The 72,089-nt window shown below is 43.5% G+C and overlaps 1 protein-coding gene across 1 annotated transcript; it reads right to left on the reverse strand.

Moving 5' to 3' along the window:
* Positions 1–16,193: 16,193 nt before the first annotated feature.
* On the reverse strand, positions 16,194–52,130 carry PKDCC (protein kinase domain containing, cytoplasmic). Its single transcript, XM_058836335.1, has 7 exons — positions 51,057–52,130; positions 37,027–37,149; positions 33,725–33,996; positions 29,733–29,812; positions 28,808–28,915; positions 19,029–19,202; positions 16,194–17,449 (listed from the first exon to the last, which is right to left on the reverse strand). Exons 1-7 carry the CDS (start codon positions 51,717–51,719, stop codon positions 17,364–17,366), a joined length of 1,506 nt encoding a protein of 501 aa, XP_058692318.1. The 5' UTR covers positions 51,720–52,130; the 3' UTR covers positions 16,194–17,363.
* Positions 52,131–72,089: the final 19,959 nt, after the last annotated feature.

Here is a 72,089-nt window from a genome sequence, read left to right on the forward strand (position 1 = left end):
TGGACAGAATTAGCCTTTTCTACATTTCTCAAGTGACTAGGGGAAATATGCCCCCCTTCACCCCACCTTCTGCTCTATCTCTTACTGTGAGGTTGTTTAGTTTCGCTGTGTTAGCATCCAATGTAAGTCATTTTTGCTGCGTGTAACTGGGTCTTTTAACTCTTGTAAAGCCTTTGAAGTTTCCTCTTTCTGCAAAGAGGTCAACACGGTCTTTCTTTTGCCCTTTCAAAAGGACCTTTCATTCATTCCTGTGTTTGGTCAAGTTGTTGTGGGTTCTGCTCTGGCCTGGCACCATGAGTCCCCTCTACACAAGCAATTGCTGCTTTCGTGGCTACTGCTGTTTGTACTCCTTATTGCTTCTTTCATTTATCTTCGCTGACACACCAAAGGAAAGAGGGGGCTGAAAGGGGAGAATTTGGCTGTAAGCTAAATTGATTGCATGTTATATTTCATGGAAGTCTGGCAGGAAGAGTCGAGTGATCTCTAGAGTTTCGGGAATATTTTCGTTCCTATTGTGCAAATCAATCAAAGTGCACTCGGCCCCGGCTGCCCGCCCCCCTGGCAGCCCGGAGCAGAGCTCGCTGCATTGTCAACAAAGGTTTGAATAGAACAAAAGTCTCCCAAGTGGACACTGCATTCACTTGATGGGGTCACATATTACCCAACATTTAATAAAACTCACATGCATTTGAAAAGGATTCCCAGATAGATCAGTGACCAGAAAAGTAGTAAATTTAGCAGGTTGGAGGAATGTCCTAAAATCAAGGTGATGGTATTACACGTGACAGTAACTCTTCTGTTTGGATTTTTAGTATCATGGGTGTCTTGGGACTATTGGAAGGAATTCTTGCCAAATAAACATATCCACCACCTTCCTGGGATGCTCCCCCCCACCCTGCATCTGTCATAGAGGAATTTGTTTAAACTGGGATGCTTTTTCCCGAGCCTTCATCCACAGCCCCAGCTGACCAGGCTGGTTTGGATGCAGCTTGACACCAGCATAAACACGGCAGAGCCAGCAGAAATGGGGAGGCTCAGGCAACACCTAAGGAATTGCCCCACTAAGTGCTTGGGCAAAGCTGTCTCCAGGAGACCATGCTCCATCCCTTTGTGCCAGAGCAATGTCTTAACCTTCTCTAAAAAGCAGAACCACAATCCTGCCGCTCTCATCTTGCCTTTTCCTTTAAAATCCAGGAGATCTCTGGCCATTCTGCTCACCTAGTATTCCACCAGGTCCTGAAAAAAAGGTGATCTTGGTAATCATGATTCCTGCTGCAGCAACATTTAAATGCTGGCACAACATGGGAGTTTTTAATTTCATGCTTGAAAACAGAGTGAGAAATAATGATTCTGCATTCTCCCTCGGCAGAGGCACAGCCTTAGGCTATCTAAGGAACACAAGGCCATATGATGTGTCACTGTTCAAAAATTCAAAAGGAATCCAAAGGAGTATTTGGTGCTTGTTCCTCCGCCCTTATCTGGTTCCCCACTAGCTTTGGCAATCCCTGTCACAAGTGAGAGCTGAGGGAATGCTGAGTCTGGAGTCATCACTCAGCCAACAAGTTAGTGCTTCTGCAAGATACACAGAACTTGCTGACTGCTGGCACCTTATTTTGGACACAAGTCAGACTAGAAAGAGAGAATGGGTGCAAGAGCTTGCAAAAACCTGTGGTTCTGGGCAGGCCTTCATTCTGCAAAAAAAACTTCAGTGCACCCAGTTTGGATTTTGTAATCCTATTTGCCAGAATCTCTTGCATTTGGGGGCCATATTAATTACCCCTCTCTGCAGGAAGACACAAAACAGACCATTCACTTGGAGTGTTTGTTCTTTGGTAACTCAGTACAAATTTATGTCCAATTAACATATTTTTGAGAGGAGGAATATGCAAGTAAAATTTTAAATCAATATGAATATGGAATATAAAGAATGTAAAAATCAGAAGAAAATCCCTGAAAAGGGGCATAGAAGGACATACTTTCAATAGAAGAATTATTTTCATACTGTTTCAATCTAAGTCTCTAAAGAACAAACATTTATTTTTAGAAAAATATACAGGATTTAATTTTCCAGCTGGCTGCCCAAATTCTTTGCACCAATGCCATGCTTCTGCAGCCAGAAGACCAACAGCGCACAAAATGTACATAGACTTTCCCTTTATACATTGTCATGCACAGTTACTCTGTAAAATAATTTCAGCTGAATGGTTCAGAAACCCAAATGTCAACTTCATTGGAAAGGTTGAGATTTTCAGAAGAGTTTAGGGATTGACTTTTGCTAAATATAGGTGACAGTTATTGTCTGGCTACAATAATCTCTTCAAAAAATTACAGCCCAAAAATCCCATGTGATAACTATCAGTTCAAGAACCTAGCAGAAAAATTGTATCCTTGCTGGAACTTTGCAGAGGCAGCCAGAAAACCACAGTTAAGGAACATTTAAAAACAGAACAAAACATTGCTATGATGAAAGTGAGTACTCTGATGTCCAGCCAGTTATTTTCATAAATTTTTAAAACATAAAGCTCACACAGAACCACAGAGCAGCCCAGTTTGAAGCCACCTGATCCATCCCAGCTTGTACATTAACACTGTACAAGAAACTATTATCTGGCATAATTCTGCATTTCAGCAAGGATCCTAACTATTGAATCCATGGATGCTAAGATAAATGCTGTTTCTAATCAAAAGTAAATAGTCTGCTTAAAGCCCACAGCTGTTTTCAACCTCTCAGATTTACAGATAGAATAGGTATGTGGGATATACTTCTATTATTAACCTTAAGAGTTAATAGTTTTCTACCTTTCTACCTTTTCTACCTGAAGAGTTCAGTTTTCTACCCACATGATCAGTTATCAAACCAATTTTGTTGACTAGTACTGGATGGGCTGTTATGTACCAGAGCTCAAAAGAGAGGTATGCTGATAAGAGAAAATGTATGTTTTAGACTCATCTGCTATTGAAAACCCTCAGAGCATGAGGTGAATCCCCTCATGCTGCTGCCCACGCTGCATGCATTTGTTGCGGCCCCAAACACAGTCGACTTTCTGGGCTGCAAGTGCACATTGCTGGGTTGTGTTGAGCTTCTTATCAACCAACACAATCAACAACCTTCTCCTCAGGGCTTGTTCTTAATCCATTCTCTGCCCAGCCTCTATCTGTGCTTGGGATTGTTGCCCACATAGGGGCAGGACCTTGCTGAACTTGATGAAGTTCTCATGGGCACACCTCTCAAGACTGTCCAGGTCTTTCTCAATGGCACCCCTTTTCTCCAGCATGCTGACCACACCACAGATCCTGGTGGTGTTGGGCAACTCAACCCCGCTCTCCATGCTCCCAACAAGGATGTTAAACAAGATAAGCTACAACTAAAGAATTCCTGTTTCCACCAAATGCTATTCTGATTTGCATTGGTTTGTTCCTTGGTTGGCTTGGTAAAGGAGGTTGGTGGACAGTTTTAAATCTGTTCTCACCACACACCGGCACATCCCACCAGGGGCATAAGGGAGCACAGGAAGAGGGGGACAGAGACAGAAGAAGGCATGGGATGTACACACATCTTGGAGTGCAAAATCCCACAGGAAAATTACCTGTAGCCTCGGTCAGGATTGCAAGAATCCTGTAAGACTTGGATGAAATTTGTGTCTTTTCTATCACAGCTCATTCCACTCTCTCAGATACACTTTTGACTAGAGTCACTGACAAGTGCATTTGGGTTGTGCTGCACAGAGACTGGTGAAAAGGCCTAGGGTTGATTTGGCTCTGCTTCAGCACTGAATCTGTGAACCAATATATCCAGAAGGTATAATTTAAAGTGTAAGTTGAAATGTGTTTCCTTAAGTTTTCCAGTAATCTGCTTTCTGCAGATATTTCAGATGGTCAAGTCTGATCATACAAACATTATGGAAAACAAACACCAAACAGCTGTGAGCCAAATAAATCAATTTCAAATCCAGGGAGGACATTTGCAGAATTCAATAGGAACTATTATCCTTAGCTCCCAAGGAACAGCAATCTCAGTTCCTCTTGCTGAATGTGTGTTATTTGGTGCAGTTAACTAAGAAGTTGATGGATCAAGGATTTGAGGCCCAAATCTGGGATGTACTGTAAGAGGTGAATAGTAAAGAATATTTCTATCTACTTAAGCTTGGGCTTAGCCTGCGGTGCAGTGCAGTCACATGGAGCATTTGCTGTATGGGTCTGTGCTGGATCTAGAAGTGTTATACAATTATGAAATATCATACAATCATTTACATGTGGGGGATTTCAACCAGACCTCCCTTGTTGGGTACTTCAAATATTTTTCCCTTTCTTTTTTATTCTTTTTAACTTTATCAATTTATTTATTTTCTCTTTGGCTTCTGGAATGTAATCAGCTGGAAAACCAGGCTCAGAGAAAACAGTGTTGTGAGGCTTCCAGCCAGGTCCAGCAGTGCCCCAGGAAACACCAGGGCACTGTGACTTTGCTGGGTATCAGGAGGCACTCAGCACCTACATGGCTGGCCAGTGTAAATGAATGCTGGCAGCAGACCCGTACTCTGGGAGTAAAGGTGACATATAATTAGTCCATATGACTTCTGTTGATAATAATTGCAGGTAACTGGCTGCATTCTGCTAGTCCAAATGACTGTCACCCTGCACCAAGGGCACACGTTATCTGCAAAGGTTTCATATTTCATTTCAAGCAAGGAGTTATCCATTAATAAAAACAGAAGTAGATTACACAAATGTGCTCTCTGCCAAGACTGCCTAGCAGAGCACATGCAGAGCTTTTTTGGCAGTGCCTCCCCGCTGAGCAGCACTGCCCCTGCACCTCCCTCTGCAGCACAGCCAGGCACGGGAGGGGCTCCCAGGGAATGCTAGAAACGCCTGAGTAATTCACTGTGGGGAAATGCAACAAGTAAATACTTGAACTGTGTTGTCCAGTGAAAAGGAAACAAGACCATCTTGCGGTGGGAGAAGGGGCATGAAAAGATGTTAATCGCATGAGCAGTAATCTCTTTGGCTGCTCAGTGTGCCACACTTGGGCTTTGTTTGCCTTTACTTATCTGGCTTACTTACCCCAATCCGTGTGATCTTGGAGGTGCTGGAGGGCCTCTTTAAGTGTGCACGAGATCAGCTACTGGAGAAGGGCAATGAAACGTTAAGGAGGAAAGGTGGTACCATAAAAAAAAGCAACCTTCAAGGCCACCTATCTTGACAAAAGGGCTCTGACAGGTAATAAATGCAGAAAATCATTGAGACAGCAATGAATTACGAAGGCTATTAAAACCCACAACCGAATTTACAGAATCAGCTTCCCCATATGTATTATAAAAATGCTTTTCCCCAGGAACTGGAGATATCCAAATTTGTATTGCAGATTAATTACAGCTTTATTTAGCAGAACTGCAGAGGGAGAGTTCAGCTCAGTCAAAATAGCATGGGTGTTAATAGTGTTAAACTTTCTGAATCTCGTATACTGCCAGGAAATCATTAACATTACATTTAACAATTTCAGGTACTTCTGGTTTTGAACTCAAATTTTATTATTTATGGAATTTTGATTGCAGAAAAAACATAGCCAGCACTTGTATTTAGATTCTGTTTACAAAAGAGCTCTGTCTTCTCCCTGGAACTTGCATAAGAACAGAAAAGTAGATTATGTGGTTTCTTAATAGTTCTTCACAAAGAGTCTTCTGTTTCTGACAAATGGTTTATGCAAATGCATTCTCTGAACTGCTTTAAGCTGTACTCATGGAAAAATGACATTTTGCAAGAGGGAACAATGAATATTCAATGCATCATTTCTTAGGTGAGTTGATGGACAGCTTGTATTCTGCAGCCAGTGCCATTCTCTAATTTTGAAATTTTGACAGAGAGCAGAGAAGTATCAACAGGCAGTGGGAAGTGAAAAGCACTGGCTCTCAGGCCTTCCATCAGAATTCCAATAAAGGCAATTCAGGACTTTAAATTACAGGCTAGAAGCAAATTTCCAGTTTCCCAAAGTTCAACAAACGGACTGTTTCACAAAGGGCAATACAGAGAAAAAGAATCTATCTGCATCCTTGAAATCACAGCTACTGCTGGGCTGTGGAAGGGCAAGAGGATGATGGCTTCACAAAAGCCTCCCATAGATATTAATCCCTGGTGTGAATGGAAGAAAAAAAAGGAGGCAATTTGGAATGTACAGGCTGCATCTTACAGGCCTTATTCATAAGAGCAGGCATGCTGAAGTCAAAAGCTTTGTTTGTATTTTGCTGGGACTTGCCTGAGAGCAAAGGAGCCTACATTTTGCAGTCCTGTTCAGAAAGGATGGGCTGCAGGAGGAATTTGACCTTTCTATGACAAAACCAATTTAAGTCATCAATTCACATGCAACTCCAATTTACGTCACGAATTCACATACAACTGCAGTATAAAAACAATAGTGTTGCTTTGATAGAGAGTAAGAAACAAAAAAGAGGAAGAAAGGCAAGTTAAAGAAGCTGGAATGTTAATGTCTTACACCTCCTTTGCCTCTCGTGCACGTCACATGTAAGAGGTAAGATTTTTGAGTTGAATTCCACGAGTGAACACAACAGTTTAGGTAAAGTAGGCAGGCTTCGCTCTGTCCTCCTCATCTCTTTTCTGCACTCCTGCAGTTTTTCACAAGTATTTTCTGGTTTGGAGATAACATGCAAGTTATTCTCAAGGGTTGCTTTCAAGAAAGAGTAACGGTGTCTCATGTCATCCAATTCCTTTGTATTTAGTTCTTAGTAGTCTTCTACATTTACCAGAAAGCTGGATAAATACATCTGTGAAACTTAGACATTTAGAGATAAAGAATTGTTTAGAAAATCTTCACCCAGATTGAAAAGAGGATCAGATCTCTTATGTTCATTTACAGCACAGGTATTCAGCATATGAAGCAGGGTAACTAATGCCTTTGTGCCTTTGACTGCTGAGCTTCTCGAGTTTATCACATTAAGTGCAACTAGAGATTGGAAAGCAATTTCCTGCATATAAATGTCTTCTAGTAAGTACATTTAAATAACAGGTGACCTCAAAAGAGAAACTTTTGGACATTCTTTAAAACTCGGCCTTTCAAACAGCATTATTTTAAAAAACACATACTCAGTAGACATCTAATTTCCACACAGTGATCTGAAGTTAATAGTCCAAATTCAGAGTTCAGTTACCTAACCATAATTCCTGAATTAGTTCAACCTATGAGCCATGCATTCAACAAGGTAATTGTGGACAAGAACTCAAAAACTGAGGTTGAAGATCCTGCTCTACAGTATCGGATCACACTGAATCTGCCTCAGTTGTTTTTAAAAACTATGCCTAGAAAAATCAGAAACTCACTGCTTAGTCCAGGTCTATGCAATAGTAATATATGCCAAAAAGATTGCAGTATTGTACCCTCTTTTAGTTCCATTAGCAGAAGTGCTTTCAGAAACTTTCTGAACTAAGTGTTGAGGAGAGCAATGAGTGATTCCAGTCTGTGTGTAGAAATATCCACTGCTAAACATTAAAATTAACCTTCCAAGGTGGTGGAAAACCCTACCTTCTTTGGGGGGGGGGGGGGGGGGGGTGAAAATTGGCTAATCAAATGTTTTAAATGGCCTTCTGTGGACTGTACCTGCTAGTATCAAGATTCTAAGCTGAGCACAGTTTCAAATTTCCCTTGGACAGCATTTCTGGCTGACAAACAAACAAATTTTGAAAGTGATTCACAGAGAAAAAAAAACTCTGAAAACACCAAAGACAAGCTCCATTTGTAGATTTAATTAATATATCATACCAGCAGAAAAGCACTTAGTTGCAGAACAACAATTTGCTGCTGCTGCATATGCACCAAGACTAAGCTGAAGAGCTTATTTTCAAAGTAGGAGGCACTGGTCCTGCCACAGCTGCCAAGAGAAGTGATATAACACTCTCACAGACAATGTCTGGAGATGGTTTAATAATTTAAGCTCGTGGACATCCTGATCGGCTGCCTGACAGAGAGGAGGAGGCTGTGAGAGGAAAGGTCAGGTCTGTACTTACTCTTCCCCTTGAGGTCAATTGCTGGACACCGTCAGACACCACAGCTGGGGTTACTGGCTGATTAGTCAGCCCCAGCAAGGCCATTTTGGAGCAGATGAAAGTTGCCTGCATGACAGACTCTCAGTGTCACCACAGCTTTGGATCCCAAACTTCACGTGACCTTTCAAAATCCAGCTGCTGCTTAGTGCATGGTAAGGAACTGGAGTTTGTGTTATCTGCCCAGTTTGCTACCTGGCACCATTCAGGACAAGTCTACACACCCACACATAATCCATGAGGCAAAGCTGGGCTGTTCTCACAGGGTGAAGCCATGGTCAAGAAGCTGCACTGTTCTCTCTGGGTCACAGCTAGAAAAGGGACAGAAATTAGAGAGAACAGAGTAGGTGGGGCACTGTGACAACTCCCTGGGCAACCGTGGTCCTCTGCGACCTATATGGAACCTAAGCGGGTAAGAAAATCCTTTTGTGTAGGGCCAGAGGGAAAGGGAGATTTGGGATGCTGTATCCAGTGCTGATCACTCCCTCACTGATGCATTCAGTTCAGGCTTTACACTGCAGAAGCTTTAGGCCAATTTGCATATTTTTAGCAAGTAAAAGGCCAGCTAGGTTATTTTCAGCAAATAAAAATTAATCATTAGTTTGATTTGCAATTTTCAGGGGCTATTCCTTCTGACAAATAAATAAACAGGAATGAATGCATCTAAAACAGTAAATTAATGACCTCAGTTTGCCCAAATAATTACGTGCCAAAATGCAGCTAAAACATCTCTCATCTCTCCATCAGGCTGCTTTGTTTGTAATAGATAAAACCTTGATGCACACAAAGCCAGAAAACACCATGTCCCAGTAAATCTCCCACAGGCACAGATAGGTCTTAATATGTTTGCAAATCACATTCTGACACTGAGCCTATTGTGAAGAGAAAATGGCTTAAAACTTGACCAGAATCAATACTGAGACTGCAACAGAAATTGGAGTGTAAACACAAGCTCCTAATATTGTAACCTCAAAGTTTCTCTCAAATTACTTCTTGGAAGTCATGCTTGCACTACTTAGAAAGATGCTAAAATACTTCTTATATAACTTCTCAGGAAAAGCTGTACGTGGGGAATAAACTACTGAGCTGGCATTAATTTAATTTTACTCTAGTGTTCTGCAATATGGCATATTTCACATCATCTCCACTGCGTAAGGTTCTTCTATCTATCAACTTGAAGAGACAAGTTTGACATTAAATTTATTTCTTGGATAAATTACTGGATGCTTCTGAAGCCTATACTGAAGCATGAAGTGATAGTGTCTGCTGAAGCCATCAGTTCTTATTGACAAGTCTGGTTAAATTATCAGGTTGTATGTAATTTTATTTGAGTGTAGGAAAATGAAGGTTATAGCCAAGAACTTGGTGGGGTTTTCTTTCCTGAGATGATGATTTATTCATTTTGGCTTCAATAGCTACGGTGTCAGGCGTATTTTATATTTTTCCAACTTTGACACTTCAAACATTTGATTTCCCTTTGCAACTTCCAGCCTAAAACATGTTTCCCATTATATATATTCAAGTGACTGCCTTGCACACACTGACTCATGAGGCTGGTTTTTATTTTCACAAAATATATAACCCTATTTGAATAAAATACAGATGGTGTCCAATACATTAAACACAGCAAATTTGCCATTCCTTTCTCCATCCTCTCTGTGTTCCCTTCTCCAGATTTTCTGTGGCTGTATGAAATCTTATCAGCCCCAACAGCTTGGAAAGGACATAGCAACAGAAATTTGATGCCATTGGTTTGCTGCAATAAGCAATGTGCATTTTTTAAAATTATTAGCATTTTTTAGTAGGATTCTGCATTTGGAGCTGTGCTTCAAAATGAGCTTTGTGCCCCTTGGAAGGTACTGAACAGACAGCTTCACATTGCCCTGTGGTAGAGTTTGAATAAAGGGCAATGAACATGGCATATGGCACCAAGGTCCCAGGTGACAGATGGAGCAGATTCAGCTGCCTCTTACATCACCAAGCAATTTATAAGGAAAAAAGAAGGCCATATACAAGTGTATCGGAAATTACCTAAGTAAATTAGTAAAAACTGCTGAAATTAATTGAAGAAAAACCTGTTCTAGGTTTGCTCTGAAAAGTATATAACTATACTTCATGGTAAACACACACGTAACATTTACTTGGAATGCACAAGGTTTTGAGCTTTTAAATAAGATTCTATCAGCATCACTAGATGGCATTGGAGGGTGCTTTATCTCATCATAAGGAAACAGTCTGTAGTATTTTTTATTAGGAACACTAAGTTTACATACTGAATTTATCCCAGACAAGCTGAAGGCATGTTCTATGGTGAGGGATTTGCAACATAAGGCAAGAACCAAGGCTGGCTGAGTAGTCACAGCATTGCTGCAGTCTCCTTCTGCCACACACAAGGAGCCCACCACGTCAGAGCTAGAATGGGAGGACTGAAATGTGGAGAGAAATAAATGCAAAGGGTACTGAAGAAACTGTGAACTGGCATTACATGGGCTGGTGACTTCAGAGAGGTAAGAGTTAAGAGATGTAGGGTGGAGTTTTTTGACTGCATATTTGGTTTTCCTCCACAGCAAATTATACAATTTTTATAAAAATGGTATTTCTAGTTTTGTTTCGCCTTCTTTACTATATAGTTCTCATGTCCCTTTCCTATTACTTTTAGAATGAGACATGTTTGCCATCCAGTGATATTTGTGGTTAGCTTCATCGTCCAGTTTGGAATTACTGCTAACTTTAGCCACCAATTCTTGTCCATTGATTGTTACCGCCCAGAAGTCAGGCAGAACCAACTGCACCACAGCTACCTTGGTTTCTGAATTACAAGAGTATTATTATACTCATAGAGCTCTCTTTTACTCCTACTCTTTAGTAGCTGGTAAAAAGAGGCAAAGAGGAATTTGTTCACCTATGAATACAAAATTCCAGGAGCTCAGTCTCTAAGAAATGGACTGTATGTCAGAATAAATATAGGCCATGGAACATATGTTGCAATGTAAGGCAGCAAAATGGTGACTTCTTTTCACATCTGCCACTTTGACCCATAATCTAAGTCATTAAACTTTTCAGTTCTCCAGGGAAACAGTGCAGAGTCTGTTCACAAATTCACTGCATGAATGTGCATTATTTTTTGCCTCTGTAATATTCTTTCTACTTAAGAGCTGACATTGACCAAAGTTCTATAATGAATCACAAACCAGAGCCATGTACAAATCAAAACCTGACATTTAATTGAAGTGTTCTCATTCTTTAAACAGGCTTTAGGTTTGTATCTCGTGGTGGTTAAAGGACAGGATGGCAAAATATTTAGAAATAGTAGCATGCATGCTGATCAACAACTTGTGCCCAAGAATGAGGCAGTACCTGCCAGTAAGTCACATGAGGTTTTTCATAGGTCATGAACTCACAAAAACCCAAGGTCTTGTATAAAGCATTAAATACACCCAGTTCTATAAGTGCCATTGTGCCCCTGGTCATCTATTTGTCTGACTGGCTACTCTGCATTCCTTCTGCTCTATTTATGGAAAGCTGTAATTCATAAATACCAATTTGTACCATTGTCATCATACATGCCAGGTACTTGTAGTATTGAAAACTGGAACTTGTTCTTAGGGCATACTTGAAGCTGGCATATAGAAATAGCATTATACCTATTAAATACTATTAAATATGTGTAGAATTCATATTCTCTTCCTGGTGTTATTTATTAAATAATATGTCTTTAATTTTCTGTATCTTGTTAAAGCTTCCATCTAAAAGAAAGATAAGTCTTCGTGTTATTGTTTAAATTTCATAGAAACCTACATGTGCTCATATGGTCATGTACATATGGGAAAATCAGTGTATTTTTCCTCACTTATATGGCTCAAACATTTAGGTCCAAGAGGTAGGTTTTACTGAGTTCCTTCTCCATAGATACTTGGAAATCTAACAGTCTGATACTGTTTTACGTGAACATAAATCAAGATTAACTGATCTTCACTGTAAAATCAAGCTAAGTAAGATCAGATTCTGATTTTATCATTTCAAGTAGCCACTGGATAGTTTAGTCTTCCTTCTCAGCCTCACAGTCATTTGCTGAAAAACTGTGGTTAGCAGGGATTTTTTGTTTAAAAGCCACAATTTCCAATAAATGTGTTGTTTTCCCTCTGGCTTGACATCAAAGACAGTTTCATAATGAGAGTGGCTCCTACTGAATTATATTTCCCATCAGTTTGCAGAGAAGTGGGGCACCTATTACACAAAGGCAATTGTTGACTGTACGCAACCACAAAGGGAGGCAACACAACATCTTGTTTCCTTCACATTTTTTAAATGCACCTCTTAAGAGCATCCATTCCAATTAGGAAAAAAAATCACTTGTACTTACTTGCAAGAAACTTGTTAGAATTCAAATGTCTGTGTTGATGGAAGGACAGGGACTCTGCATGCCCTGGGAGCTCTAGAGGAGGGAAGCCCAACATGTTCCACTCCTGCTTAAAACACAGAGAGAAGAAAAAAATATATTTTCATGACCAAAAATAAAAGGAGTCAATGATCACATCTCAAAAACATTAAGCAGAGTATGACTATGAAGTCACAGAATCACAGAATGACCAGGTTGGAAGAGACCTTCAAGATCATTGAGTCCAACTGATGCCCTAAATATCTCAACTAAGCCATGGCACCAAGTGCCACATCCAGTCTGTTTTTAAACACATCCAGGGATGGTGACTCCACCACCTCCCCAGGCAAACCATTCCAATACTTCATCACCCTTTCTGTAAAAAATCTTTTCCTAATATCCAACCTATATTTCCCTTGGTGCAGCTTGAGACTGTGTCCTCTCGTTCTGTCAGTTGCTGCCTGGAGAAAGAGACCAACCCCCACATGACTACAGCCACCTTTCAGGAAGTTGTAGAGAGTGATACGGTCACCTCTGAGTCTCCTTTTCTCCAGCCTGAACAATCCCAGCTCCCCCAGCTATTCCTCACAGGGCTTGTGATCCAAGCCCTTCACTGGTCTCATTGCCTCCTCTGGATGTGCTCAAGTGTCTCAATGTCCTTCCTGAACTGAGGGGCCAGAACTGGACACAGAACTCAAGGTGTGACCTCACCAGTGCAATATATAACATCTTTATATACTGCCTGCTTTCCACCAATGTTCCTCTTCTTCTCTGAGTCTATTTTTTTTTTTTCTGCAGTCAATTGGTGAAAACTTCAGGTGAGTCTTTCAACCCAAATCTGACTTCTTTCAACACCTTTTCACATTTTGACCAAAAGGTTATGTTTTCATCAAAAAAACTTGTGAACAGTCTTGCCACTCCATTTTTTCTCTCCCCACCCCCAGTAGTAGGTAGTAGTTAAGCTTTCATAGAATTTAGTGCTAAAGAATAAAATATAAGGCTCTCCCTACCAAATCTGAACATCACTGTTCACATCATCACTGTTCATATTATTACTTCCTGACAGCCAACATAATATGATCTCTGGATATTCACTACCACCTTCCACATGCTTTGAATTACAAATCCTCTTAGTACAAGTTGATAAGGTGGATTTCAGAGGCAGGGAGAAGGTCTTCACTGTGCACCTACCATGGTCAGGTCCTGCTCCATGCGAATGTCCTTGTGGTTGCCACACTGCAGACAGTAACTTCAACAGGAAGAGCTGCCTTCCTGCCAAGTTGCTGTCCTCCCTGCCCCCTACTCCGCCCTTCCCACAAATCTCATGGGAAACTTGATCATGGCTGGCAGAAGAGCTAAGCAAAATGCCTCAGTGAAGCAGTGAGTCAGGGCAAATAACAAATAGTTGTACTACACTGAACTCCTTTATCTCATGGTGAAAGAGTACCTCCCTGACATTCTTTGCCAGCATCTCACTGCCCATCCAACCTCCTGCACTCCTTATACAAACTTACCTGAACTTCTCAGATGGAAACAGGACCCACTTGTTTTCAGGCTTTGTCTCACAGTAATGAATGCTCATGGCAGTATTACTAATTCCACCACAGATTTTTCCCAGATGTGATGTGAGTTGTGACCACCTGTTTGAAGCTGATTGCAGGGGACCTCAGCTTTCTACTTAAAAAGACACACTGAAGTTGGAGAGAAAACTCTGAAAAACAAGCTGAGATAAAGCAGTAGGCTCAGACAAGACAGAGAAAAATAGAACACAATTTTATTTTGGACTAAGTGAAGATGAAAGCTCTCGGCATGTCTCCCTGCAACTCTCAGGACATCAGGCTGAAGTTGGTTCTGCTCAGTGCTTGTTTCATTGCCTGGAGCCTGTTCTCAGTGGTGGGGCTGGAATCACCTCCTCATCAAACCATCAGGAGACAGTGGGCAGCTCCTGGAGATTCTCTGAGCCTCAGACCAGCCAGGGCTACATGGTGCTGGACTGGGCCAAACACTCAGTGCAGCCCCTTGCAGAGCTGCAGCACCCATTGCCTCACACAGCTCTCACTTCTCCAGATGAACTCAACATCCTGTTTAGCACTTCATTTTGTGCACAGGCAATTGGTTTTTCACTGAGGAAATAAGCTCTCCCTGTTCAGCATGACACGTACATAAATACGTATACACATACACACACGTGCATGTGCACACACAGACAGCAGTCATTTAAAGCCCTGTGGGTGTCTTCTTTCATATTTTACCCTGTGGCTTGAGGAAGCCAGGAAATGTAAAAAGCAGTCAAAAAGTTAGGGAAAAAACCAGATAGAAATGCCTTTTCCACAGAAAACATGAAGCAGGTCCCAGGCTGACTGGTCCAGACCTGCCAACTCACTCTGTGCCTTGCTTCCTCCTCTTCCTCCTACTCTGTTGCTTCTCAATGGTTTCCATGCCACATGTGCCAGCCAGGCACTGCTGAATCAGATCCACTGCTGCAAAAATCACTTTCTCCACATAAATTCAGAATTTTACCAGTGCTTATTACAGCTGTTAAATTTTCTTATTGTAGTATCACACCTCTGTTACTAAGATTTTAATCAGCATTTCCACTGGAAAGCCTTACTCTCAGAGTTATAAAACCTGCCTGTATAAAGTTGATTACCACTGAAATTTAAAATCCAGCTTCTTGGCTCACAGCTATGTTTCTTTCTTGCTTACATGATCTCTGTTTGCAAAAGCTGATATAAATTGGTTTGGCAACTTTGTTTAATTCTAAGGATAAACAATTCCTGACTTAAGAGGCATTTTTTTCCAGTGTGCAGAAAGTGATGGAATGAAATTATAGAAGTTGTCTACTATGACTTTAAAGTATTACCCTGGATGCCTTTTTTTTTCTTTTTTTTCTTTTATATATTGGCATTTTTTACATAGGAGTGCAACTAAAGAATTTAAATTTAAAGAATGTTTTTAAATGCTGAGTATTTTTGGAACTGTGCAGTGCTTAATGGGAAGGAAATCACAGGAGGTTAAAGACTTTCAAAATACATACCAGCACCTCAGTGCCAACAACCCATATCACTTCAATGAACTGTGCAGTACGTGTTGGCATGATTTATGCAGCAATTTTAAAAGAATCCATAGTGTTTGTTTATTACCACAGTGTGATTGATGGGTTCCTAAGTGCACAGTGACACAATCAGCTGAGCTATTACGGCTGGGAGTTTGATAATTTGTGAGTTACAGCCATTTCAGGACATCACTTCAGCCAATTGCCAGAGTCACTGGGGCATCAGTGATCTCAGAGAAACCTCAGTGAGGTGAGACCTGCTGCCAGTGGTGTCACTGTCAGACCCTCTCCCCTGCACAGCCACACTGCTGCCCGACATCCCTGACTCTCCTGCCCTGCCCCTCCCTGCCAGGGGCTGCTGCCCAGCTTCCCTTTTGGCCCAACGAGAAATTTCATCAAGTCCTGCTCTCACCATCGCCCCTTCCAAGTATAAGGGAAATATATAAAGCTGATACCAGCATAAGGCAAAGCACAGAGCAGCAAAGGCTGCTCAGGCACTGTCTGCTAACCATGCTAACCTGCTAACCATGACTCACATTGTGACAGGCAACCATAGACAAAGCCACCAAGCACTCCAGGCACCAACAGACCCTTCCCTGGGAGATGCTGGAACAACCTCAGTCCTTTATGGAAAAAATATCCCAATTTTGAGTTTACATAGAATACACTGGACTCAGGCATTTATTTGAAACACAAACACACAAAAAACAAGAATAAAAGAAATTATATTTATCTTTTATTTTTATTTTTTTACAAAAATAAACAATTTGAGAAACAAAAGCACATTTTTCCTGACTGTACAAACTACAAAACAGTATGACATTGGTCACTTCAGCATTTACTTCATTGCTTTCACTGAAAGCAAATTCTCTAGACACACCCTGCCTTTAAGATGCATTTTATATAGAATTAAGGCTAGCATTCATTTGACATCATTAAGGTCATTTACTTAATTCACTCCAAGAATCAGCAAGCGATGCCTTAGAAAACCAAGGACCTGATGATAAAAGGTACAAATAACTGCAAAATAGTCATTAAATTAGTACAGTTCAACCAGCTGGACCGCTTTGCCAGTCTGTCAAAGATGTGGCTTCCTGAACAATTCAAACTGATTCAACAACAGTCTTAAGCACAGGCTTAATTGTAAGCATATGCTTAGGCCTATCCAGCAAAGCACATGGCACTTGGGTAAGTCCCTGCCCTTTCAGTAGGACTATTCATATGCTTATGTGATTTGCTAGATTACAAAATGACTCTTTCAAATTAAAAATGAAACTTTATGATAACATTGGAAGCAAAAATGAAAATTAGTTGCAGTCTTGCAATTCTAAACATAAGCAATTCCTTCCGTTTGACAAATATGCCAGCATTGCATATTCCATAGCTTTAACACAAATGCTGATTGTCCTCAGTAACATTTGCTATTCAGCAGACAAACTGATACGCTTCAGTTCCTCTGTTGTGATTGTACGTGCCCAAATAAATATCAGTGTGGAGGATACAGGCTTCCCAGAGAAATGATCAGCTTTCATCCCTGGACACACATGTACAGGTCAGAAATGTTATGCTAACCTTGATTAGAAAAGCCAGAGCTGCCAGCTGATTTATAACTAAAATTATACTCTAACAGTGTATCATCTCTTGTACTTTGCTTTGGGTTGTTTTGTTTTCTTTTTAAATCACATTTTCAAAATCTTGTTTTATTGCACATTCATCCTGGTCATGCAGGTTATTTCTTTAAAGTTTCCTTTAGCACTCTATAGATTAGAATGAGTAATAGTGCAATTATTTCTCCGGCCACAGCTGCCTTCTACCTAACAGCTGCCTATATTTATACACAAACAGCTCTTATCACTCACGTGTCAGACTGAGCCATTTTAGGTGTCAGTCTGTCACCTTCACATATGTTATCTTGTCAGGATCAGGCACAATATGATTTGAGGCCATCTTGAAGAAGACAAGCTGCCGACCTGCATTGAATAGGAAAGGAGGGGAAGGAGAAAATATTTAGAAGTGATGAGCAAAAGGTTGCCTACCTTAATATACTGACATTTCAAATTCTTCACACTTCAACCTATGCATTCTTCAAGCCATGCAAGACTCTCTTAACTTCAGCTGGTATAAACCTGAACTGTTTTTGTCTAAAATGACACCAAAGTTCCCCTGGTTTTGGTATCTGTACTCTTACCTAATTACAGTCAAGATACAGCCGTGCACAGCTAACATAGTAAATGAAGGAAAGGTATGAAGATTTTAATACAAATTCCATGTGGTCTTTAAAAGAGTATTTTGAGACTCCCATTGATAAGAAAAGGCTTGAGTTCCAGGCTTACATGAAGGACATTTGTTTGATTGTACAGAAGCAGAATCATATTTGCACACTTGATCTTTACAAAACTGATCAGTGCAATGTATATTAAACATGACTTTCTCTGAAACAGCTCTTGTTGATTGCTTTGTAGCTCTGGGCTTTAAACAAGCTGTAATGAGGTTTCTGGTCCTCAGACAAAAAGCAGCAGCAAGTGACAACAGCCTGGGTAGCATAAGGCACCTGCTGAATGTATATCCAAGGCCAGTGGGGGCTGAATTTGGCAAGGTTTCTTTCTTTGGTATCTGTGGGAGCCACAGCACAGCTCTTCTATCTCCCCACACTCACTGACCTGGCACCTTATTCACATTCCTGCCTCCCAATGAGCTCCTGCTGCCTCCCAGACCTTCAAAATCACTGCCTTTCCTTGCAGCAAAGACCACAGAGATACACTCCATCATCTGCTGTACTTCTGTCTTCCCTCTCTAAACCCGAGAAAATCAAATGCTATTTGCTCCCAGCCTGCATCCCTAGGGGGCTCCCAGAACACTACTTTCTTTAAAAGTATCACATGGCAAATAGGATGCCTCAACTGCTGAGCAAAGGTTTCTGAGGTTCTGAGCTGCAGGTTTCAAGGACTCAAGTGCTCGTGCATTAGGAATGATATGGCAAAGGGAATGACAAATCAGACTACAAATATTGCTGCTAAGTCCCATTTGCTTTTAATATTGCAACCTGAGATAGGAGCTGCTATAAGCTTCCTATGAATTCCCCTGAGCCAGAATAAATACTTTTTTAGTGTACTTATTAACTTCAATATTCCAGCTACAGATAGTCTGACATGATGACCTAGTAGTCACTGGTGAGCCATAGACAAGGTTAACAGAAATTAGTTTTTTCTTGGTTCCATGGAAGTCCCTGTTAACACCTCCCAGAAGCACAAAAATGCAAAAGAAAAACATTTCAGATCCTGTGGTTTGGTAACCTGGAGTCCACATGCTTAGCCCTCTAGTGTCAGCTCTTGTGAGCCTGTCTGTACTTTCTGCTCCCCTGACAGCTGGCAAAGCCTCACCAAAAAGAAGCTGCCTGAGCTGAACATTCAGAAACTACCTCACTTCTAGATGCTGCTGGTGGCTCCCACAGCCCAGCACAACACACTCCCCAAGCTGTATTAAAACACTTAGAGCAGCCAGAAGAGGTGACTCAGCTGCTGCTTCTGCTCCACAGCATCCAGGACCTACCTGTCCAAGTCGTCTGGTTAGTTAGGACAAAAGCTTTGCACTGGGAGTAGCTGTCACAGATCTCAATGGCTTCGTTGACATCAAACACGGAGAGGAGACAGCCCTTGTGATGGTAGGATGGCCAGCATCTGTAGTTCTCATCAGGAATAAAGGCTTCAGGCACCCGTCTGTACTCTGCAAATCAGAGCAATGCAGTCATTTGAAAGCTCCAGTAAACTGGTTGTTTTTAACAGGCAAAGTTTATTAGAACAGCTTAGGAGCAGGATATATGACGGAAAAGCTGACAGTTTAGACTGTACCAGCTCTGGTTTACTCCCAAATGTGTTTATAGCTCTGCACCTTACTTTCCTTTTCCTTTCCTCCTTTCTTCTTCTCACCTTTTTCTCCACAAAGCGTCTGTAAATAAACAGTCTGTGCACAAAACCCCTTCCCCTTCCCCACTGCGGAGGCGAGGCTTTGGTTTTATTAGGAGTTTTACAGGAAGAATGTCCCATTGAATAAACAGCATCCACTTGAATGAACTGACTCACTGTCCTACTTCTCAACAGTGAGCAGGATTGTCGGGGTGAGACCTGACCAGGCGTTCCCAGCCCTCCCTCTCCCTCAGAAGAGCATGCTATTTTTCTCTGGCTCCTTTAGAGAAGGAAGAAAAGACAGGCTTTTAATTAAGCAAACTTTTTTTGCTTGCTCAGATTAGGACAAAAGAGGAGTCGCTTGATGGGCCTCTGAAGAGAAGGGGGAGGAAAAGTAGCGGGAGCATGTCAGCGTGGTCCTCGCCCAGCGCCTCCGCGCTGCCCCACCGACTGCTCCTCTCCCTTGGCTGCCGTTCAGTCTCACTTGCCTTTATGAGCTGCCTCTTGTTCTCTGTTCACAGCGCCTCTCACTTTCCCAGCCACTAACGGGGCTTTCTCTAATGAATGCATCAGCAAATTCAACTGATCATTTATAAACATTTCTATTTAGCCTCCAGACGCACAAATTAATGGTTCCCTCCTGTCTCTCCTCCCCATGTCCTATTCAAAAAACTAAATACATTCTATATTTCTTCTAATTGTATCTATTATGGAAACCAGAGCTGCCTGCCCCGACTCACAGCCTATTCTTAAGTCACTTTGGTTCAGGCATTTTCTGCCTGGGTCTGCTGATTCAGTCTGCTAATATTTCATACAGCACATTGTACGAACACCACCAAGTCAAAGGCGAGTGTGTCTGCTAGTCCAAACTGCCAGTATTTCAACTGGGAAGAGAAGTGCACATTCACAAGTGCTCATTCTCACCACACAGTCTGAAACAGTGGGAAACAAATGTAGTAAATACACTCTATTTTAAGCCTTAGCTCATTAAAAGTATCACAAGAAACATTCCCAAACAAGAAGCAAAATCAGAGCTGATCATGCTCCAGTTAAATCAAAAGCAAGAAAGTTTTCTTAATTCAGAAAATGCAGATTCATGCACAAGAAGAAAAAAAATTCAAAATGTAGTTCTACATTATGGCCAGTCATTTCTCCATGAGAAATATTTATGCATTTCTTCTGAAGAGAAGTCAGAGCATAAATCAAACCAATGGTGAGGTAAAAGTCCCTTTTTCCCCAGTTTCTGTATCAACTGTAGTGTAACAATAATGGAACGTAACAGAATACTGTCTTATGTCCACATGGCAACTGCTGAGTATTGATTTGGACCTCACAGCCTAGAACAGTAAAATGATGTGCACAAATTAAAAGCACAAGAAAAATCAATTCCCTGGAGTTAGCACCATATATAACCACTTGTATCAGCATACATGCTACATTGACTGGATACAAAATGTGATTATCCACAGCTCCTCTCTGCAGGGCACAGAATTGTCACCTCACACTGCACTGTGCCGAGCCCCACGCCACAGAGGACATTCACAGAAGGGTGGTCCTTGCTGTGGCAGCAGGAGATGAAGCATCTGCCTGATTTTCAGTGACAGCAGGGAGCGTGTCCCAGCCCTTGCCGAGGGCACTTTGAGAGTCTGACAGGCTCCACGCCGGGGCTGGGAGGAAGTTGCAGCATCCCTCAGCACACCATGACAGCACTAAGACAGCAGTCCTGCATCATATCACCTATTTTGCTTCACACAAGGGAGAAGCCCACCTTGAGAAATTTAATATTTAAATTATTTCAATATTTCAATTCCTCTGAGCACAGATATGTTTCCTAATAGCACTTAATATAGCACTTCCCTTCTCCTCAGCACTGCTCCCAATACAGCTCTCAGGGGTTAGACTTTCAGCTGACATACACAGACTTCAAAAGACCAGCAGTGATTTACATGACCTGAGGATAAAGTTCTCCCTTTCCCTTGCCTTTTTCAAGGTGACCAAGCCTGGTAAATCATCTGGGCAGCTCAGACACATTAATCAACAGAGCTGGGCCAGCAGTAACTGCGGTGGCAAGGTCCTGGTTTGAGTGTTCAAGTGAGGACAGAAACAGCCATGCCAGGATGGTCTCACCATGCAGCAGAGCTCTGTGGCTGTCCTTTCTCTCCTTGCTGCTCCCTGCCAGTTCCTGGACAAGGGAAAGCCACCACTGTCTCCAGTGACTCATGGGAACATACAGGAACGTGTGTGACACAGATGCAAAGAGCATTTTCCTTTGGCTGTGAGATCACCAAGCACCACAGTGGAAACACAGCCACTCAAATCTAAGAGAAAGCACACAGTCACATGGGCTCCACAAGGGCAAACTCTCAAACTCTGGCAGGGCCTCCAACTGGCACAGGCCACTGGATACCTGCAGTCTGGAGACTGAACCTGTGCTGCCTGCAGGGAGGAGAGTGCGATGCAGTGAGAGGGAAAGGCAGGAAGGCAGCCCCTCTCTCCCCTTGCATGGCAAGCAGCAGCACTGGCTGCCTGGGAGTGCCTCCCCTTAGGAGCATCCCAATGGGAAGGCAGCCACAAGGAGCAGAGAGAAAGGTACACAATGGCACTGCGCCCTGGTTCCTGCTCACACACCAGCCAGGCACTCCTGCTTGCCCTGGAAAGCCAACATGGGACCTCCTCTCAAACTGTTACAGTCAGAACTGATCAGAAACTCATTGCAACACCAGCCAGATGGTGGTCTAAGCAAACTGCACTTCTCTTCAAAACTCACTCAACTCCAGCAGAGCAAAGCAGCTGCCTTGCCCATTTGCATGGCAAAGGCAAGTATCCGTGGAATCTCTTACTTTCATGGTGTCAATTTAGGAAGCTTACCATTTAGCTCCTATTTGTATGAGTTGTGAAGAAACACACTCCTCTCCTATGAACTATAAGAACCTCCTGAAGGATGCTCCTCCACTGAGATGTGTCCCAGCCATGACATTAGGTCCAACCCTCATGAGAGCTGGGCTTCCCCTACACCTTTAAATTGAACACCACAGTGCAGTTACTCAATTAAGCAGTACTCCAGTGGTTAAAAGACAGCTCCAGCTCAAGGTTTTGTCCTGCCAAGACCTGAAACTTGCTTAAATGGAGTCCTTGGAATTTGAAGGCTCACAGCAGTAAATCACATCATAAAAAGGTCAAAGTTCTGGTCAATTTCCAGACTAATGGTGTTTAAAAGCAATAAATGCTTGCCTAATACTATAAATGCAGCCATAAATTTACACTTTTGCATACATACACATGGCTTGACAGAGAGTACATAAAGTCTATCAAGGTAACGGCAAGGAACAGATCAGAGAAATGCAAGGCATCCCTACCGGTATCAGCAGCAAAATAATCCTCTCCTTTATCTATTAATTTTGTGAGGATTGAAGCAAATAAATGCAATGCAGTAAGCCTGATCTTGATGTCACTTACAATGCATTTAGTCCAGAGTTTAACACAGAGGAGGTAATAGAAGAGCTCACAATTAGATAGGGTCTACTCCAAAACATTTTTTCTTGTAAACATTTTGGAACTTCAAGATACCTTGCTATGCTGAATCCAGGCAATCCCCAAAAGTCTTGTTTTGTGATGGATTTTATTGTTTTAAATATTTTTACAAGGTTGTTCTGATCAATCAAAACATGCTGCTTTGATCAGGCCAAAATCTTAGAAGTTTCTTAGCGTGTTAGCCACATCCCCATGATGGCCACAGTGATCCTCCAACCAAGATCACTCATTATGACAAGAGAGGCATCTTTAAAAGCAATCTGCAGCATCATTGACCAGTGCAAGAGCTATATAAAAAAGCCAATGCTTTAAATTCCTATTCTATTTTTTTTCCATCAAAAACCACCTGCATTGTCCCAAAGCCGACTACAATCTATAAACATACTCATTTTCACTGTACTAGACTGAATCACATAAAGAGCTCCACAAGTATATAATAAACTATGTGAAACCGCCTGTGGTTTCCCCCCTTTTAGCCTGTCTGAGTCACCCTAAATCTGATTTTAATCAGTCCTAATGACCGTTTATTTCAGCCACAGCAGCCAGACTGCATTTTTACTACCAACTCCAGCTACTTATTGGAGATTTGCCCAGTTGTCTTATCACCTGCCAATACACTGTGGGTCAATGACAGAGACACAACCATGTTCATCCTTGAGAGAAAAGTCATGTTGCTCCTCTTTCTCCCTCCTTTTTTCTTCCAGTCTCAGGAAGAACACTGGCAGTCAGCTCTGGAATTGCTTTTGATTGCTTTCGTCATGAGTAAGCAGAAAGAGCCCGGTCTTGCCAATATCAGCAAAAAGTGGTATTGAGCAGTGTTTTGCTCTACAAACAATCCCCTCTGATTCCAAGGGAGCTTTTGGAGAACAGTATTGGATCCAAAATAGACAATAATACACTGATGTTTTTAGTACGCTTCATTTTACGCTGAACTTTTCCTCATGTTCCAATAGCTCTCATTTAAACACACTTCTGACAACAGGCCCCGCAAAGCACCCTGCAAAGTTTGCTACAAAGAGCGACTTTTTGGTGTGCCTGAGGAAACGAGAGGGCAGGCCTGTCCCGCAGGCCTCTGCTTTCAATCAGCCCTGACGCATCCCAACTGTTTGGAAAGACAGGCTGGCCTGGCAGGACACAGCTTTGCAGTCAGACAGGAGCTAGCCCTGATCTTTTGGGGAGTGTTTCCGTCCTCTGGCAGTTTCCTGCACACGGGCTGGGAGCGAGCCCTTGTCGCTTTTTATGCGCTTCCATTGTGCTCGCAGTAGAGCCACATTTAAACTGGTATGCAGGCTGTCACCGAAACACAAATAAATTTTGAGAAGAACGACATGTTCCCTTGCATTTTATTCCTGTTAACATGACACAGCTGGAACATTTTTCCTGCCTCGTGCCCAACATCCCAGGGAGCTGTTCCATACCCACAGCCACCTCTGTGGTACACACCAATTTACCAAAGGCAACGAACCCAAAATGTCCTACAGACACTTAAACGTTGCATGTGATCCACTCGATCATAAAAACAATAATGCTGGTGATGGACAAGGCAGAGGTTGCCTAGGGCTACATGTTGGGGAATTTAAGCTTGAAGATAGGTGCCCACAGGATTTATAAAAGACACCGTTTAGTGTTCTGGCAGGGAATTGAGGACCTCAGCAGAAAGTATTTTGCTGTGCAGTGCCAAGTTGGACAGGGAGAAGTTTAGCAACAGCAGAACACATTGCTCAGGGAGCAGGGAAATGGTTTGCACAGTGGTGGAGATACAAGTGAGTGGTGACTGCACAGCTGCACAGACCCACTGAGCTGCCAGTGCCACATGGGTGCAAAGGAACCAGCTCCTCTATTCCTGTGTGCTGGGATTGCCTGGCTCCTGGTGTGCGAGCCCTCCAAGCAAGGTAGGCTGTAAAGGGAGACTTTCTGTCCTGTGCACCTTTCCTCCTCAGCCCTGAGGGCTCTGGGAAAGGGACACCAGAGGCACACGTACAAAAATAATCAAAAAATTATAAAGCTGATAAGATTTATTATATTATGATAGAGTAGGAATTTGGGCTCCAGTTTGTAAAGTGATTTTAATAATTCTTGGGTGGATTTACAATTTCCTAAACAGGTTGCTATAGTGACCATGCAGAATATTTTTTTCAAAACACTGCTGTACTGTAAATATTTACATATAGCATAATCCTGCCAAATTGTCTTGAGACAAAGGAAAACACAACGTGTCTTTGCTTTATGTCCAGCCTTCCAGCTTTTTTAGCTTTGAAAATGTGCTTTCAGCTAACAACAGCAGCTAATTACAGCTTTCTGCGGGCTTGCACACCTCCAGATCTAATAATGGGTCATTTATTAGCTTTAATGAATAACAAAGCTATCCAATTTATGAGCGTTAGCTGATTTCACGCATTTCTGAGTAAATTCTGAGTTCACTGAAGGGCTGGGGCTTAGCTCAAGGGCCAGATACTCTGTACAAATCACTGTCACTTGACTGAAGTAATAAAAATGTTGATACTGGGGCATGACTTTACTGATGAACATCAGTAATTTTTTTATAGTCTCCTTAATCTGGATAATTAATGGAATGATTTAATCATTTTTAGATAACATATGCCAGAAGAAATACATGGTTCCTGTTTTAATTCACATTCTTCTGGATTCCAGCAAGAGAGGCCAACAGCCAATAGAATAGAAAATCATTTGTTCCTGGTGTTGTTTTAAATGCTGCAATGTTCCCATATCAACATGAACAGCAGCGTGATTTATGATTGCAGAACACATACACAGCTATCAAATGTCTCCCACGCCTCTACTCTAGGATACTAAACCAAAGTCCAGAGCATAATATAATTTACAGCACTATAAAATCTTTACAACTGAAGCACAGTGAAAGCTTAATATCCAAGACCTTCTGTAATATGACTATGTCATCTTGTTAAACTTTATTTATGGGAACACTAGGGCTGACGAGAACTTTCTTCATGTCACTTCCCTACTGCTTATCAATATCACCTTTCTCACTTTGTGGTGTTCATAGGAGGAGGTCTTCCTTTCAAAAACATAAGTTCACATAGATAACACACTGTTTCCTCAATGTTAATGTTTTAGTTATGGCCTTACGTGACTTGCCCAAGATCATGATCTTGTCTTTCCTAGTATGAATTTACAATGCGCTATCCAAGATAATGCATAATTCCAAGCATTTAAGACCTAAGACAAATTCTGAAGCACCATTACCTGAACCTTCTGTAGTTTCTTTTCAAAAACAAATGGAAACAAAACTTAAAATTCTTGGATCTGAATTCCCCTCCCATTCTTTTAGGATTTCAAAATAGATTGTGCACCAGAAAGGCCTTATTTCTTTACAAACCTTTACGTGCCAGGAGACTGGCATCACAAATTCTTGTCATTTCTACTATTTGTGAGAGCAAAAGTCCCAGGAGTGAGTCGCCTTGTGAGATTCCTATCATCTGGAGCAAAATGGATGCAAACATGTGCCTACCCCATCTTGGCACCCATTGGGGTATGAATGAAAAACTGATTAACTCTGATCTGGCCTCAGAACCAAATGATCATCTTAAATTTTATCTTAACTTAGCACTGGGCTAAAAAACACCCTTCTTGAACTTTCTCTATGCTGCAGAGCAACACAGAAAACATTTTATAAAATCATGCAACCTTAAAATTTTTTTTTCCTAACAGGCCCAAAGCAGGAGCTCAACCTACAGCTTGGAAAAATATTCCAGTTGTTCCTTTTCATCCCTGTCTACCCTCTAACAAGATCTATATAAAATATTCCACCTGCTCAGCTGTTCAGCCTTGGTTTCAATGGCAAGGATGCAATCTTAGCTGGGAACATCCTGCCAGTAAAAGAAGCCGATTACCTGGACACCACTCCCTTCCAGGACAGCTGTCACCCTCTCTTGCAACTCCACTGTACCACAGGAGAATTCCTCATTCCATTATCTCCAAATAAATTCTAATTAAAAATTTCTAATTCCATAATGAATTTTAAAAATTCATTCCAACACAATATTAGTATTAAATATCAGTCAAGTGTAAGTTGAGGATAGCTTATGGCTGGAATTAAAATGATAAAAGTGGGTATGTAGGCACATTTTAACTCTCATGATATGACTTCTTCCTATTTGTGTGGCAAGGAAATGGAGTCTTAAAATAGAAATAAATTACAACACCTTTTCTATTTTGTTAAAGTGGCCTTAGAACAAACTAGAAACAGGCCTGCACATCTTAAAGGCATGGCAGTTAAGTCTGAGAACTCATCTAATCTAAGTATAATTTCTAGTAAGCTACCAAATTCCTCAGGCTTGTCCCTGCTTGAGAACATTTTCCTATCAAGGAATTCAACATTACACTCATAGTATTTAATGTACATTATCCAGTACATTACACAAAGCATCTAAAGATTTTCAATATCTTTGGTCACACTGCGAAGTGCCTAAGTCCATTAGCAGTGTCCTGCAAATAAAACAAGCTCCTTGCAGAGCAGGGCATTATCAACCATGAACATGGGTGTAGCAGATTCTGTGTTAGGTTATTCAGGATTCTACATAATTTAACGAACACAAAAATGTGTAATTATTAAAGTAGCTAAATATGCACGGAGCTCTGCTTCATATCAGTGGAAACCTGTACTGATACATTGACTACTGCTGTCCAAAGCTTCTCTCTTGTGAGTCTTTATAAACATGACAGACCTCTAAAATTCAAAAACTTCACCTCATCCTGATACAGCAATGAAATCTGGAATCAACCAGCATCACAGAACAACTTCAGCTCTCCTGGCACTTCTTCAACAATGGACATGTTTGTGCTATTGATTGTACTGCTGAAAATAATTTTGCTGTGTTGACAGGTATCACTCAGCACAGATTGTGATGAAAAGCTGAAAATTAGAAAGTTAAATGAACACCTGCTACAATTTTCCTGCCAATTTTACAACAAAATAAATATTGAATTATTCTGATAAGTGGGTCAAATTCATCCCTGGTATCATGGCCCTTTGAGGTTAACAGAGCTACAATCATAATGAATTTGGCTCCTGTGTCTCTTTCACTGAGCAAATGTTTCACTGAACTTTTCAAACCCCCTGTGCCAACATTCATCTTCATTTAGAACCCATCTTTCCCTCTTTACTGAGCTTTTACAGCAAAGCCATAATTTTCCTATCAACTTGCAGTCAATTATGTTGACAGTTTGACATGAACATTACACGTACACAAAAATAATTTGCAAAACAGCTTTTAGAATTGTTGGGCTTAAAAGTCATTTCCAGCACACATAATATTATTTGACATGTACAATTCCACAGTCATCCTTCTAGGAAGAACATGCACTACTTCGTACCACAGCTTGAATAGACATATTATGAAAGATACTGTTATTCGGCCTTGTTTTCATCCTGTTCTTTTTTTCTATTTTTTTATTCTATTGCTAGCAGAAGCTGAAGGACACACTATTTTTCCCTTGCAAAGGAAGTAAAAATTTTAGTCTTCCAATCTACAAATGTTTATGTTACAAGAAATTCCTTTTAAGTCCCAGGAAACCCATGGGGGGTTACAGCCTCATGATTGGATTCTCCCCGATATATGTTCAGGCAGGTTTTGATATGATAAGAACAGTGTGTGGATGTGATGAAACACATTTGCCATAAATCTGTCATGGAGAACTCCCTTTGGATTTCCTTATTCCTACTACAGCCTGCTCATACTTATGGATGTCCAGCTACATCACATAATGAGAAGAGTTACAGGAGGCTCCCAGGAAGCACAAAGCAGATAAACATGCATGATTTCAAGGACCACTGAGCTTTGTTTTCTGTACATTAGCATTTGCAAACCTCACAACAAAGTCTCGGATGGTAAGTTTCAAGAAAGATGACTTTACCAGCTTTCGGCACCCGGGTTGTGTTCTGCAGGTACTCCCCACTCTTATACAGATTCAAAACTCTCTCCAGCTGAGCAGCTGTCTCATCTATTCCCCAGTGAAGCTCTCCTTTAAAAGCAGAGGAAAAGAATGACTTAGATGAGGAGCATCCTGCACAGGACAAAACAAGGTTTCATTTGAATGAAGCTCTAAGCATGGGAGCCCCATGGTGCCCTGCCCAACCATGGCAGGGCTGTGACATGGGCAGGAAATCCCTAAGGATTGGTTGACCCAGGCATTCCAGAGGCTGGCTTGTCCAGCTGGTAGCCCCAGGCCTGCAGGCACAAAACACTGAGAACTCCCAACAAGAGATCAACATCAGCCAGTACAGGAGCTCCAAAGCTTTGCTTGCTCATTAGCTATAGCCCAGCATCATTTATTTTCCCTTTGGATGCACACTGGAGCAAGGCACTGAAAAAGCCTCAAATCAGTGTTACAGGCAACTACTCTTGTCTCAAAGTCACTACCGTGGTGATCAGTGAAAATCTATGGAAATGTCATTTGTGCATCTGGCTTCTGAGGAATAAAACACCACAGGTATCATTGACAATGAGAAAGTATCCTGGTGTTATCATTAAAATTTCCCTTTCCAGGGACAGAAATTCTTCCAGGCCCCACAAGGAATTGCATTCTGATGCAGTTTACCCCAGTGCTGAGGTGTCAGGACAAAACAAATACCGCCGTGAAGCCTAGGTAAATATAAAAATGGGATTTATCTGGTGTATGGGCCCATTCTTGCCTTCTTGGTATGGGAGCAATTTTATCCTGGATAGAAAAACAATCTAGTTCTATTGCAGTAAGCACAAAAGCAGCACCCTCCCCTCCCAACCTTAATAGTTACACTAAAGAAGCAACTACTTGGCATTACCATGTTTATTGTGATTACCTGTTGCATTGACTATCTTATCCAGTAATGGTCTCAGTGAGGATGGAGCACTGTGTGGAAGAAGATAGGTAAAAAAAAACCTGCAATAGAAAAGTAACCGATATTTACTTTTTTTTTTTTTTTTTTTTTTCAAGAGTTTACAAATATCTTGGTAACTCCTGAACATCACAAGGAATAAAATTCCTATTGCTTACATGCCACTGACCTGTTCAGGAAATACAATGGTATTCTGTACTCAAATAAATACATAGCTGAGACAATTCACACACAGCTGCCTGGCCTACCCAGACCATGCTGCTACATACAAGGCTGCCTTGTACCTATATAAATGTTCCATTAATACAGCAATTTGCTGTGAAGCCCCATGGATTGTAACCATTTGCAAAGCTGTCTGTACTTCAACAAACTAAAAGGATGCCATCAGCCCCATAAATCTTGGAACTTGGTTTTTTTTTTCAAACCTTGAAAATTGAAAATTAGATTTCTGTTAATTTCTAATAAATGGAATTATTGTTTTCTTTACTGCGGCTTTCTTAAACTTTCAAGTTAATTGCCAGGAGAAAGACACCTTCTATTCTTTTAATGCTGCTGGAACACGGAATGTCCTCTCTATTCCTTTTATTTATCTATAATCAAGATACATTCATGTAGGTATTCACTGATGGATGCAGAATCACAGATCCACAGAATGGGGAGGTTGGAAAGCACCACTGGAGGTCAGCTAAGTCCAGCCTCCCTGCTCAAGCAGGGCTCCCTAGAACAAGTTACTTAGGATTGTGTCCCTGTGGCTTTTAAATATCTATAGAGAAGGAGATTCCACAACTCCTCTTTAATATTTTTTATTACAAAAGAAAAAACAGTGTGCCATTACCATCCCTTGAAGTACATTATACTCCTTATTATATATTATATATAAATATTATATATAATTATATATTATATATATAATTAATATATAATTAATATATAATTATATATATGATATATATAATTAATATATAATTATATATATGATATAATATATATATATTATATTATCCCTTAAGTACATCATATTCCTCCTTTAGACTTCTACTACTCTGCCAATACTACTAATACCTATTGCAACCAACTCAGTGCCACAGAAACCTAAGATGGAGATGGACAGGTCAGGATCTGACAATATAAACAGAACTACTGGACATAAGTATTGGCTAATGAAAAGAGCAGGAACACAATTCAGAAATTGCCCTACTTCACTTCTAACCTGCAAAGTGAGGTAAACAATTTTTCATATACAGAGACCACATTGTCAAATGGAAACTCCCAGGGACTCATGCTCAGGAGGGAGACCGGCAGATGTTTTATGTAAGCACAAATTAGAAAATTCAGTTATTGATACCAAAAATTGATCATAGAGGCAAGTATTGATGAGCTGACACTCTATTTACACAACGAATATTTCTTGGAGAATGTAACTCCCTTTTTCACCCCAAAAAAAATGATTATGGTTTTCCCAAGTGGGATAATCCACTTGGGTAGGTTTTCCTGATGATAAGCATGAAATAGCCAATGTAAATACATACAGAAATCTGAAGAGCAGCACAACATTTGTAACAAATAACTTGTCTGGTAAATTTTAGCTCATTGTTTTTGCTTAGAGATTATCCCTGAAGCAGAGTCCAACAGATTGTGAATAGTTCTTCACAAAAATTCAGTAGCTGTCACTAAGTTTGCTCAGTGCTGGCTGGACGCAAGTCACGGAGGTTATTGTTTTTCTGTAGCTACAGGGCTACAGAAACATGCGACTGTTCTGCAAACACCCACATGTGAAATCCTGACATGTACAGACACTGGAGTCTGCACAACTTAATTGCAGGAACATTTGTTATTCATCGATTCCAGGGCCAGTGGTATCCCCTGTGATCTGCATAACACAGACTGTCAGATCCTTTTACATTCATTCCTACAAATTCCTTCTTTTTGAGAACTATCTGATCCTAATTTAAGAATTCTCAATGATGAAGAATTCATCTCAGCCATTGGTTAATAGTTCAAAATATTATGTTTACTTTCAAAACTGTCCAGTGCTTTGGAAACTGTTCCCCCAAATATTTGGAGGAAAACACAGTGTGACACAATCGTGACAGGAGGTAACCATCTGAAAGCCAAGATGGGCCAGTTCTGGTAGAGGTTTCTCCCAAATGTTTTCTCTCCTTTAATTATTTACCTCATAAAGAAACCAGTGAGATAGACTTAAGTATGCTTTCAAGGTTAGGGTGTGCTGCATTTTAAAATTACAAGGGGTTTTGACTTCTAATAGCATCAGAGGGCACCCTCTAAGCCTACAGCAACAGAGCACACCTATGAAAATAACAAATTTTGCAGCCTATCCCTAATGAAGTGAGGATTTCACCTTCCAAGACAAGTGCTAGGGTTTGTTGTAATACCTTAGCATGGGTGCTCACAGCCTCCCACAGCATGAATCCACCCATCAACAAAACCCCGCTGTCCCTATGGAATTAAGGCAAAGCAGGGGCTGAGAACACTGTGCATCAAATACACACTAGAGAGCAGTTCAAAGGCAATACTAAAAACTGTATTAGGAAAAGACCACTTCCTTCAGCGTGACCAGCAACCTGCCACAAGCCCACCACAGCACAAACATGTCCCCATTTACGACTGAGATGGATGGGTGCCTATTAAAGGCTTCTTACCCAGAGCCAGTAAAACAGTCTTAACCAAAAGCCAGCAAGCTAAGCAAGATCTTTAAGCCAAGCAAATGGAAATGGAAAATCTTGCAGGACACACTAAATACTGCACTGCACAACTGCAGAAGGCTGTCATGTGGCGCAGCCCATTTCAGTGTGGTCAGCTAATGCTACACACATGCTGGTGAGCACTCTGCGACCAAAGCAGAAGGCTCTCTTTGGAGCAGCCTCTCCTCGCTGTGGTTTGGAAGGCAGTGAATGGCACAGTACTTGAAAGGGAAGCCTAAAAAATGAGCACACCACTATGGCACTGCTCTGAGATCTCCATCCTCCTGTGTGGATCAGCCAAAGTGGCCACCTGTCCCAGCAGTACCCATCAGACAGAGTGGCAATGGCAGGATGAGCATGGCACTAAGCATCCGCTACTGGCTCCCTGGAAAGCAGTGACATGGCTCCCCCAGCACCCCACACAGCCCTCCAGGGGTGTGATGGCAGATGGGGAAGAGCCAAGACCACAAACACAAAGCCATCACCTGAAAGGACCCAGCTATAAATGCGGACAAACCTTTAGAATCAAATTTGGAAGATGGCTGCAACAGTTGAACGCTTCCTCCAGTGTGGCCAACTGGTCCAGCATGTCCCATCACCTCCACTGTGGGCACAGCGCTGGGAGTCAGTCCCCCAGCACCTGCTCACACAGACCCAAGGCTGGGAGGGAAGAGTGAAAAGACCACCCTTGCTTTAAAAGGTTTGGGCTTAGAACCCAGATTGTCAGCAACTGAGGGTGGTCCCAGCAGCTCCAGGGACACACTGGGGCTGTTATCCTACCACAGCAGGCTTCAGCAAGGCAGGGAGCACTGAGCCAGAGGGCAGGATGTGAACTGAGCTCTAAGTCTCCCTCTAAAGCCAGCCCTTTGCTCAGCTGGTGGTGTAAAACATGTGAAGACCCCTCTTAACTCACACCAAAGTGCTGTTGGATCATCTCACCATAGAGCTTGTGGGCCCCCAGCTCCAAAAGTGCTTTTGCTTCTCTCCTATGAAAATCTCAGCTTGAGTGAAGAATTCAGTGGGCTTCAACCAACACAGAATTAGACTGAGTGGTGAATCACACTCAGAGTATGAAAAACATTTCAAATGTTATAAATGCCATGTATTTTCACAAATGGAACAATTATTCATGGCTTCACTTACTCCTGGGCTTTGGTTCTGAGACCATATGTGCTCATTGATGTGAATAACTCTAAAGGATGCTGGAGTTCTGGGCCCACTCTAAACTCTACATGAGTTTATCTGATCACAGACCTGTAGGCATTGTAGAGATTCCTCTTTTCATTCATGCTCTGACACCGTCCCTCAACCGAGCAGGGCAGGGTGAAGTTTCTTGCAGGGAATTCCATGAAGCAGTCACTGTTACTAGTGCAAGAGCTCTCCTCAACACTGGCATCATCCAGATCTGTCACCTTCAGCTCCCCATCCACAATCACAAACTGCCGAGGGCGAAAATCCAGTAATGTCACTGAGCCAAGAGGAGAGTGAGCCAAGTAATGCAGAAGCCGAACTAAGCTGAGACATATCTGAAACACAAAAATATGGGCACCTAGCATTATTTTCTCAGTGCAAAATATACAACAAAACCACTTTACCTGAAGATATGTCCATAAATTTGTGACTTAATATCAGCATTATAACTTACCCTCAAAACTAAATGTTGCAACCAAGGTATTTTTCACAGGATTAACATAGTTGAATGTAAAATCCTGAGAGACTTGAAACAAAAATAAGCTTCTTTACAAGTGCTTTCCCACACTATTCTTGAAGCAGGGCTCATTGTTGTTATTCTTACTTTTAACAGAAATAAAAGCATTAACTTTTAATAACATTATGCACAGGCGCTGACCACACAGTCTGATCCTGCTCTTTACGAACTGCAGGTCTGGAAATTTTGGCTGGACTGCCCAGCACCCACGCCTGGAGCCCCAACTGCAGAGAGTGTCTGTATCGCCTCTGTACCGATCCTGCCTCTTGACTGTTTTTATAATTTTTTTCCACTGTTTCCTCTGATTTTTTCCTTCTTCCTTCCTCCTCCCAGGAAGAGGAGCTCCACAGGTCCAAAGTAACTCTTCACCATGCCTCAGGGTAAGTCCATATGTCTGTCTACCTTGACAGGTCTGCCTTGGAGGACCCTCATGCACCACTTTGAGCCTGAGGTGGGAGCTCTCTGCTGATGTTTCACTTTTCCACTGCAAGTTAGAAACTTGAGTAACTCTTACTAGATAGCAACCCTGATGAACATTGAATTCAGCCCCCTTACCTGAGTCCTGTTTTTAATTCATGCATTCCTTTAGAGTCCACTACGTAACCTATTAATCCAAACGTTGCAGTAATATGAACACGGTTAAAAACTGAAATTTTTATTTTATGTATTAAATAAATAACAGGTCTTACTCAGTTTAGCAGGCTTTTTACTGTTTATATGTAATCTTTGTTTTCTAGTAAAATACAATTTTAAGGGCACGTGCATTGAGGTAGTCAAATCCAAATTCAGACTAGGAGCTTAGACAATACACTCAAGAGTGCACCTCAATGTATCCTTGATAAAAAAGCTGAGCACAGCTGAAGTTATCCCTCACAGACACTTCATTTGTGGGACGTTAGGACCATCTCATGCTCCTACACAATCTTTCTCCTGGTTGACCTGACAAGAACATTTTTCTCCTACTTAGAGGACACCATAGTTCGTATGGAGATGTTTCTAGGTGTATACAAGCCTGGTTATGGGATGCTAAACTTGACCACTCTTACCTCCCCCTTGGAAGGACACAGAACTCATGTCATGTGTTATCCTGCAATACCCTGTAGAGAAAAAGCCCATCCAGCCCAAGCTATCCTATAACATAGGTATCTTCAAATATCAACAAGCCAAGACTTTAGTTTGAACAAACCCACAGGTTGTCATCCAAAATTATTGTCTTTTCTCAAATGCCCCTGCTCCTGCATCAACAACCTCTGTGCTCAACCCCAACAGTCTCTGCCATGCAGACCTGATGCAGGATGGGACTGCAAATGCCCCCTTACAAAAAGGTTTAAGCACACAGGTGAAAGCTTTGCTCTGTGTCACACACCTCTGGCTTACTCAGCTTACTGCTGAATCTGTCCACACAAGGGAATTATCAATTGTAGGAATAACCTCATGGATTTGTGCAGTCATTTTCAGGACTGGACCACAAAAAAGTCTCACATATCAAGAAGACAATTTTATTTCCTTCCTTTCTGTGTTAGTAGCATCCTAGACAAACGAATGAGCACGACATTATTTAGGACCTCATTGCAGCGGTCATAGGAATGTTTCACCAGTAATTCTACCTCTTTGTCTTCATCTTCATCTTCATCTCCTTTATCTCCTTTGCAACTGCTCACTCAGAAATATCCACTCTGGAAAGAAACTTCTCTGTTTATTATCCATAATCTCACATATCTCTTGGTCATTTATTTTGTACATAATTGCTGTCACAGTCCATTATTTGCATTCCCTAGATGAGATGAGCTAAAGGCAGATGTTCCTGTGTTCTGTGTGGAACACTGCTGAGTACCTCTGCTGCTTATTAAGACCACACTTCTTCCAGGAAAAGAGAGCTGAAGCTTAGTGCAGGGAACACACTTGCTCCAGCTGTATGAGAAAAATAAACCCTGCCAGGGAACATTCCTGGGCACAGAAGCTTAATCCCACATGCACACTGGCTAGCATGGTCTCTGGCCGGGTCTGACCAGCACGGAGGCTGTTCTCCCGCACTGTCCTCAGGCAGGATCCAGAACCATTTCCAGCAGGTTCCAATCCTGCTCACAGCCTTCAGAGAGTGCAGGAATGCCACAGCAAAGCCCTGGGCTGCACCTTGCTCCTTCCACTCGGAGCTCACTCAGGCACACTTTTAATTTTCTGGCACAGATGTAGTAACTGAGCAATCCAGAGTGTTTCAGATGGAGACTGCTGCTGCCTTTCCATGTCCTAGGGAGTTAACCTCAGACAGCAACACATCCCCATATACACCAAGCGAGACAGCGCTGTCTTGATCAAAGCATTGCTGCAGTCTGGCTTCATTTTGGACAAATTAAGTGTGACCTTCGTGCTCCTGGTAAATTGCCAGTGCGGTGGACAAACTGGGATTGAGATTTGTGTACGTTTGTTTCACTCTTTCCCCAGGAAAAAATGAACAGAGCAGGAAATAGCAGAAAACAATTATAAAACAAACCTATGATAAGGATCAGGAGAGAAATGTAACATCCTTCTATTGTTTAAATCCCAGTTGCAAAGCACAATGCCAAAACTCCTGGACCTCCTTACTTCTTAACAAGTAAGAAATGTTTTGAGATATCATGTAAAAACCATATAACTAGTTACAATTAGATAACATTGACAGACAAAATAACACAGTATCTTAAACACTACAGAAGCAGAGTGCTAAATACTGCTTCTTAACCAAGATGTAATCAGGTGCAAAACAAACATTTAATAAATGTGAATTGCACTGAAGAGTACACAACCCCTGCTTCATATTATTTATTTCTCACTCTCCTAAAAGTCCTTGTTAAAAACAGTTGTTACTCACCCGAAATCTGTCTTCCCAGGAAGTCTGTAGAAGCTGAATCATCTCTAAAGGTGAGCCCAGTTCAGTGATGGTTGTCAGCGTGTCTGGGATGTCATTGCTGTCTTGGTAACAATAGCCGTAGAGCTGAAAACAACACAAGCAGGCAACATCAGCGCAGTGCACCTTGGCATGTGGATTCCCAAAGGAGGCTGTGGGCTGTGTTTCTGGCACTGTCTGTGACCCTGCAGGGGACACAGGCTGAAGGACTACATCCAGTGGAAGCAACCCACTCCGGACCAGTTTATGAAGAACTGTAACCCATGGGAAGGACTCAGCACTAGAGGTGTTCATGGAGGATTGTCTCCCGTGGGAGGGACCCCATGCTGGAGCAGGGGAAGACTCTCAGGAGCCCTCTCCTGAGGAGAAAAAACAACACATGATAAACTGACCACAACCTTCATTCCCACTGCACTGCTCAGGAAAGGAGGCAGGGAAATCAAGAGAGAAGTAGGAGCCCAGGAAGGAGTGGGCAGAAGGTGTTTTTAAGATTTGGTTTTATCTTTCATTACCCTGCTATGACTTGATAAACCAAATTAATTTTTCCCCGAGTATTTTGCCCATGACATTAATTGCTGAGTGATTTCTCCCTCTCCTTAACTCAATCCACAAGCATTTTTCAATATTTTCTCTCCCCTCTCCAGCTGAGTGAGAGTTTTGTGGGTACCTTGCATCCAGATAGGGTCAATCCATGACAAATAGATAAAATTATTATTATTGTTATTTTTTGTCTAACATATCTATGAATGCAGAAACAGTAAAAAACCTGAGGAAAGGTAATTTAACCTATGCAATACCTGACTAAATAATACTGATTTTATGCTTTAAAAATAATGTAAAATAGTTTTAATGACATTTTCCACAGAATTACTGTTTGTGCTTTGAGTGCCAATGTGTATTTGAATGACAAAGCACCTTGAAAAGCAATTGAAAGGCCAACATTTATCTTTTCTCAGCCAAAAATTGCTTCTCACTATACCTGATGAATTTCTGTGTACAATATCATTAAAGCAAGGCAAATACTCCAAAATACTATTTGCCAGTAGCTTCTACAATTTAAAAGCATTTAAATGGCAATTTCAGCCATACTCCAGCTTCTTCTTTTATTTGCTTTCCAAAGATATTTGAATGACTTCCACTTGCACAAATAATTGCACTAGAAGAATATTTAAAGACTGTGGAGGAGAGACTGTCTTGCTTTATATGGAGCGGGACAATGTCTGACAGGCTGGGAGACAAGCTTTTAAGAACTCCCTGCCAAGCCCTGGCAGAGAGGATATTAAATGAGCCAGATAAGGATCTGATCACAACTTTCCAGCCAGAACAGCATGCACATGAAATAAAATTAAATGTACTCTCTGCCCCCAGTCAAATAAAACATACAGTAAAAGGGTTGGTGTGAAAATACAGCATTAAAAAAAAGTCCTGTTGCTACCCTTCTACTGCCTTGCCCACAGCAATTTGATTTTTTAAACAAATTTTTTTCTTTTAGTTTTAGAAAGCTCAGAGAAGATGACAGGGGAAGTTCCTTGATGCTGAGAGCACTAAGATGTGGCCCTGCAGAGGAAGCCAGGCTCAGGCAGCCAGAACTGGGACAGTCCCAAATCATGAGGAAAGCAGAGTGCCATAGCCAGAGGGAGCGGCTGAGGCTGCACACAGCCCCCGTGAGCAGATTCCAGCACCCAGCACATTCTTACAGCTTGTGACCTCCCCAGGCAGAAAAGCAAAGACCAGGCTAAAGTCAGCAAATATGGGCTTTGTTATGAGCCATGCTGCTAGTTTTGACTCTAGCTGTCTACATTTAAAGGAAAAAAGGGTGCCAAAAAATGTAAAAGAAGTAAACAATTTTTCTTTTTGGTGTAAAAATGGCACTGTATTTCAAAACGGCTGATTAAACATGAACATTAACCTAAACAAAAAAAAAAAAAAAAGGAAAAAAAAATCTAGATTATTTTATTTTAAAACATGCCAAAAAGAGAAATTGTGATAGATGCCAATACAAACATTTGAAGTAGGAAAACAGACATTTGTCTTTACTGCCACAACCATGACAAAGATATTAACAGCAATAATTTCTCCATCTAGAGCCATTCAGACCAGACCTGGGTTTGTTCCTTATCATCTGCGACACCACTTTTGTGCAGTTTAATGCCAGGAATTAAATCTTAGAAGATCACATCAACACAACTGTTTACGCTATCTGTGCTAGCCAAAAGTTGAATCAAATGAAAATATTTACTACAATATATCTTGTTTTCTCAGGGAAAATTTAATTCTGCAGTCCTTACCAGCTACTTGCCACCCCTTATGTGTGTGGGCACACTAAGGAGAAGGGATGAAGCTTGGCAGGTTTGAAAACCCTCATTTCTGAGTGTCAAAGTCCAGCTGTTGCTGCTAGAAATCTAGATGATGTTTCTGTATCATCTGCAGCTCTTGTCTTTAGCACAATAATACTATCCACTGGGAAAAAAAGCCATAAGGGAAATTAGCAAGCAATCCAGATGGGAAACGACAGTATTGTAGTAGCTGCTGGTTCACAGGAATACCAAATACAAAAAAGGTATCAGTCTCCATCAGACACTGTCAACATTTGTGAAAACAACTCTGGAAACAGAAACACAGAAGACAAACCATTCCTTTTGATTATACAAACATAATATATATATATATATATTTACATGAAAAATATTGAAAAATTAGTCTCACTGTCTATTTATGTGCATACGATCACAGGAGTAGAAATTAATTACAGTACCTATTTATGTCTCTTGTATCTTAATCCATGAATGCCAACAGTAATAACAAGAAGTTAGGTTTGCTCTCAGCTGGAATTTTGTCCATAATTCTTTCATTTTAGTGTCCGGTTTGTACCTTGGCAAAAGTCTTCACTGCCCAAGTATCTGACTATATCTATAAACTAACCTGAGCTCTTTATTATTTTACTGAAGTGAAATCTCTCCAGATACAGTGTTACTACATAATCATATAGAGTTATAAAAGCAGAGAAGTCTGAGATATAAAGGATTTATTGGGTCACATTTATGCTTTTCTAAATGAACTCCTGAAACTAAATGCAAAAGGGCACATGTAATTACATGGCCATATTTGTATGCGCAATTACCATGATTACAAACTGGGCAAGTCCCAACAGCCAGTTAAGCATCTCAAATGGTTACATTCATCCCCTCCTGATGAACCACCACCCAGCACACAGAAATCACAAAATACAGAATATACACACATGCAAAATATTCCCAGGCAGCAATACTGAGGCCTTTCATTTAAAAAGCTGACTTACACAACACAAGAAACAAGGGCACTACCCAAAACATTTTTTTTTAAACTTCCTTTTGTTTTTGTCCAATCCATTTTAAGGTCAGAAATGAGACAGAATGGTTTGTATTCCCAGACAGTGAAGTAAGAAACAGATAGCTGGTGCATACAATAACAAGAAAAATAACCACATGGGGAAACTGAATATAGCTGGAAGCAAAAGATGAGCCAAAATATCTCCTCTATCTGAAATTCTATTAGGTTGGACATCATTCTCAGCGTCACAAAGCTACACTTCAGACATATTGAAGAGTGATGGGTTTCATACGCTTTTTCAGTATGGTTCCAATTAAATGAATGGAAAGAAATACAATCCCACATCTTTTTGCTATCTCGAGTCACTGAGTTGAAATGCCACCCCAATATATTTTTTGTGTAGAATCTAATAGCAAACAGTCACGATACTGGGATGCCTTTCTGTCTGTTTAGAAAAATGTATGCCAGATATGAAATGTTGACCTGTTCTCACATCATGTGTTGTAATTCATTTATTTCGAGTAGCCCCGTTTACCAAATCATTCCCTCACCATTTGGATTTTCTCATTCGTAAAGGCTCAGTCCTGCATTAGTCTTTCTGCACCCAAAATTCCCACTGACTCCCAAGTTTTTAGGCATGCTGGGCATACAGGGTCGGCTCCTGTGAAAGTAATATTGCATTGTAGGAGCCCGTGTTCCTACAGCCAGCCAGTTCACCTCCCTTTACAATTCCCTTTTACTACAAATTATGGGGACAGAGGCGCCCCTTTCAGAGGAGCTGGGGCAGCAGGGGAGGGCAAAAGCAGAGGTCACCCTCTACACAAAAGCCAACAAGCTTACTGACAATAAAAACACAAAATAAAGAAGCTTATTAAGCTGTCATCAGCAGGATAAGTCTGTGCGAACGATGAGCCCTCCTGCATTGGTGTAGACACCCTGGCTGGACTTTCATTAAAACAAATGTCAAACTAGAACCATTGCCAAAGTGTTACATTTCCATTATGGAGGTTGCTCAGTCACAAACAGTAGGACCCACTTTTTCCAAACCGGTCTCCAGCCACTTTTCCCAGCTGGGGCTCTGCTGGCTCAGCTGAGTTCTGCTGCCAGGCTGAGACAGGACTGCAAAATGCCCCTGCACAGATCATACATTTCCCTAAAAATCACAACACTTTATAAATATTCTTCTTTCTCTACAACCACAAAAACTGGCAATATTCCCCTTTTTATTTAATGAACACGAGATTTCTGTGAGTCCTGGAAAGTGAACCTCAAGCACACTGTTACCAGCTGTGATATAAGTGACAGGCTCAACTGCATTACACCAAAAGTAAATTTCAGAAACCTCTCTTCTCTTTCAATTTGGACTGCTACTCTCTTTTAATTTTGACTACAGTAGGACCCAACTTCTGCCCACAATAGAAAAGTGCAATGAAATACTATCTCCCATGTACAAAGAGTAACAGTAGTCAACACTTCATACAGCCTTTCTTTTCAGAAATACATGGACACAGACTTGCTTAATCAAAACTGGTTGTGTCAAGATTGTATTTTGTAGTGTTTCAGTGCCTGGGGGAAATAAAAAGCTCCTACTGGTCTTTGATGAGCCGTTTGCTTGAGCTGCTATGTCTCAAAACCAGAACAGCATATTTTAGAAGCTCCTGCTACTTTATTGATAAGTTAATGTAATATTTTTAGGCAACCAGTCCTTGGATTCACCTTTCATCCTTGAAGCACTCAGACAGTCCATCCCTGCAAGAGCAGAAATCTCCAGCACAGCCTGATACAGCTACGATTTACCAATACAGGATTTGATACATTTCTGCCACTTTAAGATTTATTAATCACTTGTGCTTTAAAAATTTCTTCATTGCTGATGGTACATACATATATAAATATACTTACATATACACACAAGCACATATATCTTTTGTATATATGGCACATATGTATATGCCTATTCTGATATCTAATGTACACACATAATATTTACATGTGCTTTTCAAAATGTTTATATATTTTTTTAAAATATATATTAAAATATTTTTATATGTTGCAAACCAGCTCAAAAGTACATGAAAACCTGTAACATGCAGGGAACCTGGAAAATGCAGGGAACACAATGCCTAAATTTGCTAAAGATCAATCCAGTGCTGACTTTCCCGCTAGAGAATATATCAAGAAGGCGCGTGAGAAAATTATTTTCTCCCATTGAAATCTAGCAATCAAGCCTTGCAAAGTGCTGAGTTTCACTGGAGAAAGACTGTACACAGAACATCCCCTGCACCATGCAGAACCTTTTGAGAGTGGGAGCCAAACTGTGTGCTGACAGCTGTGAGGCAGGATTTTGCCTACTTCTGGATTTTGGAACCAAGAGCAAGCAGTAGGTAATTCAAATATTAAACTCTAAATTCACAGTTCTGCCTAGGCTTTATTTATAAATGTATTATTATGATTACCACTAAACTCCACGAGAACTAAAAGGTACAATAATCTCATTCCTGGCACTGCTACTAAACATTTTCATTAATAGAAAAATTGGACTGTAGTACTCAGAAAAAGACATTATGTGTATTTACCCATATCTGTTGCTATATCCATAAAGGTCCACAGATATCTCCATATATTTTAGAGGTATGTGTGTGTATACATATCCATACATACCTGCTGCTCTGACACATATTATGTTGGCTATAATCTTATGATTTAGTAATGTTATCTCCCTTTTACTCTCCCTGCTTTTCTTATACTCTGAAGTGGAAAATTCTTCTACTAAAAACATTTACAGCACTTTGAATTTGCATTGCACTGCACAAGCTCAAGGCCCAACCCTGCAAATATTTAGTCACTCAAGGAGCCTACTCTTGTAAAGCCTTCCAGTGAAGACAAATGGATCACTCATACAACCATGATTTCAGTGGAAACAGGCTGGTATCACTGGAGACATAGTGCATTACCTTGTAAATAGCCAGATCAGAAGCCCCCCTGACCTCCATCCACAGCCACGGCATTCACTTCTACTGCACCACAAGTTTAAATTAACCCTTTGTCATGATATGATTTTGCTTTAAAAAACTGTCAAATAACCTCTGTGCATCACATGTTCAGAAATGCTTGTCTTGGATTTATTATAACAAATCCATCTGTATAAATCTTCTTTCTTAGGTATGAGTCACATAATTTTGAATTTTATCATGGCAAACTTTAAAATAAGCTTGGAGTATATATGCAGCTACATAGTCCAAGAAAAAGGCAAGTCTACCCAAACTAAGTTTTTCCAAATTTGGCCTAAAACAATATAAAATACCCATGTTTGGTGTCTGTTACCTAAACTGAACAGTTCAGCTGAGTGTGATGAAAAATAACAAGTCCTTTAAAATTAGTCTAGAGTCAATATTAGTATTAGCACAGTGCCTGTGAGAACCAGTTCTTGTCCAGTTTTTCATGGCCATCACTCAAATGAAAAATGCCAACAGAAGTTAGATGTTGTGGGGCATCCACCTGAGCCATCAGACAACTGTGTTGACACAAAAATCCATTTAAAAATATCTTTTAAAAGCCCAGCTTGCATATTTGACACAGACACTTGACAAAGCAGGCCAGCAACACTTCCAAGCACAGCCTGCGCCTGAATCCACCAACACTGTGTCCATGCAGAAAGCAGAAAGACAGAGGAGCAGAGCTATGCCAGCCCTGGTGTCCCCTTCCAGGTATCCTCTCCTCCCTGGCCAAGCACCACATCCCTGCCTGCCCTTCCCAAACATGGTTGCAACTAGAAGGCAGAGCATGTGCAAAAGGCCCACAGTCATCCAATTCAGGGATAGGATTGGGCAGGATATTTCAGTGGGCCAGCTGGAAAGGACAGGAAATGATTATGTAATCCAACTTCCAGACCATTTCAGGGCAGACCAAAAGTCAAAGGATGCTATTGAAGGCATTGTTCAAATGCTTCCTTAACACTGATGGGTTTGGGGCACTGACCACCTCTTGAGCCAGCCTGTTCCAGTGTTTGACCACCCTTCTTAATGTCAGGTCTCAACCTCCCCAGTGCGGCTTTGAACAATTCCCACATGCCTTATCACTGGATACCAGGAAGAAGAGATTTACCTAGCTGTCTCACACTGGGGGGCAGAGGGAACTTATCCTTATAAGTTATAAAAACCATGTGCTTGCCTCCCCCTGCAATTCTGTCCTGGTCATAACTAATTCCAGGCCGGGATATTGACGGCCCAGAATGACCTTGTTTTTTTCATTGTTGCTCCCATGAAAAACGGCAAGCAGCAAGGGAGAACTTGATCATACCCACAGCATCCTGTGGTGACCACTGATCTCTCCAAGCCACTGAGCAGAAGAAGCACTGCTGGGCTCTCCTCAAAGAAACTGGATGTGGTTGCAAGTCATCAACTCCCATAAAGGAGGCAGAAATTCAAACCAGTCTTCTGGAATGATTTACGTGGCACATAAAACTGAGAAACAACCATAGAAATCATTCAACAAATGATTGGAATTAGTTTTATGAATGCTACTTTTAGAAGGAGGGACAATGTAGCCCTTCTAACTTATGTGATGACATGTGCCTTATGGAAAGTCATTCCTGCTAGCAGCTTTGCAAGTTGAACACCCTCTGCCATCCCAAGGAATTCAGTGGGGAAAAAAATACTATTGGGTGACTCCAGCATCAAGATGTGCAGCTTGCCTTCCGGGGAAAGGAACAGTTAAGAGTGGGTTCACAATTGTATCAGCTCTATGCTTCCAGCAGCTCTGGAGCTCTTGTTAACAGATCCTTTCTTCACTCTTAAAAGTGCAGGATAACATCTGGGCCTTTTGGGAAGCAGACTTACAATAAAGAAGCACTTTGTGTAATTCTTCTTTCCTCGCCAAACCGCATCTGTCTGCTCTCCCTGCCCTTCTCCACTCCAGCCCGAGCTCCTTGGGGCTACGGGGACATCTGTTAGCAGCAGCGGGCTGTCTCTGCCGAGCCATCAGTAGGTGGCACTGCCTGCTTTTTTCTCTCACCATATGAATGTCCATCCCCAACACCTTGTGTGGACCACCACTAACCATCTCGAAGGGTACCCAAGAGACGTAAATGCCTCACCTCCTTCAAGGTGTGCCTATGGTAATCCAAGCAATGGATTGACTGGGACAAAGAAGCCGCTCCATCACGGCTCACCTGGCAGTGGTGGTGGCAGCAATTTCCAGAGGAAGGAGGTGGCCAGCAAGAGGTGCCAAGCTCCTCTGCTGCTGACAAGATATGGCAGGCTCATTTGTCTGGGAGCTGAGGTTCCTCTGATCCCAGCACCAGTTAAACAGCCACTATCAGCCTGGTCTTGCACCACGTGGTGGCCTCATTCATCTTTAACAAACCTGTCCCAAGAGCAGCTCAACTGAGGCAATTTAGAAAAACATTAGAAAACACTCCCAGTCTAACATGACCTTCCTAAAGGCAGCAACCCTGTATGTGGGGTGTATAGTGAGAGCCCAACCCCCGCCTTAAAGGTTAATTCTCCCTAGACACTTGATTTTGAAATGTTTGATCTCCAAGAGCTGGGAACCTCTGCTGCCCCATCCAAAAATTAAGAATGACAAATTCTCCATATAGACTCCCACCAGTTGCTATCAGCAATTGCAGCACTTTTCTCAGGTCAGTAGCTCCCTGCGTTCTGATGGCCAAACTCCAGCCAGACACGGCTAAGACTTGTTGCTGGGAATCCTACACCACTGCCATCACAAAAAGCATTCAATGCCCACCTGCCGGCAACAGGGAAGAGGTCCCTGGGTAGCTGTTTCCACTATAGCACAGTCTCCCCTTCCCCCCTGCCTTCTGTGAAAACAGTGATTCCTTTAAAAATGATGGTGAAGCACCAAACCTTCAAGAGTCCATACAATCCCTATGCAAAATAAATTTGCACTGGAAATTAATTGTATATTGGCCTTGTTCAGACTTGGAAAGATTGTCTACTTCCACCTGGAATAAGCAAACCGTATACAAAGCTTTACTATTTTAATTCTCACATTAAAATTAAAACTGCCATATCCTGTTGGCTATGCATATGTATAGGGAAACCATCGGTAAGAAAATCCCTTCATTATCACATGTAAAGAAAAGAAAATCCTGTTTTAAAACAGGTATTTTAAAATACTGTGATCGGCTAGGACATCTTAAATCTACTTGTCAGCAGTAAGTGATGCATTATTTGCACTCTATTTTAATCAATTAATTTTGCAAGAGACAAATATTCTCCCAGTAATGATGACCATCTTTAAAAAAAATCAGATACAAATACAATAGAGCTAAATGACCCAATTCATACTGAAACCACTTTGATAGTTGGATTAGATGCCATCTAGGTATTTCATCTAAATCATTCAGATTTTAACTTCACACTAAAGCTAAATAAGCCAAATGAACCAGGCTTGTCTGGGCAGCCAGCAAGCTATTGGTGCTGTTATGGTGTATTCCATCAGCATCAGACAAAGCCAACCCTTTTCTCTGAGTTTTTGTGTGTGTTTTTAAAAAGAGAGTGGTAGCTCCTTCTTAAATGAATCATTGTGAACTCACACTGGAAGTGCTGATAAATAGTTGTCACAGAAATAAGCTTGCACTTTTCCAAACCTCTGCAGTTTCAGACATTCCCTCCCTTCTCTTCAGCAATGCAAATGAAAAAAGAATGGCACAAACCTTAATTCTGATACTCCAGGGCTACAATTACATTATTACAGTAAATCAAACATTGCCTTTGTGTCACGACAATTGCGCTCGTTGTTTGAAATTAACTGCAAATGGTTTGATTTTCTTTCCTTTCCTCAAATATGGGCAGGGAATTAAAGCACACTAAATCATCTTAAAATGCACAGAAAGCCAGGATTCAGACAGCAGCATTTGAACTCTGCAAGAAAAGAAATTACAGCACGGAGTGAAAGGAAGAGATCGGGCACCGCATTTGACACAGAGAGACTGCAAAGCAATTAGTGGGCTTCTAAATCCTCTGTTACAATAAATCAGTGACCCAGTTCCCCCTCTTCCCCGGTGCCCTTCATTATAAAATCAACTTTAATGAACTAGCCCTCTCTTCGCCACTCCAAAGCAAATATATTTCCACTGCAGCCTGCACCTGCCCTTCCCAGCGGCGGCCGCCCCAGGGAGCCTCGGGCAGCCCCAGACGGCGGAGGCCGGGGGGGAGATGGCCCAGCGCCGGCCCTTCGTGCAAGTGACGGGAAAGCATCGAAATGAAAACAGGAAGGCAAGCTGCCTTCGCCTCAGCATTGCCTAATGTGAATCCACTCTCCCTCTTGCTGGTTTTCCATGTTTCTTTTGCTAGACTTGATTCAGCACATCTGCCAGAGCTGACACATCTGGCTCCTTCCCCGGGGCGGAGGGCACAGCGGATATGTCAGCATGTTGTCCTAACGGCACTGGTACTTTCTGGAAAGAGCTCTTTTCCCCTCTATCATATATTGTACAACAATCAAGTCTTTTTAAAAGGATGACAAAAAAAAAGAAAAAAAAAAAAAGCTGATTTTGACAAGAGACAGGCCAGAATGAGAACTGCTGAGACAGTAAAGAACAAGCCTGTTATCTTACAAACTACACTTCAGGCTGTCAGCTGCCAGAGATTTACAGGAAAACCCCCTTTCCTAGGACTGAACCGACGCGAAACTTTATTTTCAGCAGAAGAAACTCACCGCCACCAGTCCCTGACCGGGGCCGGGGATGCCCAGGAGGGTTCCAGCTGAGGCAGAGCTGCTGCCGGCCGCCTGCATGGACGCATCCCCGGGGTCGCTCCCTCCCACGCCCGCGGCGTGGGGAGGCGGAGGAAGAGCTCCCGCTTCGCCTCCAGCCCCGGGCGGTCTCCGAGGAGCGAGCCGGTGAGCGCCGCCGCCCTGCCCAATCCCTCCCGGCTCGCCCGCCTGCCCCAGCCGGGACTGCTCGCCAGCCCCGGCCTCCCCCGGCACGCCAGGGTGACAGGAGGGTGGCACGTCCTTCCTGCTATTTATAGCAGCCGGCTCGTATTTGGGTATGCCGGGAGCCGCCGGGGAGGGGGGAAAAGGAGCAAAACAGAGGTAAGAAGCAAAGGCAGGGAAGCTCTCGGCCCTCGCTGGCCCAGTAGATGTGGTGGCATCGTGCCTTGTGCGTGTGTAGTTCTAATGGGAGCAGGAGCGCCTGTCAAAGGCTGGCTCTTGAACTGAGGCTTTTGCCTCGGCAGCAAACCCTGGACAGTGAATTCTAAGCCTGGGGCCGGCTTTTGCTGAAAACAAGTTAACAATCATGAAGTCAGCCGATCCTGTCCTGTGTGAGATTTTAACCGAGGCACAACCAATATATTTCATGTTGTTCCCTAGTGCCCATTTTCCTCATCGGTTCTACAATTCCTGCACCAAACACCGGAGACTTGCTCCTGGCCAACAGCGTTGTCCCGACAGTGTCCAAACAGCGCCTGGCAGCTCGATATTTACCGTCTCCTTTCAAGGTATTGCCTTATCACACGTTTGGTCCTCGCTCAGGCCGCAGCACCCCGGCCCCGTGCGCCCCCACAGTACGGTGCATTACACAACAAAGGGGAGCAGCCAGGGGCACGGGGCTCTGCTCCCGGCCTGGCAGCACCGCTGCGGCTCTTGCAGCAGGAGGGAAGGCAAAAGGAAACACCGTGACAAAATCGGAACGACTCTAAAAACATGTTTCTGATTTAAGTGTAATCTATTTTTAAATGGGGTGGCATGTAAATACGAAGCCCTAACTACGAGACGGGATTTTCCCCCATTAGAGCATTTTCCCAGCACGGAGGCTGGGCGTGTTTCTCCTGGCGCTGGTAGAAGTGCCTGCTCATCCTCCAGCTGCTCCTGCCCCGGTCCCCCCGCCATGGGACAACCCGCATGTCGCCTGCGCTTCCCCTTTTCAGAGTCCACCTGACATCCCGGACCGGAGAATTACTCTGGTTCCTCCACATCACCCCGAACCGGAGAAGTGAATTCCTACGGCTCATCCAAGGTTTGCTGTGGGGAGAAGCGGGGCGCCGAGCAACTCCGGCAGCGCTGCCAGAGGACCCCTCGGCCGCACCTGCGGGGATGGACAGCGCGCAGCTCCCTTCCTTTTTATGAGAGGGACGGCCAAAGTAATGCCAAATTAATCCTCCCAGATAAGAAAAGTATACACGAGTAACACGGGAAAGGTTGCTAGTGCCTACCAAAATTACTCAAGTTTAAAAAACACACGGTGGCCAACTCGCTTACAACAACAAAAAAGGAAGGAAGGAAGGAAGGAAGGAAGGAAGGAAGGAAGGAAGGAAGGAAGGAAGGAAGGAAGGAAGGAAGGAAGGAAGGAAGGAAGGAAGGAAGGAAGGAAGGAAGGAAGGAAGGAAGGAAGGAAGGAAGGAAGGAAGGAAGGAAGGAAGGAAGGAAGGAAGGAAGGAAGGAAGGAAGGAAGGAAGGAAGGAAGGAAGGAAGGAAGGAAGGAAGGAAGGAAGGAAGGAAGGAAGGAAGGAAGGAAGGAAGGAAGGAAGGAAGGAAGGAAGGAAGGAAGGAAGGAAGGAAGGAAGGAAGGAAGGAAGGAAGGAAGGAAGGAAGGAATCTATTTTCTTGTCGTGGATAAATCATGACTAGCCTTTCTTTGAACAGTATATGAAACTCGAGAGCTTTGATCCCTGGGATCTGAAGTTCTCGTGGGGGAGCTGGTACTCCTGCTGCAGCTGCTGAAGAAGAAACACAAAACTCCTTTACCCGGTTCAGTTCAAAAAGCACCTACTGTGAGACCGTCTGGTCTAACGTTCATTTTTTATTCTACTGCAACGCTCATGCTATGCGAAAAGCAATAGGAATTTCCATACCAGCATTTACATCCAAATGGACCCGCTGAGATTCATGCCGATGTGTAACAGCCCTACAATGCAGCCCCTTCTGGCAAGTGCCGCGGTGCCGCGCACCGGCCGGCAGGACTCCCACCCGGCCTGCCCGGGTGAGCCCCCCGGGCTGACCCGTGTGCCGGGGCTGTGCGGATCCAGCTCTGCCCGCCGGGAGTCCCAGCACAGGCAGCCGGGGGGGGAACTCCACCGCTGCCTTCTCTCCGGGGGTACCGGAGCCAGCGGCGCTTGCAATCAAGCCGGCCTTTATTTTCCGCAGTCGGATAGTGTTTTTGTATTTCCGAGTCCTTCCTCAGCCTGCCCCTCGCCCCCTTCCTCACCTCAGTATGCATTTTGTTTACGAGGAAGCGGGATCAGAGCGCAAGTCGCAGGGCCGGCCGCCGCGGGGGGATGCGGGGCAGGAGGGGGAACGCGCCGCATCTCACACCGCTCCCGGCCTTGTGGCGGGCCCGGCCGGGGCGATTCACTTGTCGCCGGGGTGCGAGCACCGCCGCTGCCAGCGGAAAGCGCCCATCGATGGACGCGCCTTCCCGCGGACACGCGATGGGGACGGGAGGTACGGAACCGCCGTGCCGGGGACAGGGACATCTGCCCCGGCGACCGCGACCCCCACCGAGCCTGCCGAAGGGGGTGCGGCTGCCCACGGAACGGGGGACGGGGGTGTGTGTGAGAACTCTCGGGAGCACCCCGGCACGGTCCCGGCCCGCTCCCCGCGCACGCCGGGGCCGGCGGCAGGAGCTCCGACAGGTTGTCCGCGGCGGGACTGAGAGCCGGGGAAAAGGCAGCGCGACCCACCCGCCCCGGCGGGGCTCGGCGGCCGGACCCGCGTACCTGCAGGACGTTGGCGTGGCGCAGCCGCTGCAGCAGGATCATCTCTTTGACGATCTTGTAGGCGGCCAGGCGATAGCAGTCCCCCAGGGCGGAGAATTGCCGCACGCAGTGGGCGATGTCGTGCCCGCCGAAATCCACCGCCTTCAGGGCCACGGCCAGCGTGCGGTTGAGGACCGCCTTATAGACCGCCTTGGTGTACCCCGAGCCCAGGTACTGCACGCCGCTGACATCGCGGATGTCGCGGCAGCCCAGCAGCGGCGGCTCCAAAGAGAGTTCGGCCGAGGCTCCGGCCCACGGCTCCGCCGCCGCTCGGCCCCGCGGTCCCGGCGGCCGCGGCTGCTCCGCCGAGGTGCGCGGCGGCGCCAGGTCCATCAGGCGCCGCTCCCGCGGCCGCAGCGGCCGCCGCCCCGCCGCCGCCGCCCGGTGCTGCCGGTAGCGCAGCACCTCCTCGTAGCGCTCGCGGATCTGCCGCGCCAGGGCGGCCTGGCCGCCGCCGATCTCCTCCTCCGGCGGGTAGAGGGGGGCGCCGGGCGGGGAGGGGGGCAGCTCCTCGCGGGGCGGCGGCGGGTGCTCGGAGCCGGGGATGAAGAGGAGGTTGAGCAGGGTGCCCAGGAGGAAGGCGAGGCAGCAGCCGGCCGCCACCGCCGTCTTCCTGCGCCTCATCGCCACTTCGCTGATGGCTTGTCCAGCCTTTCGGGCTTCTCTCCTCTCGCCCGTTCCCCGAGAACCAGCTCCGAGGCTTCTTTTTTTTTTTTTTTTTCCTCCTTTTTTTTCTCCCCTCCCGGCTATGCCGGCTGCAAAGCAGCCCTGGGCGCTCAGCCGGAGCTCAGCCCCTTACGACGCGCCCGCATGACACTTGCCTCCCTGCTTTTAAGGTTCTGAAGCACTTATTATTAGCGGGACACGGGGCGGGCGGGGGGATCCCCGTCCCGCTGCCCCCGCCGACGCGCGTTGATTGACAGCCCGGCCCTTCCCGCGGCCCGGCCGAGCAGCAGGGGGGCCTGGGAAACGTAGTCCCCCGCAGAAGCCCCGCCGGCCGCCGGCGAGCCCGGGAGCCGGGACTACATCTCCCAGGCTCGGCCGAGCCCCCCGGCGGGGAAGGCGCGGAGAGGGGCGGGACGGACGGGCGGACCCCCCCGGCGGGCGCTACCGGGCAGGGCGGGCCCTGGGCGCTGCCGCCGGGCGGGGAGGGAGCTGCGTGGCTGTGGTTCTTCCCACGCGTGGCCGCGCAGCCCGGGGAAAGTCGCGCCGGCAGCTGTTTGGCAGAGATGCCCTTATTCCTCTCCCCGGCAGCCAAGGGGTTTTGGGGGGATGTACAAGCACCCGCGTAACACCACAGAGCCACACAAAGGAGAGGGGTTCGATGTCTTTGCCGCACGAAAATAAAGCGAAAGGAGGCGGCTGCAGCCCGGAGCTGCGGGTTCGTCAGTCGGAGTGAAAATCGCAGCGGTCGCGCCCCCTCCAGCCGCGGCACAGCGCGGGCGCGGAGGAGAGCAGAGAAGGGATGGGGCTGCGTGTCACCCACGGGAAAGAACAGCCACAAATCACGGGCTCGGCAGGGGGTAGCCCCTGCCCTGTTGGAAATGTGAATTGCAGGGGTGAGCGCTAATGACATGGTTATCCATCAAGCCCACATTACGATGCTGTTAGCAACTAATTAACAAATACAATCAGCCCGCGAAACTTCCACAAAGGAGAGACCATCAACAAGAGAAAAGCCGTAAAGAGTCAGGCGAGGCAAAGTTCACCACAAAAGAAGTGGGAAATCATTTCCAATAAGGGAAAGAGACGAGACATTTCGGTAATACACATCGGACAGACCGTAGGGAAAAAAAAAAAAAAAAAAAAAAAGAAAAAAAAAATGCAGCCGGGGTTCCCGGGAACTAGCGATCAGCAGTTTCCTCCAGCACTGACAAAAAACGAAGCTCGGGAAAACTCTGCCCCCGGACCCCGCCCGTCCGGTGCCGGCGCCCAGACCCGCGGGGAAGCGCCCGGGGACCGGAGGCAGCGACGAGACAGCAGGAGGAGGCAGCCCTGGCAGAGGATGTGGAGACCGACCGTCTCTCCCAGCAGCCTCGGAGTCTTTCTGTCGCCGCTTCCCGAGAGTCCGCCGCAGGCACCGGGAGCACGGCCCACCCGCGGCCCCGCACACGGGGCGGGCAGAGGCTCGGAGTGCTGCTGGACCACCCCAGCCCCGCGGGACTCCCGAGCCTGGCACCAACCACCGCAGAAAAGTGACGGGAGGGAGCATAATCACCAATTAAAATAAAAATAACAACTGTAGGAAGGGGGGAGCTGTCTGCCCCCGAAGGGACAGCAGGCTCCCGGGCGCCCAGCCCAGCCTCCGCGGGCGCGCCGCTCCCGCATCCCGCTGCGCGCCTACCCGCGGTACTCGCTCCGCCCGCCGGGGCGGTGCCACCTGCCCTCCCCACAGGGGACCACGGCTCGGGGAGAAGCTTTTTTGGATGGGGTGGGGTTTTTGGTTGGTTCGGGGTTCGGGTCTTCTTTTGTTTCTTTTTGGAGCTTGGGGTTTTTTTCCTTTCCTTTATCGTTTCTGTTCTTACCTATTGGGAGCAGCGTTTTATCCTCCTGAGGCAGCCCATTCCCGCTGTGATAAGTTGGATTTTCACGGGTGTAGAGGACGGGTAGCAGCCGTTTTGGGGTTTTTTGGTTGTGGTTTGTTTTTTGTTTTTTGTTTTTTTCCAAAGTAAAGGCGCTCATAACGGTAGGAAATGCATTTCCAAAGATGTTGTGACACCTGCAGCCCACAGTGTTGAGCGGGATCCCCCCAGGCCCCGCAGGCGGCGGGGGGCTCGGGTTGCCTTCCCGCGGGAGATCTGAACACAGCGGAGCTCCCCCGCTGCCGAGCCCTTCCTCCGCCGGCCCCTGGCAGGGCAGAGGGCTCTTGGAGAGGCACGGTGCATCATTACCCAGCCTGTCATCCCATACCCAGCGCTGCAGGCCGAGCCACCGCCGAGGGACCAGCGTGCGCTCTCGGCGCTGCCCGCCGTCCTGCGCGTCCTCCGGGGAAATCACGGCCATTTGGCCGTGCCTTTTGAAACGTGCGCGTTCGGCTGAATTTATGGCTTGGTTGATACGAGCAAACGGTTTTTATTATTTCACAGATAAGAGTCAGAATATAGCCGCGCTCAGTCGGAGCGGGGCGGCCCCGGAATCGTTACCAGCGAGCGCTGTAAGCTCAGCGGAATATTGTTTACAGGCCAGACCTGTAAACAATACCTCGGGGGGTGAAGCGAGGCCAGCGGGCTCATGGAGCGGGGAGCCGGCTTCTCCGAGGGGCCGCGCCCGCTACGAGAGCGGAGTGTGGCCCTGGGAATGCTGCAGGGCTGAGGGGGCGGCTGAAGGCCCCGGCAGGGCCAGCGCGGAGAGAAGAGAGATCTTGCATTGCCGTGTACCTCGCATGGTACCCGCAGCCCTGGGAGTCTGAGGAGGTGCACATCTCCCCGAGGCGGGGGCAGTGCCCGCTTTTCCCCGCAGGCCGGGAAGAAGAGGGTCCGAAGCACACGGGGGTTCTCCTGTGAGCATCCCCGGGCGCCCCGGAGGTTGCGCACCCACCGTGTTTGCGCAATTTACAGGAACACAACCGGACTGCAAAACAGATGCTCCGCAACAGCGGGCCACCTGTTTTTCACATCATGCTCCGTCTCAAAGCCGGTTTTCTTCATTTTATCCTTCCCGACAGATACCTTGAAATACATCACTCATTTAGATATGGGAGCCGGCCTCTGGAGGACGACTCGCGCGGAGCACTTTGATGCTGAGAGACAGATTTCAAAAGATAGAAACCCCCTTCCATGTTTCTAATTACCCCGCGCCCGGGGCCTGCCACTGATTAGGGCGGCGGTGCCGGGGTGATGCCGAGGCGGGCGGGCCGCGGGGGCACAGCCCGGCTCGGCCCGGCTGCGCGGGGAGGGGCGATCCGCCTCCTCCATCCGCCTCCTCCATCCTCCTCCTCCATCCTCCGGCCAGGGAGAACGATACGGCTGCATCAGCACAGCTGCCCTGAAGCCAGCAGCGAGCCGCGGCCACCAGCCCGTGCTGGCGTGAGAAGGGGGCAGCAGCCTCTGCTGCATCCCCAGCGCCTCCCCGCCGCCGGAGGAGGTTTGGGAGCAGGCGGGATCTGCTCCCGCAGCCAAGGCCCTTTTGCAAGAGGCTGCGCTGAAAGCATTACAGCCCTTGCTAACACTTGTGCTCATATGCGAGCCTTTCATCTCGGCAGCGCTGTTGGAAAAGCTGAATCACTACGGAGAAAGTGAGGACTGAGGGGTATTTTTTCATATGCAACAAGCTGCTCTTTATTTAATCCTTACAGACCCTATTTCTATCAATATTCCTAAAGCTGAGAGATCAAACACGGAAAAATTAAAACCATGCTACCACACTAAATAAGATTAAGATCGTGGCAATACATTGGCTGCTCCTTGGGGAAATAATTTTGTTGCTGCAGGAGCCATGGCCATCCTAGAGGCAAAGCTTGTGTTTCGGGGATGGGTGATGGGAAAGACAGTTGGGAGTTGGCCTCCAAACCCAACCAGGAGCCACCTCAAATGCCCATGCTCCTGTGTCCTTCTGCTCCCAGCCCAGCTGCTTGGCCTTCACTTCTCTATGGAGTTGATGAAATTTGCTATGTTGAGCTCCATTATCCCTGTTTTAGTCCCACCAGCAGGCATCTTCAAGTCCCACTGTTGATCTCAAGGGATTTTGACTCCATGCCCCAAAAAAGAAGTGCCTCATTTTCAAGCATAGGTAGCTTCAAGATCTCACCTAAAAAACACAAATGAAAGCTTGCAGCTGGAATAATTCAGAGTTTCTGCTGAGAGAGTTTGTTGTTCCAGAATTGTCCTCTGTTCACATGACTCTCCTTTGACACTTAAGGAATTAATTTTATTTTAAATTTTGGATTACATAATAATCTTTTGATTTCCTGGCCACCTGTTCTGGCTGCTTATGTGGAAGAAGAGCTTTCTTGGAAAGTCTATCCTCAGATGTGAGGTCAGAAGTCTCTTGAAAACAGAGTCTATGGACTGCGTGCCTTTTTGCCGAGGAATCTTTCATGGCCAACCTCTCCATCATTCCCTGCTTTGCCAAGGACTTGTCAGCTTTTGGGACAGGGTGGAAAGCCTCTCTTTCCTCAGGGATGCAGGGCCAGCAGTGGACCCTTGCACATGTATATTTTGTAGCCTTTTTAAAATTTTCTTACAATCTCTACAGTGTTTTTTTTTTTTCCTTTAAAGAGGATCTCTCTGATGTTCTTTATTTTCTCTGAGGAAACCCACTCCCTTGTATATTTGAAGCAAGCTGAGATGCAGCCAATTGTATTAGTTCTGGCTGGAGCAAAAATGCATAATGAAACACTGAATGTGTGGTATGAGTCCAAAATAAATGGTCACTAGCAGAGCCAGCAAAAACCTATGAGCTCAGATAGCCAGCAAAAAAAGGAAAAGCTTGAATTTTACCTGCAATGCTCTGCACTCTTCCAAAGGGAAAAATGAACTTTGGAGTTTAGAGAGTTTGGGAAGAGACACTGGGGCACTGAGCCTTTTTCATTACATTTATGAATTGTGATGATCCTAGCATTTTTTGTGAGTACAGCATCTGTAAGTGGGAGAAAGTGTTTTATCTCCTAACCTGTTATTCTCAAAGCACAGCAGTTTGGGTTTTATGTGCCAGATGTCAGTGTGTCCTGATTCTTCAGGCAGCTGGGATTAAAGCTTCCCTGTATCAGAGAGGTGTTATAAGGATAACTCCGTTAATGTATGTGGAAATCTGGTACTGCAGCGATAAAGACCCTGTAAATATTTACACAGACAGACGAGCTCTTGGAAATTTTACATTATTAGCTTAACTTCATTACAAGGAAGTAGTTGAGAAAGTCAGCAGTATATTACCTTCACGGTTTTTTTTAATTAAACATTGACAACACATCTGGTGCTGCTTCAATCCCCTAGATTCAGAGGGTCACTCTTTTAAATATTTTACAATCTGCAGGGAAATATCAGGTCTCAGGCAAAAGAGAAAAAGAAACATAGCTGCTATAAGAATAAATCTTGCCAGTCAGACCTTTTACACTTTTAAGAGTTAATAAAATAGTGAGTAAAGAACAACCAGAGAAAATAATTTATTTGGACATTCAAAAGCCTTTTGATAAACACCCATACAAGAAACTGCTAAAGAAACTTGGTAACCACAAAGCGAGAGGTAAAGTCCTGTCGTGGATTAAAATTTAGTTATAAATGGGTGTGGAATAAATGGCCAATTCTAGTAGGGAAAGAGATTAATAATGAGGTGCCCTAGAGAGCGAAACTCAGACCAATATTGTTTAATGCTTTATTAATAACCTGGGGGTGAATACTGAAGTGGCAAAAGTTGATGTCAATAGAAAAGTACTTAGCTTAGGTCAGGAGCAACTGCAGAAGAATTTAATAAAATGTCAGGACCATATGTAAAAGTATGAGGGCAGCTTGGGAAGTGCCTTCAAAACCTACAGCAGCTCTCTTGCTCCTTCTGGCACATAGGCCTGTCTCAACAAAGCTGGGGGTAGGTAGCCAGAGGACAGGCAGATATTTCCAAGCATCTCAAGTACTTTTTTGACTCCTCTCATTTGCTGTTCAGCTCCCTTAGTTAGTTATGCCAGGAGGAAAGAGTTCCCACATGGCCCCTCTACCAATCTCTGAGTAGTATCTCCACAAGCTCCTCCAGTAATTGTTTAAAAAAGCCATTGTGAGTTTCCATGGCTGATCGTTCCCTAAGGACATGCCAACAACCCTGGAGGTCACCTCTCACAGATATTTTAAGAATTATGTCTTCAGTCTGATGAGCCTGACATGGTAACAAACCTCAAGCCCACTTAGTCTGAGGGTGTAAGCTCCTGAGTGGTGCTTGGCACGTGAAAAAACAAAAAATGCCAGCACAGCTGGGGTGCAAATATCTGTGTGAACATAGTGGTCATATTATCTAGTGCATAAAATAAGGGGTAAAGGCACAAGCAGCTACCTGGACAGCTGGGTAAGTTGAGGAGTTGTTTGCTCTGCAGCTGCTGCTTCTCACTGATTTGACTTTTGTGGTGTGGCTGTCTTAATTGAACTGTGCTGATGTGAACTGTAGCACCTTGAGCTGGCACAGGCCTGGGCTCACACTGCAAGGTCTGTGTTTGAGCCTACCTCACCGACAAATGTACCCACCTGCACTCTGCATGACGATCCATGGCACCTTCTGTAATCTCAGTGCTGCCAGTCCTCAGTCCCAACTGTTCTGTCTCCACAGTGCCACCCAAACTCAGGGCAGGCCTTTGAAGGTAAGGACATTCATGGAAATATAAAAGGCTGGTTTTCGCAGGGATTTGGTATTTTGTTTTTACCCAGTGGGTCATTTCCAAGGATACTATTCTGGAAAAGAAAGCAGCTCATAAAGAAAGATTTTTTAAATCCTCTTGATATGGCTTGTAAAGTATTTTGAAGTACCAGCAACAAAAGAAATTGTTTTTAAATCCCCTCTTTCATTTGATGATTTATATTATATTAGAAATTCCCTGCATCCCCCGTATTGGAACCCAGAGGAACAGGTGGGGCTCTATACCAAAGGTGAAGGCGTCACACCCCAGGTGGGAAGTGGGAAGTTCACATGCATGCAGGAAGTGGCTAACCTCTGATCCTGCAGCAGCCAGGAGACAGCCCAAGGCTCTCCCCTCTCAGTGAATCACACTGCCTTGCCTCATCCCCATGTTTTGTAGCTCAACCCAAGCTCTCCATGGCTTGTAGGCACTCTTGGGATTCTTACCTTTGCTTCCTACTTTTCATAGTCTGAAATGGGAAACCAAACACACATACACACAACATCTGGTCAGCCTAATAAACAATAAGCTAACACTTCAATGCAGGGGGAGGGCTCCCAGTGTGAATGGGCTTCATTTGTGGGGCATTATGAATTGACATCAGATGAGGACCTGTCAGAAGGGAAGAAACGCCTTCAGAAGAGCTGGTCTAATCACTCAGCATGTGGAACCAGGGGTTCTGCTGAGCATCACACTGGAAAGGAGCAATTTTAAAGGCCGGGAATGGGTGCTGTCTGTGCTCCTAAGCCTCTGGCTCCTAAGCTACAATTCTCTGTGGCCATGGCTAACAGAGGCATGGGAGGCAAAATTTTCATGCATGGTGATATTTGCAGTAATTATGATACTACACAACCATAGTGCACAGTCATGCAAACATGAAGGTCACTAAATGTCTTGGGATTTATGGCTTAAAATTGGTATATTTCATGATTAGCACTGACACTTTTCTCCATGTAAATATAAGCTTTGGGAGCTTGGTCTGGGAATTGGGATAGGCCAGAGTCTAGGGCAGCCTGTGGCCTTGGGCAGCTGTAAAATTAAAGCAAGAAAGACTAAAACTCAAGTATGTGACTTCAAACCACTGAGGCAGAGCCCTAGAATTCCTTGGAAGTGGCTGCCCTCTGCCTCGCTGCCCTGATGTGGGGGGAGGTATGGCTGCCTCCACTGTGTCTTTACCACTCTTCAGGCTCTGCTTGAGATCTTGTCTTTCCCATCTTCACCTCTGAGCCTGCTTCTCCCAGCACACTCCCTTTTTCCTTCATGAAGCGCCTCCAGACATCCCTTCTGATTCTTCCTCTTCTCAACAGAGAAAATGGCAATTTGTCAGCCTCCTCCTCCTCCTCCTGTGCCCTTTTGCAGACTGCAATGACTGCATGCAGTGACTGAGCCACTTTAGAGGGTCAGTGCTGGTTCCTCTCTTCCTTACTCCCAGAACAATAAGCAAAGGCTGGCATTTTGTTAATCCAGCCATAATTAATGACCACCAATGTTTTTATTTTAATTCATCTGTTTACATAGCATTGAAGAGGTTTAGGAGCTGTGAGCTTTTATGCATGATTGTAGAAGACAGAGATGCAGATATTTTGCCAGGCCATAAAATCCTTTGCAGCAGCAGTAGTTTTTTAGGGGGCTTAAACAATTTTGGATTAAAATCAGTACAGAAATAGAAGGGTCAGACTGGAGAGGTACAGAAGGAGGCTGCCTGAATTTTAGTTATTCCAGCAGCAGAGAACAATGGAAAGGAACAGAAGCATAGTATTTTTTACTCAGAAGATGATTTCTTGCTATCTACCAATTCACAAAGACATAGCAAAGAGGAAGACCTAGATCTGTAATTTATTCCTTTGCCTTTGGTATCTATCTCCAAGTATGCTGGCAGGCAGGATGATGGGAGTAGTGGTTTCTAGAGATGGGAATGAGGTACTTTCTGTGAGAGACAAGGAAAGATGTCAGGTCCCTTTACAGCCTTTCCTTTGAATAGACAAGATGTTTGAATTGTTTCTCAGAGTCACTTAAAAAAAAAGGCATGTGAAAATGTCAGAGAATTTCCTTTTTCCCTTTCCCACCCAAATACAAAATCAAATAAAAGCAAACACATGGGACACAAATACTAGAGCAACCCCCTCTGCACGTATTCGCTGTGATACACAGGCTGTTTCCAGATGTATGGATTAGATTTCATCCAACTACCGCTTAAAGCTCAGCCTGAGAGTATACATTGACCAAGTTGGAAACTTCTGGGGAAATTAAAACACTCAGTGGCCAGGCTTCTGCCTTGGGATATGATATTGGTCATTGCATCTACTTCGTGACCCTTTTGTCATCTCTTCATTCCAATTAGACCATTTTCAAGCCTGCTAAAGTATAAATTTAAGTCCTTGGTGTGTAAGTTAAAATGGGAAATAAATTATATGTGGCTTTTTTGTCTTTTGCCTGAATATATTTAAATCAACTGTTGGCTTAGTTTAGAGAACATATAGCCCTGTTAGCATGAGCAGTGGAAGTACACTCACGTGAACACTGCATCATTGATAAAAACCAATTGCATCATGTTAAACAATCTCACAAACAGTTTGGGATTTTCATACATCATGTGGATGAATATCCCACAAAACTGCTTTTACTAATTGAGTATTTGTGTGTGTGGTTGGACCATGGATGGAAATTTCTCAGACATAAATATTCCTTCAGTAATAGTGAGTTTATGGGTAAAAGGGGTTGCCTGTGCAGACCTGATGCCTGAGGCTGTAGTTATTACTACGAAACTTGGTGCTTAGTATTTTTGGTCCTGATTCCCATCCTGGTAGTTAGGATTGGTCTGCAATCCTAACTGCAGTCTAACTAATCTGCAGTCCAGGAGAACTACATATCTGAATCCCAGAGGGACTAGAGTTATTCCGTGTCTCTCATCTGGCAGGAGAATACATGATGGGTTTCCCTCCACCATGAATACTCATAATGGGCTGAGTATTAAAAACTACTACAGAAATTATTCTGTAGTGCAGTGCTTTTTATCAGCTGCTGTATAAAAGCATTCAGTCAGTCCTTGATTCAAACATGAATTAAAGAAACAGACACACAGCACACACTTTTCCAGAAGCTGGGGCAAGTTTAACATCACAGAAGGTGGATTTAAAGCCCATTTTGCTGGTGTCGACCTTAGGTCAGTTAATGGACTGACTCATAGATGGGGGAAGATGCCCAGTGGGTTTCTGCCAGGCCAGACAAGCCCTGAATTGTCTGCAGAGTCAGGATGCTCACACCTGCATGGCTCAGAAATGGCCAAAGGAACAGGAGCACCCTGCCTTGGAGACCGACCTGCCAACAGGGATTGGGTACCACTGGGTAAAGGGTTAAAGGGATTTCTGAGGATTCTTCAGGTTACAGACTGTTATTCAGGAGAAAAATAAAACAGCACACTCCCCCCAACATTTTTTTAAAATTATTTTAATCCTCAAATCTAGGTTAATTCTGGAGCCACCTCTGTATCTAGTAAAATCACACTGATCTCAGCTGCTTTGACAGAAATGTTGAGAATTTTGTATTCATTAAGCACCCCAATGGGTTGAAAATATTCCTGAGAGATTATTAGGCTCTCAGCTACTGCTCCAATTCACAGAAATTAAACCTTCCATCATCTGGTTTTTATATTTGGAAAATGTCAGCTTTACTTCCTATCACGTATTTTGTTGCTTCAATGCACTGAGCCTTCTGTGAATTTCAAAACACATAACTCAGCTCTCAAGCATTTCTTTTGTAAATATTGATAATGGTTTCAAGTTCTTTATTAAATAACTTTTTAATGAGTTTGAGGACAAAGAACTATTTTTTCACAGTCTCACAAAGATAAGAATCATAACATATCTTTCTGTACCATGGAACACATGGTTCTCAATACTTCATTGTACAGCGTAGGCTTTCCTCACTTTAAAAAAAAAGTTTACTTAAACAAAAAAAAGTCCCATGATTATGAGAAATAAAACCTAAGCAGTTTGTACCAAAATGTCCAAAGTTGCATGCAAATGCTACGTGACAGCTTTGCAGGAAAGTGTGGGCTGACATTGCAGTAGCCCTAGAAAGCTACATTTAATTCAACAGCAAGAAGAGCTACAAAATGCCACCATCACTGCTTAATAAGGTTCAATGTATAGACCTCTACCTGTTCAGCATTATTTATTGCCTGTGTTTTTGCCAGAAAGAATCCCTGTGTACATGCTTAAGATCAAAGACAATAAAATATTATGATGAGGTTCACTAGGGAAATTTTCCAGGGGAAGGGTTTTTATCAGTTTACAGGCATGGTGAAAGTTCTGCAGGAGAGCTCCTCTTTGGAGCTGGCTGTAAACAATTTACTTGTGAAGGTAATAGGAAGCCTTTAGGGTGCCTTGGAAAATATTAAGTTATAGAAATTCTGACCTCTGTCTTCTAGACCTGGCCCAGAGGACCAATGTTTACTAGCAAGTATGCAGCTCTCTAGGAAACTGCACACTGTCAGTGAAAGAAGGGTTATTTTTTAAAATACATTTCAATTAAAAGTTGGACTGCGTACCAGTATACTAAATCAAATATGTTGTACAACTAATTTTCTCTATAAAAAGCCAAATGTTTACCTTTGAACTTAAAAATGTTGCCTTCAGGCAAATCGTGTTCCAGCCAGCTGTAGTTTAAATGCTTGGTGCAGGTTCTGTAGCTTGCTTCTTCATTCAACACTCAAAATCATTCATGTTTGCTAAGTGGAATTAAAAGCCAGCTAGGAACAGATTACTGGTCCCCTGATATTAGCCTTTCTTCTCACACATTCCCTTGAAGACTTTTGGGTCTAATAATAGCATTTTCCTGTGCTGGTCCTATTGACAGCTTGAAACCTTAATGACAATCCACTTCAAATGTAAATACCTGGCTTTACTTGCATGTTTATTCAAGGGAATTTGTATTGAATCATTTGACTCTGACTGAAAACAAAGGTCAAGAGACAAACAAGAAAGTTTAGGTGATTTTAGATGCTGTTTTAGGCCCAGCCCATGGCTGGACGTGTTACCAAAGTTCTGCTTTCCCAGCAGACTAAGAAAAAGATCCCAGGCTTTCCAGTCTCCACCTGATCAATTGTTCTTGTTAAAATTAGATACAAAGACATTCATTGACACTGGTGGTTGGGGTTTTGGGGTTTGTTTCTTTTTTTTTTTCCTGCAGTCAGGATGACAACAAAGCCACAGGATATCTTTATTAAACATGAAACCAAACAATAAGGACTGGGAGAGGAGCTGTTGTTGATTACCAGCTAGCGGGTTCTTATTTGCGTCTATTATTTTAATGTTGTTTAGATGTGCCCTAAGTGTTTAGGATGTGTTAGGGCACCAAGAGCATTCCATGGGTATCTTTTCAGCCGTTTCCAGTTAAGAGGTCTGTTTAACTGAGTTGTGAATCAGAAGAACCATTCAATCTCCCATCTTTGTCAATGTGCCAACGCACAGGAAATGACCTCTTCCTAAAAGCTGAGCACCTGCAACTCTCATTAAGATCAGTCTAATGTCACCCATCGCTTTTCAGACTCCAAAAAGGGCCTCTTACAATCTACCTGTTTCAAATTCCCTGAGGATTTATTGGCTCAGAACATAGATTACTTGTCTTGGTATCAAGGATTTCCTTTCTTTTGAACAGGAACGTAAAAACACAAAGAAAGCCTGAACACAAGTAACGTGAAAATATTGTGTTTGATTCCAACCCATATATTCAAAGTTACAGATGAATGCCTGACTTTAACTTGAAATGTGATGCCTTGAGTCTGCACATGATCTTGCGGCATATAAAATGTTTGGAAGCCTTTGAAAAAACGGAAATATTCTTGGCTTTGGTTGCACTCTTATTATTATGTTTTCTTTAATGTATTCGTAGTTGGCTAAATAGATCTTTACATATATCAAGCTTGGGTAGAAAGTTTCAGGACTCATGAAATTGTGCTGTTCCTGGTTGTAATGGCAGCACACAGTAGAGTCTCTTTACACATGTTGTGTCTTTAGGTGAGAGGGTGCCCACACGTAGGTGATATAGTCCAAAAGTTTGATCCAAGTCTTCCTGAAGTATATAGCATGGAACTTTATTTCATTGATATGCAGGACTAAAAGTTTGAAACACTGAGCTCTCCTTTCTTAAGAGGTGAACAGTAAATTACAGGCACCTGCAACTTTACATTGACCTGAAATTGCCCTACTTTTGCCCTCTTAAATTCAGACAAAGCAATAAAATTTAATGTATACATGCACTTACTGCATTTAAATTAATGGTTTCATTTCCAGACTGGTTACTGACCATGAGCTTAAATGAAATTAGTTCTCCTAAAAGATGACTAAGTACCCTTAGCAGTGAATACTGGTTTTTAGATATAGTTAAAATGCACCATAGAGGGCAATGAAAATTTCATGCTCAACGTGCTCAAATGCCTCAGTGATCTCAGGGTCTTTTGATAGGTTCTGACAAGAAATAATCTCTGAGCTCCATTCAACATCTCACTCAAATCAGAGTTAAAAGGGAAAATCCATCAGCCATCTTGAAAGGTTTAAATGTAATGCCTTCTAATGAATTTTTTCTTTCCATTGCTATATGTTCACTTATAATCCTATCAGAAGTCTTCTGTAAGAACATCTGAGCAACTTCATACATTCAACATTCTTCCTTTAAAGAAGAGATTGTACATTCATCAGGCCTGTTCAGCAATGTTCTCCCAGGGGTGACGTTCATATTAGGAGAGTAAAACTTTAATTAATCAGCAGTCAGAGCTACCTGAATGTGAATGGGCATGAAGAGCTTGCAATCAGAACAAATTAACAGTCACGTAGTAGAATTTACAGTTCCATTCAGACAGATGCTGCGTGACTCCAGGAAGTATACAGTCCCTATCCCACAAGTATTGGAAGGAAACCCTTCGCCATTTTGTGAAGTGATCTTCAAGGATTTTAAGCAATCCAAAAGCTGATGTTTTTACCTGCACAAAGACTGATCAGTGGTTCACTCTTCTATTAGTTGGATTGAAAGGCATTGAATTGCTCCAAGGCTGGAGTATGAGCATGCATCAAGAGGAATTAGTGTGTTCTCAGATAATAGATGAGAAATGGTGTCTGAACTAGGAGATGACCAGAAAACATAGTGCAAAATAACCTTGGACTGTGATTTCACTGGGACCCCTTAAGCTCTGAAGCCAAGGCTGGTTCCACTGAATGTTGTGTGCTCTCACAAGTCCTATGCAAAATCTGGCAAAGTATTATCTCCACAGCTGGTCATGGTGGGAAGCTAAAGGATGATGGCAATGTTTTTGTGTGGGGACTGTTGCACTTGCAGCACTTTCTAGTGTAGTAATCTTTGCTCAGTGTTGCAGACATTACATGTGCTTTTAACAGAGGAGCAAAGTTGTGAGTTGTATATCCAGCTTTGGAGATATATCCAAAATACAGGGGCTCTCCCCAAGTGTCTTCTGTCTACCATGTTGACAGGCATACATGCAGGCTACATAATTAGTAATCAACATCCAGCAGCTTTTGCAAGTTTAACTATCAACATCTGGAAAGTTGGCAGAACCAAGTTTGGGATTTGGATTAGTGTTTTTCACAAAGTGTGCAATTGTCCTGGCAAATAAAGCCCTTAAGCCCCATAAGGAGCTTTAGAGTATGCAATTTCTTTAAAGGAACACCATTTAAAGGACACTGAAAGCCTCACAAAGTTTTATAGCTTTTGTGGTAAGACCTTCTGACTCTCAATTGTCAAACTCAATCCAATGGTAAACATTTCCCTTCTGAGGGGAAAAATGCCCTGGTGGGTGTTTCTAATCCTACACATGGTTCACCAGCTGGGGATCTATGGATGGAATGGTACAGGTATTTCTTTAGTTCCTTCTATTAGGTATCTGTCAGGGAAAAAAAATTAGTTGTGTAGGTAACCAAACATTCCCCTTTTCTCCCTGGCTATGAGCTCTGCAGTGCTACCAGGGAACAGAAATATCTTTATGTTATATTGCAGCAATGGACCAAAGGACATATACCTGAATCTGATCACCATATGTGAGAAAGGCAGCCTGGTGCCTAGGAACCAGAAGGAAGAAGCCCTTTTGTAAGTTGTTTTCCCATGCAAAAGATTTTTTAAATGCTGTTGAGCAGCTAATGTTATATTTACTTTCAAATTTACAATTTTGTTTTAACACAGACTGTCTTACATAAGAGGAGACACCAACACAGTCACCCGGCACTTCTTGCCTGAGGCGGTGAACGTAGCAATTCCATCTATCAGTTACACCAAACCACAGCACGCTTTTCTAAGCTTAGCTTGTTATTGTCTCTCAGTCTGCAGAATAACTCAGGGCAATGGAACGGTTACTGGCACTGTAAATGTTTTCAGACACTGAAGCTAGTAATACGCAACCTTATTTGAATTAAATTACCTCTTTAAGAGAGTCTGAAACCGGATGACTTCATATAATTCATTAAGTTTAAGAAGGCAGTTTAGTGTGGCAAGTTAAAACCCATTAAATTGCCCTGTAGTTTTCTTGGCTGTGGTTGTTTTTCTTAAGTGAAAGTAATTAAACATAAATATTTACTAATATCGCAGGCTGTGAAACTCTATAGCAGGAGGAACAAGGACAACCAACCCAGTGCTGGCTTCCTGCATTAATACCCCACGCTGGCTGAAACATGCTTGCTGGCTTTTGCACAAATAGGGCTGCCTGGTGTGGAGCTCTGATGGGGAAGTGGAAGCTGAGCAGTTCAATTCATTTAAACAAGAGGAAGAAATCTCTACTCGGATGTGATCTCTTTTTTATATGCAGGATTCATGCAATGGGTAGTAAGACATCATAAGTAAATTGGCATTTTCCCTGCTGATACTGGACAAAGACCAGCTCCAAAAATCTGCTGTCAATGGAAAAAACTTCACTGAGTAGCTTCAAGGCAGCATCTTTGTAAGCTCTCTGAAGGAGCACACGTGAGCCCAGCCACTGAGGCAGCAATTCAATTCCTTTCTCTGCCCCAGCCACCCAGGGCCACACAGAGAACCAACACCAGCAAATACCAACCATGGCTGGTGGCCCCAGCTTGGCCTAGAGTTTCTGCAAGTCAAGAGCTCCCTCTTGCCAGGCTACTGTAAAGATGTGAGATGTCAGACACTAGTAGAGGCAGCAAACTCTTGTTAGTCTGGAGAGGATAAACCCCTAATGTGAATGTTCTTGGGGGTCCTGTAAAGATACCAGAAAATGGGTCCAAACTGGCCCAGTGAACTCAAGGTTAATACTCCATCTGAGATGTCTTCAGATCTGATTTTTCAGAGAGAGGCATAGAGGATTTACCCTCGAAATAGCACTTTGTACTCTCTCTTTATACCCCATCTGAAACCAAGGCCTCTTGCAACTTTTCAGAACTCCAAGGTAACACAATTAAGCAGACTTATATTAGTTGCATTACTTATTGAAAGTTGATTTATGGATAGATTTTTGTCCTTTCTACACAGACTGGGTCTATTTCATATTTATGTTATGACCTCTCTTCGCCAGCATCTGACAAAATAATTCTCATAAAAGACCCAAGACCTCCACTGTCAGAAAAGTATGAACCTTCTTAGCTTGAAGAAGATATAAATTGCTGACCCATGGGCACTACTACCAAAGTAGGCACCATGCCCTGGGAAAAAGAGCCACAAACCCCTAAAGAAGATGGTGATTAGGGTCAGCCTTATGCCCCATCCTCCGCCCTCTCTGTCCACGCTGCTTTCTCTCGTGTGTGCATGGTAGGACACGAGAGCAGTTGGTGTCTCGCAGCATCAGGCTGGGCCAGCACAGTCTTTGCAGTCCTGAGGGTGGGTACTGACCCCTCTTGGCCCCAGCACACCACTTCCATCACACAATTTCTGCTGAGACACCCCAGGACCACAGTGGTACCCATTAACTAAGGGCCAATCAAGCAACATTATTAAAAATACCATGGAGCCTTAAACCCAGCAGCTCAGCTGAAACAGGTGTCAGGCAGAGGAAAGCTTGAATTCCATGACTGGGGAGGTCTATTAGCACACTCTTAGACTGAGCATTTACTCAGAGATCTTGTTGCTTCATGTTTAATACCACTGATGCAGCTGTGCCTTTTAAGGTGAATGAGGAACATGGAGTTGTTGCACTCCGGTTTGCCATCCACATCCACCCAGAAGGGACTGTGGAAGGTTTGCTTGGCAGGGTGTTCAGGGGGTTCCTCTTCTCAGGCAGAGAAGAGGATTAGACCAAGAATTATTAATTTGTGGTGTGACGTTTTTGTGTCCTGTGGAGTAACAGCCCCGTAAACTATCTCCCCTGCCCAGCAAGCAGATGCTGCAAGTGATGCAGCACTCTTTTACTCCTCCCTGCTGACCTCTCAGAGGGCACACTACGAGGGTTCAGGTCACCCCAGAACCAGTGTTTCTTTACATCCCCTGCCAAACAGGGTGGCAGTTCACACAAAGTATGCTCTTAAGGCACATGATGTATTTCAGTCATGGTTAAGTCCAAAACCTTCTGCCAAGAACAAGCTTGTTAAAAGCTGCTTTAGTCAAAAAGATGAAATACTAAGCTGCCTGCCTTTACGAGACAATCGCTCATAGGAGCTGAAATTCAGACATTTTCCTTTGGAATAAGCTGGCTGGATCATTTCAGTCTTTTGGGGGTATAAAGCACAAAGAAACTGCCAAAACAATTTTAAAAAATGAGTTCTACGCATGGCTGGGAAGCAATCTGTATGTTCTGCTGGAAGAGACTGCCCCACACGTGCTGGGTGCCTGCAGATCCAAGCCTTCCTCACCCGTGTGCTGGAGCGCTGTGGCCTTGGCTGCTGACGGGCACAGCACCATTTGACACGGGGCTCCTGTGCTCCATGGCAGCACTGTAGCAGTGGGCTGATTTTCCTGCCAACAAAGGCCAAAAGTAAAAGGCAATATCTCACATTTGCTTAGGCTGTTGGGCATATAGGAAGAAAAGCAGTTTAAACTTTACTTAGCGAAAAAAAAAAAACAAGCCCTTACCGAATTTATAAATCAGTCAAGCAGAGCCAGTCATATTACACCAAGCTGAATTTTTGTCAGATTTTTGTCACCAATTCAGTAGCATTTGATCAAAGATACACATGCAAGTTTGACATGCAAGTCAAACTGCAAAAATAATTCAGGTCTGAAAGTGATAGTTCAGTAGATAGCATGTTTCTATCCAAGTAATACAACTAAATAAACCTTAAGAGCAGGCTTAGTGCTTTTATTTGAAATCTGGAAGGCAGCTTTCAATAGTCTGAGAACACAGACTTCTCCTTTTAGCCTTTGGCACACAAAGGACTCCTGGAGTCCGAGATGCTTCATGGAACCATGGAATTGTTAAGGTTGGAAAAGACCTCTAAGACAGAGTCCAACCATTAATCCAGCACTGCTAAGTCCACCACCAAACCATGTCCCTAAGTGCAACATCTACACATCTTTTACATCCCTCCAGAGATGGTGACTCCACCACTTCCCTGGGCAGCCTGTTCCAATCATTGAAAACCTGTTTGGTGAAGAAAATTTCCCTAATATCCAGACTAAACCTTCCTGTAACAACCATTTCCTCTTGTTCTATCACTTTTTACCTGGGAGGGAGTCTGACCCCACCTCACTACAGCAGTGTGGTATTGCTGAGCCAGTCCTGGCTGGCTGTATGCTGGGGGCCCTGGCAGTGCTGGACAGAACAGAGATAAAATCTCTGCTAGGTCTGGGAAAGCATTCATGCTTTTATGTCCCAGGCAAATCTGGTTCCCAGTGCAGCCTAACAGAGAGTGAACTGCCTTTTTCTGCTCATTTTCATATCTAAAGGGTCTAACAAACCCTCAGTAGATGCTGTAGCAAACCTGATGCCAGCAAATGTGATAATTTCTGTATCTTCAGGGATTCTTCTACAAATTTATCCTTTTACTCTAATTGCAGTGGATATTTCAGTCCACAGTGTAATTCAACCAAGCAAATCAAGGAGAAAGCAGAAAAGGATAAAAGTTTCTTTCCATTGCATTTAATTGGGAGTTTCCCCACAACCTGTGTGGCAGTAATAGGCTTAGAGTCTTATTTGTACAGTAATGCTTGATTTACTTGTTTCTCCTCTTCTTCCTTTCTCTTCCCATGGTGGCTCAATATTGTTTCAAACCACTGATCTTTGCTGTGGTCTCTTGTTTCCCACAGCTTGCATTGCTGGGATGTTTACTTCCTGGATTTAATTCTAATTTAGCTACTACACTAATCCTTAAATAAATCTTTTTCAGTTCAACTCTTTCCCTTAGCCCTATACACCAATGTTTACACTAATTTAAATAGGCAGGATATTAGATTAAAGTTAATTGAGGGAGTCAACACACTAATCCAGTTTCTACAGGTTTGCACCCCTGAAGAAAATATTAAGAGCAGCCATATAAATTTCCATTTCTCATAGAGCAAGGGAGAATATATCTGGAGGGTAACCCACTATTAGGTTTTAGAAACCCAAGTCATTTGTATCATAAGTTTTGTCAAATAGTCAAACATAATGTAAGACAATACAGGCAGTTAAGCTGAGTTCTCTTGCCTTCCCATTCCAAGACTCAGGAAAGCTGTCTGAATATAGCTGGAGGAAATACAAGTTTCCATGAGAGCAAAACACAACATATTATCCAAGTTTAGCAATCCATACACTACTTCCAAACAGTACAACTACAATTTAAAAAAGAAAATCATTCTCAACAACTTCAATTAAATGCTTTGAATGTCATGGTTTTTAAAGAAACAAGACTGAATTTTTAAAACAGCTAATCTAGTAGTTTGATTTCCAGCTCCCAAGTTATTTAGACTGTTGGTGTAAATTTTTGCCTGTGATCATGCACACAGTTTAAAGTATATAAGCATTTTTCTAAAAGCCGATACAGTGATATCTAAGCAATAAAAACATCATCAGATTAATATAGGGGAAAAAAACCCAAAACAACAACAAACACCACCACCCAAATATTTGATGAAAAAATTATGTTCCACAGATGTTTTTTGTCTGAAGATTAGCTGTTCTCTGTGTGGGCTGCAAGTTCTAGCTATTTTCTTGCATTGTGAGGGCACAAAAGGCTATGACAGGGACGTGGATGCTGGTGGGTATTTTTTTTATGATGTAACACTGGCACTGAAATAACAGCTTCTAGTAATAATTTTATCATGTTCTGTAATGCACAGGTGCATAAGAATAACTGCAGCTGTGTATTTAATTTCTGTTTTTAAGAGCTACAAAAAAAACCTAGCAATGGAGGGGGAACAGAACTACACATAAAATACAAATCAATACCTGTGAAATGTCTCCTTTTGAAAAATTAAAATCCACTTTTGACTAGCTCTGGCATTCCCAGGGCTGAAAGTCATACCCCTCTCCTTTCAAACTGCTACCACCTACCTTTCATGTCTCCCTGTAACAAGTTAGATGCTGACTTACACCAACCAATAATGTGACCCAGGGTGAAAGTCAGCAGTCAATGTCAGGAAATCAAATTCTGAACTCCTATCAATCGCTTGCCCATAGCCCAGGCACATATTTATGCAATAAATCCACTCCCTGTACTACATTGAATCCTGTTAAACCCCGAATGCTCTGGGGCAGAAGTTGTAGCCTTTCCCTGCCAGGTAGGTGTTTACGAGCCTGGTAGCACCAGAAGCGTTTC

Source organism: Poecile atricapillus, chromosome 3, assembly GCF_030490865.1.
Source record: "Poecile atricapillus isolate bPoeAtr1 chromosome 3, bPoeAtr1.hap1, whole genome shotgun sequence".
NCBI lineage: Eukaryota > Metazoa > Chordata > Aves > Passeriformes > Paridae > Poecile > Poecile atricapillus.

Bases quoted from the DNA above. Each gene is read 5' to 3' on its own strand.
- PKDCC (XM_058836335.1), bottom strand. From the start codon at position 51,719: ATGAGGCGCAGGAAGACGGCGGTGGCGGCCGGCTGCTGCCTCGCCTTC. The intron at 37,150-51,056 runs GTACGCGGGTCC...TGTTGTTTTCAG, and splicing joins GCCACGCCAACGTCCTGCAG to CTCTACGGCTATTGTTACCA. The intron at 17,450-19,028 runs GTAGGTCCTGGA...TATTCAATGCAG, and splicing joins TAACCAGACGACTTGGACAG to GTCGGCAGCTTGTCTTCTTC.